General features: G+C 35.9%; 2 protein-coding genes and 2 pseudogenes across 2 annotated transcripts; 2 read left to right on the forward strand and 2 right to left on the reverse strand.

Annotated features, from left to right (window-relative positions):
* Positions 1-35,071: 35,071 nt before the first annotated feature.
* Positions 35,072-36,012, forward strand: LOC142844997 (olfactory receptor 4K3-like; annotated as a pseudogene).
* A 6,396-nt stretch (positions 36,013-42,408) lies between these two features.
* Positions 42,409-43,350, forward strand: LOC142844998 (olfactory receptor 4K3-like). Its single transcript, XM_075963763.1, has one exon. It carries the CDS (start codon positions 42,412-42,414, stop codon positions 43,348-43,350), a length of 939 nt encoding a protein of 312 aa, XP_075819878.1. The 5' UTR covers positions 42,409-42,411.
* A 4,431-nt stretch (positions 43,351-47,781) lies between these two features.
* LOC142844304 (olfactory receptor 4F4-like) lies at positions 47,782-48,866 on the reverse strand (annotated as a pseudogene).
* A 4,553-nt stretch (positions 48,867-53,419) lies between these two features.
* On the reverse strand, positions 53,420-54,358 carry LOC142844999 (olfactory receptor 4F4-like). Its single transcript, XM_075963764.1, has one exon. It carries the CDS (start codon positions 54,356-54,358, stop codon positions 53,420-53,422), a length of 939 nt encoding a protein of 312 aa, XP_075819879.1.
* Between the last annotated feature and the right edge of the window lie 17,731 nt (positions 54,359-72,089).

Below are 72,089 nucleotides of genomic sequence, written 5' to 3' on the forward strand. Positions count from 1 at the left end.
AATTTTAATGAGATTTCTAAATTATCTCTATCTGAGACTAAAATTACTTCATTAAATTATTTATTATTGTATAATATCCTAAAATATAATCTATATGAGTACTGTGTCCATAAGTTGCCTGATTAATTATTAAAACTATTGTACTTAATTCAGTGATCAACACACTTCGACATTTAGAGACATATTTGTTAAGTACTTTACAATTCTATTAATCACCACAGTTGCAGATGTCTCTTAAACATTTCAAAATTGCTTATAAATGAAGGGGCTCTAGGTAGCCCCAGTACGGCAAACATGGCACTGACAGTTCTTGTCCTTCTCTTCAATTCCTTCTGTCCTTCTAAAAACCATTAGATTACATTTCTAAAGCTAGCCATGTGGTTTATTCTTTTATTTGTTCACTCCCTCTTACTGATGTTGATATACAAGGTCTATCTACCAAAGTACTTAACTCCAGCAATGAAAAGCCCCCTTTGGCTGCCCTAATTAACATGCACAATTAAAATTAAACACTTCATCTTAACAGGAGGTCCCCCCTTTTCACTTTATAAACTGTCATTTTCCTATAGGCCATGCCTGTTCCCTTTCCTTTCAGAGGCCTTCCTTTGTGTCTCTTAGGACAAATCTCTCCCTCCTGCCCCCCTCTTATTTCCTGCCTTTTGTCTGCCTGGGGCAAATAAATCTCCTTTGTGCTGCAAACTGATCTTTGGGTTTCTTGTGCTGATACTGGTACCTTTAATAAGGCAGAGTAAACAAGGAGAAGTTTGAGTTAGAAGACTAACTGTCCTTGGTTCAGCAATTTCAGGGATCTCTGGGTTGTGTCCTGATGACTTGATGCCAAGTTTTTGTTTTTTTTTCTTTTTTGAGCTTCGTTGTTCCTGGAATTTTAGTCTTAGATTCCATTAAGAATTTCTCCATAAGGGGTCCTTCCGAATCCTCAGGGCAACCAAGCGAGCAGGAGTTCCTTTGTTTCACTAGCCTGCCTGCACCAAGCAAGGTAGGCACATTGTTTACGAGCTACCCACCCAGCATGGGGACCTGATCTTGGAGCCAGGAGAGCCAACATTGGGGTGAGTTTCTGACCCCACAGCACCAGCCCGGGAAAGGGAACTCAGGGGTTCCTCAACCCCCTATCCTTCGTGGGCTCTCTGCAGGGCCACTACTCCCTGCATACTGCCTCTTTCTTCCTATCCCACCCAGCTTGCACCCAGAACCCTCCCCACCTCGGCCCCCATGCACTCTTTGGGCACATAACATCACCCAGCTCGGCCTGTCTGGGCACTGGGTCCTTCTGAGTCCTCGGGGCAGCCATGTGGGCAGGAGTTCCTTTGTTTCGCTGGCATGTCTGCACCAAGCAAGGTGGGCGCTTTGTTTGCAAGCTACCCAACCAGTACGAAGACCTGATCTCGTGCCAGGAGAGCAAACATTGGGCACGGAGACCTGATCTCTGAGCCAGGAGAGCCAGCATTGGGGAGAGCCATCATTGGGCACGGAGATCCGATCTCGGCACCAGGAGAGCCATCACTGGAAAGAGCCATCACTGGGAAGGTACAGCAGTAGGCAGGGAGACCTGATCCTGTAGAAGAAGATCCATAGGGGAGCATTCAGAGGAAGAGATGGGCAGGTGCCAATGCAAGAATTCACCCAACAATCTGAAAAGGAACATGAAGCCACCAGAAACCAGCGACCTCACAACGGGAGGACATGAACAACTTAATCAAGAAGAAGTAGAAAAGAGTGACTTCATGAAAGTGATTAACACCCTTAAACAGCATGTAAAGAATGCCCTTATAGAAATGGATGAGAAATATAACAGAAAATTTGAAGAATTGAATAAATCACTGAATGATACCCTTGGAAACCAAGGATAAACAATAAAAACAGATAATGGAAACAGTTCAAAACTTAAAAACTGAAACGGAGGCAAAGAAGAAAACACAAACAGAGGGCCGGCTGGGCATGGAAAATTTAAGTAAACAAACAGAGACTACAGAAACAAGCATAACCAACAGAATACAAGAGATAGAAAAAAGAATCTCAGATTCTGAAGACACCATAGAGAAAATAAACACACTGATCAAAAAAAAAACAGCAAGTCCAACAAACTCATCACAAAACATTCAGGAAATATGGGACACAATAAAAAGACCAAACATAAGAATAATAGGAGTAGAAAACGGAGAAGAAGTGCAGCTCAATGGTCCAGAAAATATATTTAATAAAATTATAGAAGAAAACTTTCCCAACCTAAAGAAAGATATACCTATGAAGGTTCACAAAGCATAGAGAACACCGAATAGTCTGGATCAAAAAAAAAATCCCCTCGCCATATAATAATCAAAACACAAAGCATACAGAATAAAGAAAGAATATTAAGAGCTGCAAAGGAAAAAGGCCAAGTTACTTATAAAGGTAAACCTATCAGACTTACACCTGACTTCTCTATGGAAACTATGAAAGCAGGAAGGTCCTGGATAGATGTACTGCAGAAACTGAGAGACCATGGATGCAAGCCCAGACTACTATACCCAGCCAAGCTTTCGTTCACTATAAATGGAGAAAATAAAATTTTTCAGGATAAAAACAAATTTAAACAATACGTAGCCACAAATCCAGCCTTACAGAAAATAATAGAAGGAAAATCACTAACCAAGGAGTCCAACAATGACCACAATAACTCAGACATCTAGAGACCCTTCACCAGCGCAACTCAAATAGAGAAACACAAAATCCCTACTACTAAAATGTGACCGGAGTTAACAACCACTGGTCATTAATATTACTTAATGTCAATGGTCTCAACTCACCTATAAAAAGGCACAGGCTAAGAGATTGGATAAGAAAACAGGATCCAACATTCTGCTGTTTACAAGAAACACACCTCAACCAACAAGACAAGCACCTACTCAGAGTAAAGGGCTGGGAAAAGGCTTATCAAGCAAATGGACCTAAGAAACAAGCAGGTGTGGCCATACTAATCTCTATCAAAGTTGACGTCAAACTTAAATCAATCAGAAGAGATGGAGAGGGGCATTTTATACTCATAACATGAACAATTCATTAGGATAAAGTCTCAATCCTGAATATCTATGCCCCTGATATAAAAGCACCCATGTACGTAAAAGAAACATGGCTAAAACTCAAGGCAGCCATCAAACTGCACACACTAATAGTAAGAGACTTCAACACTCCTCTCTCACCAATGGACAGGTCAATCAGACAGAAACCTAACAGAGAAATAAGAGAATTAATGGAGGTAAGGAAGCAAATGGACTTAACAGACATCTATAGAACATTCCACCCAAATAGGAAAGAATATACCTTCGTCTCTGCAGCTCATGGAACCTTCTCGAAAATCGACGACATAGTCGGTAACAAAGCAAATATCCACAGTTACAAAAAAATATTAGTAACCACCTGTGTCTTACCAGATCACCATGGATTAAAGTTAGAATTCAACAACAATGCTACCTCCAGAAAACCTACAAACTCATGGAAACTGAACAGTCAACTACTGCACCATACCTAGATTAAGGAAGAAATAAAGAAAGAAATTAAAGTCTTCCTGGAATTCAATGAAAATAAAAAAAAACAACATACTCAAATTTATGAGACACTTTGAAAGCAGTCCTAAGAGGAAAGTTCATAGCACTAAGTGCCCACATAAAGACAATGGAGAAAGGTCACATTGGAGACTTAACGGCCCTCCTGAAATCTCTAGAAAAAAAAAAAGAAGCAGACTCACCTGGGAGGAGGAGAAGACTGGAAATAACCAAACTGAGGGCTGAAATCAACAAAATAGAAACACAGAAAACAATCCAAAGAATCAATGAAACAAAAAGCTGGTTCCTGGAGAAAATCAACAAGATTGACAAACCCCTATACAAACTAATCAAATGGCAGAGAGAGAATTTGCAAATTAATAAGATCAGAAATAAAAAGGGGGACATAACCACAGACACAGAGGAAATTCAGAGAATCATTAGATCTATCTACAAAAGCCTGCATGCCACAAAACTGGAAAATGTAAAGGAAATGGACACTTTTTTAGATCAATACCACATACCAAAGTTAAACCAGGACCAGGTGAACAATATAAATAGACCTGTTAGTCAAAAAGAATTAGAAGCGGTTATCAAAAACCTCCCTACCAAAAAAAGCCCAGGACCAGGTGGTTTCAATGCGGAATTCTACCAGAACTTCCAAGAAGACCTAATACCTATACTCCTTAATGTATTTCACACAGTAGAAACAGAAAAGGCATTGCCAAAATCCTTTTATGAAGCAACAGTTACTGTGATACCAAAACCACACAAAGACTCCACCAAGAAAGAGAATTATAGGCCAATCTCACTGATGAACATTGAAGCAAAATCCTCAACAAAATACTGGCAAACCAAATCCAAGAACACATTAGAAAAATTATCCATTATGATCAAGTAGGCTTCATCCCAGAGATGCAGGGATCGTTCAACATATGAAAATCTATCAATGTAATCCATCATATAAATAAACTGAAAGAAAAAAACCTTATTATCATTTCATTAGATGCTGAAAAAGCATTTGACAAAATTCAACATCCCTTTATGATAAAATCTTGGAGAGATTAGGGATACAAGGGTCATACCTGAATATAATAAAAGCTATATAGAGCAAGCCGACAGCTAACATCAAATTAAATGGAGATAAACTCAAAGCCATTCCACTAAATTCAGGAACACGACAAGGCTGTCCACTCTCTCCATACCTCTTCAATATAGTGCCTGAAGTTCTAGCAATAGCAATAAGAAAACATAAGGGGATCAAGGGGATTCGAATTGGAAAGGAAGAAGTTAAACTTTCGTTATTTGCTGATGGAGGAAGGTCATTGGTTAAATAAAAAGAAACTGCTTGGTCCTCATTGGTTAGAAGATAGGTGGGAGGAGTAAAAAGAACAAAACGCTGGGAGGAAGAGGAAGTGAGCTCAGACTCCACAGCTCTCCCCTCGGGAGCAGACCCCTCAGAGAGACACCATGCTCCCCGCTCCCGGGCAGACACACACGATGAAACAAGCAGCCAGGTCAGACATACTGAGTCCTTCCCAGTAAGACCAGTGCACACAGATTATTAGAGATGGGTTGATTGGGATATCAGAAAGAGGCCAGTAAGGGCTAGAGCTAAAGGGCCAAGCAGTGATTAAATGAATACAGTTTGTGTGTTGTTATTTCGGGCATAAGTTAGCCGTGCAGGCGGCTGGGGTGTTGGGGATGCAGCCCCGCCGCCCTTATTACTACAGAAATTTGCAGATGATATGGCCATGTACATAAGCGACCCCAGAACTCCACCAAAGAACTTTTACAGCTGATAAACAGCTTTAGTAATGTGGCAGGATACAAGATCAACTGGAAAAAATCAGTCCCCTTCTTATACACAAAGGATATGGAAGCAGAGAGGGAAATCAGAGAAGCTTCAAATTTCACGATAGCCATAAACAGCATAAAATATCTTGGGGTAATTCTAACCAAGGAAGTGAAAGATCTATTTGACAAGAACTTTAAGGCATTGAAGAAAGAAATTGAGGAGGATTCCGGAAAAATGGAAGGACCTCCATTGCTCTTGGATTTTTAGGATCCACATAGTAAAAATGGCAATTCTACCAAAGGCAATTTATAGATTCCATTGCAATCCCCATCAAGGTCCCATCAAAATTCTTCACAGATCTTGAGAGGACAATAATCAACTTTATATGGAAAAACAAAAAACCCAGGATAGTCAAAACAATCCTATACAATAAAGGATCTTCTGGAGGCATTACCATCCCTGACTTCAAACTCTATTACAGAGCTACAGTAATGACAACAGTGTGTTACTGGCATAAAAACAGAGAAGTCGACCAATGGAATAGTATAGAAGACCTTAATTTTAACCCACAAACCAATGATTACCTCATTTTTGATAAAGGAGCTAAAAGTATACAATGGAAGAAAGAAAGCATCTTCAACAAATGGTGCTGGCACAACTGGATGTCAACCTGTAGAAGAATGAAAATAGACCCACATCTATCACCATGCACAAAACTCAAGTCCAAAGGATTAAAGAACTCAGTATCAGTTCGAACACACTGAACCTGATAGAAGAGAAAGTGGGAAGTACCCTACAACAAATGGGCACAGGAGATTGCTTCCTATGTATAACCCTAGCAGCACAGACATTAAGGGCAGCATTAAATAAATGGGACCTACTAAAACTGAGAAGCTTCTGAAAAGCAAAGGACACTGTCACTAAGACACAAAGGCAACCTACTGACTGGGAGAAGATCTTCACCAACCCCACAACAGAAAAAGGTCTGATCTCCAAAAAATATAGAGAACTCAAGAAACTAGACTTTAAAAGGCTAATTAACCCAATTAAATGATGGGGCATTGAACTGAACAGAGAATTCTCAACTGAAAAATTTCAAATGGTCAAAAGACACAATGTCATGCTCAACCTCCTTAGTGATCAGGGAAATGCAAATCAAAACAACTTTGAGATATCATCTTACAACTGTCAGAATGCCTAAAATAAAAAACTCCAATGATAGCCTTTCCTGGAGAGGCTGTGGAGGAAGGGGTACCCTCATGCATTGCTGGTGGGAATGCAATCTTGTGCAACCACTTTGGAAATCAGTGTTTCAGTTTCTCAGGAAATTCGGGATCAACCTACCCCTGGACCCAGCAATACCGCTCTTGTGAAATTACCCAAGAGATGCCCTATCATATAACAAGAGCATTTGTTCACCTATGTTCATAACAGTATTATTTTTAATAGCCAGAATCTGGAAACAACCTAGATGCCCTTCAATTGAAGAATGGATGAAGAAAGTGTGGAATATATACACATTAGAGTACTATGCTGCATTAAAAAAACAATGACTTCTCGAATTTTGCATGCAAATGGATGGAAATAGAAAACACTATCCTGAGTGAGGTAACCCAGACCCAAAAAGACGAACATGGGATGTATTCACTCATAATTGGTTTCTAGCCATAAATAAGAGTCACGGAGTCTACAATTGGTGAACCTAAAGAAGCTAAGTAAGAAGATGAACCTAAGGAAAAACATATAGTTATCCTCTTGTCTATGGGAAGTAGACAAAATTGCTAGGGAGAAAATTGGGATATTGGGGGTAAGAGGAGAGGGGGAGAGAAAAGTGAGAAGGTGAGGATGGGGGTAACTTGGGGAAAAAGGATGATTGGTATAAAGGAAAGTTGGATAGGGGAGCATGGAGGAACAATTTTTAGTTAAGGGAGCCACCTTAGGGTTGGCAAGAGACATGAACCTAGAGTGGCTCCCAGGAGCCCAAGGCAATGTCCCCAGTTAGTTCCCTGGGCAGCTGAGGATAGGGAACATGAAATGACCCTATCCTATAACAATACTGATGAATTTCTTGCATATCACCATAGAACCTTCATCTGGTGATGGATGGAGATAGAGACAGAGACCCACACTGGAGCACTGGCCTGAGCTTCCAAGGTCCCAATGAGGAGCAGACGGAGGGAGAAGATGAGCAAGGAAGTCAGGATCACGAGGGGTGCACCCACCCACTGAGACAGTGGGGCTGATCTATTGGGAGCTCACCAAGGCCAGCTCGACTGTGACTGGAAAAGCATGGTATAAAACCGGAATCTCTGAACATGGCGAACAATGAGGGCTGATGAGAAGCCAAGGACGATGGCATGGGATTTGGATCCTACTTAATATTCTGGCTTTGTAGGAGCCTAGCCAGTTTGGATGTTCACCTTCCTAGATATGGACGGAGGGGGGAGGACCTTGGACTTTCCACAGGGCAGGGAACCCTGACTGCTCTTTGGACTGGAGAGGGAGGGGGAGAGGAATGGGAGAAGGGGGAGAGGGCTGGGAGGAGGGGGTGGGAAATGGGAGGCTGGGAGGAGGCGGAAGCTTTTTTTTTCCTTTTTTTCAATAAAAAAAATAAAAAAGCAAAACAAAAAGTATTTCTCCATGAGACAAAATGTTATATAATATGCTATCTCTTAATGGGCATTCTTTTTCTCTGTAATCTTGGTTCTTCAATTTTCTTCTTTCCTTGTTTCTTATTCTCCTGTCTTGTTTTTCTTCACCCCCATCCTTTCTGGCCTTTCTCTTTGACAATCTATATTTGGCATAAACATACATTTCCTTGTACTCAAATTTTGTTGATTGTCTCAAAATCATTAATGACAATTGGCTTGATCAAGTAAGGAGCTTGGCAAAACTCATTGTTGAAATGTTTAATGTCTTTGCAGGCTTTCAATCTGTACTCTCTTCATATCTACCTTTTACTTCTTGAATTTGGTAGTTATTTCAAACAATTTTTTCAATTGAGGATTCCATGATTGATTTTATATTAGTCAATATGCATAGTAGTTTTTTGCACAATTCTGTCTCACTTCTCTTTCATTAGTCAGACAATCTTTACTAATTAAACTCATTACTTAACTTGTAATTCATTTTCTCCATATGATATGAATCTTGATCTTTGTTTGCAACTTCTCTGCTTGTATAACTACTTTAAATTTATGAAAAACTTTTGCCCACTATTGTTAGCTTACTAGGTTCATTCTAAGTTGAACAATCCCATTTTTGTGAATGATGTTATGTTCTTATGCTTAAACTTTTCTTACTGATCATTAGCATGGGAGTATATCATTTATATTCATATTGTTTATTTCTTGTTATTGTCAGATTGTTCACTTTTTTTCTGTTTTTTTTGTGCTTTGTCATAACAGAAATCATTTAGGCATTTTAAAGTATGACATGAAAAGTTGTTTGTAGCTGTGGATGGTTCTTCTTTCTCTGCAACTTCATTCTCTTGGTCTATTATTAAATATTGACATTAGGTACATTGTAGTCCAAACATAATATTTAAATGTAATTTTCGCTTGTATATGTTTTAGCATGAAAATATCTAAAAATATTTATTGCAAATATGGTTTTCATCTTATGCATAAAACTTTGCTAATTTTCTATTTGGTTTTTGAGTTTATAACAGTGACATTTTTTTGCCATTACATCAGTTTAAAAACATATGTATAAAATTCTAAAGGAACACAATCTTAGAACAATGTCATTCCCATGACCCATCACTACCACAGAAGGAGTCTGTCAGGGTGCAATGTAGATATAAACAATGCTGGGTGTCCACTCAGGCTGCTTTCCTGGATCTCAGTGGTACCACAGAATGTTGCTGGACTTGTTGTTCACTTTGGCCAATTTGCCTTTACATTTCAATCATATTCAATCATTTATAGCATTCAGTATTTACATGCATTTGAACAGAGAAAGCATAAGATGTGTTACAAAAATGACATTTATGGAGTAATGTGTCAGAAAGAACTCTGTACTTCGATTGTCTTTATGTCATTAGCTACTTTTTAGAAGAACAGTCCCAGGAGTAATTTGAAGTTTAATGAAAATGCTCCTGCCAAATGTATGAGAACACTTTGACAGAAATGAACAAGTCCCAGAATGACAGGAGTAGACATAGGACACATCTGGCCCAGAGTACCAATGACCAGGAAGCTATTATAAAGTATAATGACTAGCTCCATTTTTGTTCTTTAACATTACAGGGAACAGGGCTTTGCTTATTTAATATGGGTGGACACAGTGCAGTTTATATATATTAAGGCTTTCTAAATATATGTCCAGATCTTGTATTTATTTGGATCTGTTCTCATAATCATAACAGTTACTTAACTCATATAATGACCATTATTATATAAATATTTAAATTATCAATGTTGGAGTATAATTAATATACCTTTTCTTATCTACTTTTTAAATAATTTAATGTAAAATCATAATTAATTTACACATGTATTTTTATTAGAAATATGTTATAAATTTATGCATTATGAAGATAGTAGCACATGCTTCAAAATATTTGTACAGTTTTTATACAGATTCACATCTTCAATTCATTTTTTCATTATTCTGTGATATGATGAATAAATCCAATATTCCTTTTCTACATCACACAATTTTTCCAACCCATTTATTAACAGCTCCTTTATTTTACCATTGATTAGAATTTTCTTCTGTTTTAATGTACTTGTGGATATTTCATCCTAGTTGTTTCATTTGAGAAGGTTAATTTTAACCATTTTATATATGAATTTCCATTTTTTATTCACTGATTCATATAATAATTCATTCAACTAAGTTGCTTGTTTATGATATTCAACTTTAGCCTATTTCCATGACAAATTATTAGAAATATTAAAAGTTGTCAGAATCACTGCTTTTTTTGAAAACTTATAGTCTCCTTTGCTTCTCTTTTGAATTTAGAAAACTTCACTGTGATGACAGAGTATGTACATATTAGTATGACATAAATATACACATTTGTACCTAAATGAACACATTCCAATTATATCTATAATGTACCATGCTGTAGGAATTCCTACTGCCAGTAGCTTTTAAGTTACCCTCCCACTTGGGCATGTAAAGTGTACATCTGACTCTTTACTGGCTGTGGAATTCAGTTGCTGTTCTCTATTCCACCAGAGGATATTGATTTTGAGTCTACCCCTAAATAAATAACACTCTATTATTCTCAATTCTGAGCATTGTGGAATTTCTTTTAAGCATCCTTTTTCATCTGATGCCCCACATGGATTCCGACTCCAGACCTACCAGGTGGACAGCATAAAGGCCTAACTGGTACATGTCCCAGAAAGTCTCCCAACCCTGCCTGCTTGGCTTGTTTTTACCTAAGTTGTTTTTGGAGAACCCCTGCCACACTGAAGCTTACTGCTTGAAGTGACTTGGAAATTTCCCAAGTGCACACTAACCCCATGACCCAACTGTCTCATTCCCTGGTGCAGTTCCCTGGCATGGTTCCTTGCCGCATGGCATCTTGTATAGGCTTCTGGTTTATGTTCCATACCCGTGAGTTCTGGGCTTCTTGCTTCATGTATGAAATTGATTTAATTGGTTTTAACTTGTCAAGAAAAGCATATTTCTCAGTATTTAACCAGTACCAAGGTGGGAAACTAAAGCAGCTCAGTACCATTTCTGTCACCACCGGTTGCATTGCTATTAATCTCGACTCTATAACCATGATGTATTATCTTTAACCAAACAGGTGGAAGACCATGATGTATTATCTTTAAAGGAGAAACTTCTGACCTTAGAATCACATGTGCCGAATGAGGACCAGAGACTAGCTGCCTCAATGAAATCACTTGAAATATATACAGCCCAGGAGATTCAGGCTTCACAAAAGACAATAATAAAAAGATTTGAAATGAATGAGGAAATTATTCGAGCTGATGAACAGGGAAAGAAGGTACAAGGACAGGATTCAACATTGCCAGCAGCTGTCAGAGATGACTTACCCAGGGTTTTAGCTTCCTACCCTGTAAACTACTCTGACATATCATTGAGTTCTAAAGACCCAAAAGGATCAAAAGAAGGTAGATGGATACCTATAGGAATAAATAATCTAAAAGAAATTAAGCAAGCTGTCATAATTTATGGGTTGCATTCCACATTTGTTAGGGAGATGATAAAGGCATAGTCTTCTAGCATTAAGGCAACACCACATGACTGGCTTTAATTGGTTTCAGCAGTCCTGGATGATGGAGCCCAGTTGGTGTTTAGTTGTTATTTCAAGGAAGAGACTAAAATTTTAAAACAACAGGGAAAAGCAAAAGGACTCGAGACTTCCCAAGATCAAACACTTTGTGAGGGCACTTATGCTGATCCACAGTTTCAAGACCTTTACGATGAACAAATCTTGTCACTATGCCACAAAGCAGTCTTAACTGCTTGGAACAGGATTCAAGAACCAGGAAAACAAATTGAATCATATACCAGGGTTAAACAAGGCCAGTGAGAACCCTTTACTGACTTTTTACAAAGATTAACTAAGGCTGTACAAATAGGAATAAGAGACCCAGATGAGACTTATTGAATCTCTGGCTTTTGAAAATGCCAATTTAGAATGCAAAAAGATACTTGCATCTTTAAAGATTAGATCAGCACCTACGGATAAATCCTATATACAATGAACATTGAAACATTTGACTATTATACTGAATCTTGGGTAAGGGAAGCAATTTCCAAAGAAACAAGGAGACATCAAAATGCCAAATGTTTTAATTGGGTAGAATAGGACATCTGAGAAGGGATTATAGACAAGGAATTTCTAGGAATAATATCTTCTCTGGGAATGTCAGGAATAGGAGGGCTCAGCCTTCAGGTATATGTAGAAGGTATGGCAAAGCCCGACATTGTACCAATAAATGCAGATAACAAAAGAGACAAGGCAATGTAATACCATCAGGAAACTCTGTGAGGGGTGCCTCACAGACCCCTAAGCCAAAAGTGGTCCAGTCATTCCCAGTCACTGTGGAAGACATGTCTCACCAGGAAAATTAAAAAATCCAGAGCGTTCTGTAAAAGACCATACTTTTCTGGATAATGGTATAAACATGGAGGATAAACAATATCTACACAAAAAATTAATGATCACCCTTAAGTAAATTAAAAGTTATAGCTTTGTAGTGTTTTGATTAAATTTTGAATGAACGTGATAAAATGTCAATTACTCTGATAAATGAAATTGGAAAATAATTAGGTGGGGATATATCAGTGTTTTTAATAACACTATACAACTAAGTATGGAAATTTTACACATACGTATTTATCAGCTAAGAAGAAATAGATGAAGATGCCAAAAATATTATACCTTTCCCTTATAATTCAATGTAAGTTAAAAATCAATTTCTCACATTTCTAGTTATTGTACTCAAAGTCTGTTTTTGATAAAGAAAAAACATTTAATTGGGTAGCTTACACTTTAGACTTTTAGTTCAGTGGAACAGTCACTGGTTCTTGAGCTGTGTAGGGTTCTCCTGGCATCTATCTTGAATTCTCCTGGTGAAGGTATAGATCCATGGTGGTTGGCTTCTTTGGGACATGGTTTCCACATATGAACAGTCCATGTTGGCTGCCATTGAATATGTGGTGGTGGTCACTCTCCAGGACAGACTGGGTGTCTTGGGCTTCTTTTGGTGAATGTAGAGCAAATCATGGTAATGGGACTGAGCAGAAATAGGACAATTCTGTTGTCTCTGTTCTTCCTATTTCTTAAACATCCACTGCTGTCTGGGTGACCAGCCTCTAGCCACACAAGGCTTTGACAGGAGTCCATGGAGTCGGTGAGGCCAATCCTTTCTATCTGAGGGGGACTAAGGAAAGGGGCACTCACATACTCTCTTGATGATTTATTTCTTTATTCTTTCTCTTTTTTATTCTCTCTTTCTCATTACATCTTGTTTTACAGTTTTTATACCACAACAGAATCTTCCAGGCAGTATAAGAGTCAAACAATTGCATTACATTCTTCAAGTGAATGATTATAGGTAAAAACAGGTTTTTCATCTCCCTCACATGATTAAAAATTTTCTGTGTCACCAATGAGAACCACCTATCCCAAGAACCCACATACATCCATACCTAAGCAACTTGTTATAGATTAACCACATGGCATTCAAGGTGTTTTTGTCAGGTTTTATACTGTCAGGCTGCATTTTGTAGTTACAAAGAAAGGGCAAATTACTTTATTACTCATCTTGAAATGTAAAGTTATAAGGAATTTTAAATAAATTACAATCCTAAATTTTATGTATGAAAAGAATCAGTCAGCTTTACTTTAAATTGTTAGGGTATATATATACATTTGTTAATTGTTTTATTTTTATAACAGGAGATTGAGGGCATAAATGAGTATAAGGAATTTATCATCACTTTTGGTCATCAGCGGAACCTATCAAGAAGAGTACATCAGCCAGTAATAACTGTGCTTTGTTTTTCATGTTCCTTCACCTTAATGAATTCTGCATTCAACTATGTGCTTTTCTAAAACTTTAGATTGTCTTCTTGGGTTTTCCACCTTAAAGTTATTTAACAGAAACATCTTGGACTAACTTTGTTATTTTCAAAGCATTGGTTCATTTGTGATGCTCTGCTAGACTTCTATACACCTCTCCCAACATTAAGTTAAAAGAGCGTAACTAGTTGGGGTATAGGAACTCAATTGTTAATCATTACCTTGAGCCACAATACATGTAGCTCCTTAGGTGAGACTCACAGACCCTGGCTATGAACTGTATCCTGATATTTATTTTATTCATCAAACTCGGTATAAGATACCATTATTATTATACACACTATTACAGGAAGTGGAGATCTCGCACATCCACACACACTGTGTTAGATACCAGAAAAAGAGAGCCACAACAAACCTGTAAAGGCACAACAGATGCAAAAGATATTCCAGGGTCTGAAGTCCTGTAATCTTGCCTAAATGAAATTGGCCTATCTGAAGATTCCCTTCCGGTGGGCTGATACCTGGAACTTCAATTGCAACAAGCTGCTTCTCTGGCATGACCCACAGCAAGCATGCCAGAGGCAACTGGGATACCTGGACAAAATTGCCATTCTACAATGGGTCCAGCAGAATATCACCCACTTTGGAGGCAATCATAGCCAGGTCACTATTTTTGGTGAGTCTGCAGTTGACAAAAATGTATCTTCCCACATTGTGTCACCCATGTCCCAAGGACTCTTCCATGGTGCTATAATGAAAATGGGAGTCTCCTTGATTTCTGCCCTCATCTCCAATACCTCTGAGGTCTATACAGTGAGTGCCCTCTATCATGCATTCCTGAGCCTAACAACACAACCCTTATATATTAGTACTCTGGTATTCTGTTCTATGGAAAAAAAAAACAAGGATCAAAGGAAATTTCTTCTTTGCATTAGTTTCTGAGAGACTTAAGTTTAGAATCCACTACTCTCTGCTTTCTTTATGCTGACTATGATATGTGATCAGCAAGACTGTACTCAGCAGTTCCATCATTGACAAAAAGAAGTATGCATGAGTTGGAGAGCTATGTCAATATAAAATTACTTGCTATTCAAAGGTGATTACCTGAGTTCAAATATTTAGAACTCATACAATGTTTGATAGAGTGATATTTGGTCCTTCTCTCTTTGTGCTGCTTTTTTTGGTTAATGAATAAAGAAACTAACTTGGCCTATTGATAAAGCAGAACTTAGAAAGACAGAGAAGATGGGACTAAATGCTGGGAAAAAGAAGGGCAGAGTCAGAGAAAGATGCCGTAGACCCACTGCTGGAGATAGATGTGCTGAGACTTTGCTGGTAGGCCACGGCCACATGATGATACACAGATTAATAGAAATGGGCTCAATTAATATGTAAGAGTTAGCCAATAAGAAGTTAGAACTAATGGGCCAAACAGTGATTTATATAATACAGTTTCTGTGTGATTATTTCGGTTCTGGACAGCCAGGACAAACAAGTGCCCTTCCTGTTACAGATATGTGTCTATAATCCTATTGTTTCTATGGCTTAATAGGAGGCAGAGACAGAAGAACTCCTGGAGTGTACCAGGTGGTGTATCCTAGTACAGGCTGTAACAAACCAAATGACATGATGTCAAGCAAGCTTGATACCCAAAATCATCTGTTACAAGGGGAACAGGCCCTTTCTTTATCACTGCTGCCCAGCTAGCTTAGCCCCCAAAATAACTACATAGAAACTATATTCATTAAAACACTGCTTGTCCCATTAGCTCTAGTTTCTTATTGGCTAGAATTAAATTACAACTTAATTTAATCCATTTCTATTAATCTCTGTAATGCCACTTGAAGGTGGCTTACCGGCAAAACTCTAACCATTGTCTGTCTCAGGCAGGAGATCCCTGGCATCTCCCACTGTGCCCTTCTTCCTAACATCCTGTTCTGTCTTCTCTGCCTACCTAAGTTCTGCCCTATCAGGCCCAACCATTGTCTGTCTCAGGCAGGAGATCCCTGGCATCTCCCACTGTGCCCTTCTTCCTAACATCCAGTGCTGTCTTCTCTGCCTACCTAAGTTCTACCCTATCAGGCCCAAAGCATTTTCTTTATTCATTAACCAATGAAAGCAGCACATGAACAGAAGAACCTCCTACACTGATCATCTTCTATTCTTTACATAAAAATTGTGGTAGTCACATGCTTTTACTCACATATGAACACACACTTAATCATATGCATACACTCTCATAAGATTTTAAAAAAAGGGAAATAACTAGTATCATGTTCTTTCTGACTATCTCCCTTGAGCAACAGATATGTAGTCAAAAGTTCATACCTACTCCAGTCTACACATAGCAGCATACAATGAGATATGAACGGCATTTAGTTGGAATTGGGGACTCTTCCATCTGCCTGGAAGGATGAGACAGCTCCTGCCTGGTCCTTTTACAGATGGTGACCAATATATCTGGATGTGCACCTGTGGAGTCAGAGGGCTTGTTGTGCTGCTCACAGGACATAACTGAAGAGGAGATTCTGGCTATTAAAAATGTGGGAAGAGTTATACATCTTAGAGTATGGAGACAAGAGAGTGTGGGAAGTCAGTCTATAATATTCTAAAAAAATTCTCCACCTTTACATCTTCATGTCTTTTTGTTCTAGTTGCAAATTTAACAGCAAGATAGGCTAGTCTAGGCAAAGGATCTCTTCTAGAGCAGGGATGGGATATGGATAAGCATCCTGAGATAAATTTAGAAAATTGGGGAGGTAACAGTGGCCTGAACAGGAATACCTATGGGATTGACCTTCAGTATTGACCTTTAATACCCCTCAGGTTTTCAGGACCATCCCTGGAGTTTTAGATGGGGAGTTCTTACATGAACACTCCTTAGAGTTGTTGGCCTTTGAAGATTTTTCACACTGTCCCCAATATCATTGGTGTCAATAGTGGTGAGTATGGTTGGGCCATCCACATGTTGAGGTGCAGGTACCATCTCTGGGAGTACTGGGGTTCATCTGGTAAGTGGCAGAAACTCAGCGGTATGTAGATTCAGGTTCATCCTATCCTATACTTATGACTACCATTCATATCCCAGTTCAACTATGATCGCACCATGAAGGATATAAGGAGAGAAACCATTCAGGCTCTTCTGAAGAAGACAGCACTACAGAATGTGAGATTTTTTTATATAATTATTTTTCCTATACTTTTTATTTTTTAAAGAAAAAACTAACTTTTTTTCACTTTACATACCATCCTAGTTCCCACTCCCTCCACTTCTCCCATTCTCAACACCTACCAGGATATCCCACTCTCTAGGCCCTCCACTACTTGCATTGGATTCTCTATCCAGTACGCAGACAAGTTTGCTTCAGGTAGGCTGCTCCAGCACAACCATACCATTCACCAGACACTGAAAGCTAAAAGTCCCACTCTGCCCTCAAATCCTCCTATTTCCCAAGCAACCTCAGAGGAATGTTGAAACACAAGTTGCAACTACACAAAGAGGACCAAGAGAGATGACCAAGAGAGGAATTATGAAGCATAAGTTGTGAGTCTACAGAGGAGACTAAGAGAGAAGAACAAGATAGAGATCCAAGAGAGACCTCAGTGGCTCCCTGAGACACAGACACTGACAGTACAGAGCAGACCATGAACAGTTACCAAAGACACAAACAGCCACTGCAAGGATTGGACCAAGAGGCAAAGACACTGTCAGCACCGGCTGATAGAAGAGATGGGTAGGCCCCAATGCAAAAATTCATCCAACAGCCTAAGAAGCAAAATGGTAACACCAGAAGCCAAAGGTCATATAACAGGAAGACTTGGACATCTTAACACAGAAGAAACAGAATAAAATTATTTAAAATATAACTTTATGAGGATGCTGTAGACCTTCAAGGAGAAAATGAAAAATTTACTAAAGAAATGGTGGAAAAGATAAATAAAAAAATTGGAATAAATATATCTTTCAAAGAAACCCAATCAAACCAAGAAAAAAAATAAAACAATCAAATGGGTAAAGCAAACAAAATATAGGCAAGAAGAAAAAAAACAGAGTGAATTATGGATATGGAAATCTGGGTAAATAAATGGGAACTACAGAGGCAAGCATAACCAACAGAATACAAGAGATGTAAGAGAGAATCTCAGATGTTGAAGATACTATAGAGGAAATAGATTCATTGGTCAAGGAAACATTAAAACCAACAAAATCTTAACAAAACCATCTAGGAAATTTGGGACACCACAAAAAACTAAGCCCAAGAATAATACAGATAGAAGAAGGAGAATAAATCTAGCTCAAAGGCACAGAAAATATATTCAACAAAATTATAGAAGAAAACTTTCCAAACCTAAAATAGGATATCCCTATGAAGGTACAAGAAGTTTACAGGGCACCAAAAGAACTGGACCAAAAAAAAAAATTACCCTCACCACATAATATCAAAACACAAGCGTACAGAGTAAAGAAAGATTATTAAGAGCTGCAAAGGAAAATGGTCAAGTAACATATAAAAATAGACCTATTACAATTACAACTAACTTCTCAATGGAAACCATGAAAGTCAGAAGGCCCTTGAATGATGTGCTGCAGACACTAACAAACCACGGATGCAAGCCCAAACTATTATATCCAGTAAATCTTTCAGTCACCATCAGTGGAGAAAATAATATATTCTATGACAAAACCAAATTTAAACAATAACTATACATAAATTGAGCCCGACAGTAAGTACTAGAAAGAAAACCCCAACCCAAGGAAGCTAACTGCAGCCTCAGAAACAAAAGTAATAAATAACCTCACACCACCAAAACCAAAAGAAAGAAACACACAAACACTACCACCAAAAATATAACAGGAATTAGCAATCACTGGTCATTAATATATTTTAATATCAATGGACTCAATTCACCTATACAAAGACACAGTCAAAGAGAATAGATATGAAAACAAGATCCATCCTGCTGTATACATGAAAACACATCAACCTCAAAAAGAGACATACCTCACAGTAATATGTTGGGAAAAGATTTTCCAGACAAATGGAACTAAGAAACAAGTAGGCTATTACTTGTTAGCTATTATCCTAATAGGTAACAAAATAGACTTCAAACTAAAATCAATCATAAGACATGGAGAAGGACACTTTATAATGTCAAACAGAACAATCCCTCAAGATCAACTCTCAATTATGAACATCTATGCTCCAAATACAAGAGCATCCACATATGTAAAAGAAACATTCCTAAAGATTAAGTCACCTATCAAACCCCACACACTGCTATTACGAGACTTCAACACCCTACTCTCCCCTGTGGACAGCTCACCAGACAGAAACTTAACAAAAAAATAAGATAACTAACAGATTTCATTACTCAAATGGACTTAACAGACATCAACAGAACATTTCATCCAAACTCAAAAGAATATACCTCCTTCTCAGCACCTCATGGAAATTTCTCTAAAACTAACCACATACTTGGTATCAAAGCAAACCTCAAAATACACAAAAAAAATAGAGTAAGCCATAGATCTTATTGGATTACTATGGTTTAAAGTTAGAATTTAGCAATACTAATTGAAGAAAGCCTACAAACTCATGGAAATCGAACAGCACTCTATTGAAACATGCATATGAAAGTAATAAAAATGAAGAAATTAAAAACTTCTTTGATTTCAACAAAAATGAAAGCACAATGTACCAAAATCTATGAGACATTATGAATGCAGTGGTAAGAGTAAAGTTCATAGCAATAAGTGCTTACATATAGAGTTGAGAAATCTCATACTAGTGATATAACAGCACATCTGAAAGCTCTTGAACAAAAAGAAGACTCACCCAGGAGAAGTAGATGACAGTAAATAATCATATTGAGGGCTGAAATAAAAAAATATTAACAAAGTAAATAATATAAAGAATCAATGAAACAAAGAGCTGGTTCTTTGAGAAAGTCAACAATATAGACAAACCCTTATCCAAATTAACAAAATTGTAAATGAAAAGGGGTACATAACAACAGACACTAAGGAAATACAGAGAATCACTATGTTATACTACAAAAACCTGTACTACAATTGGAAAATGTAAAAGAAATGGAAAAATTTTTAGATAGGTACCACATACCAAAATTAAATCAGGACCAGGTGAACAATTTAAACAAACATAAATTTGAAGAAATACAAACAGTCTCTTGGACCTCCAAGAGTCCTGTCCCTGTGCTGAGGACAACCTTTCAGACCGGTGAGTGGGTGCCATCCAGGGGCAGGGCAGAACATCCAGGAAAGGAGCACTGAGGCCCTTCAGCTCTTGCTGCAGCGGCTTCTTTGTTCCACACATCCCTGCTCCCCCACACCTGCCCTGTTGTCTGCAAGATCCTTAGACCAGGAACAGTGCCTGCTCCTGCACTGAGGCTATCCACCCAGAGTGGAACAGTTCCTGCTCCTGCACTAAGGAGATCCAACCAGAGTCAGTCAAAGCATAGATTGGACCAAGACACCAAGACTCTCCTGGCTGCATTTGAAGGAAGAGATGGGCAGGCACCAATGCAAGAATTCCTCTAACAACCTAAAAGGCAACATGACAACACCAGATTCCAGGGATCACACACCAAGAAGACTTGAACACCCTATTCAGGAATAAGTAGAAGAAATTGACTTTAAATGTAACATTATGAAAATAATAGAGGACCTTAAAAAGGATGGGAAAAACTGCTGTAAAGAAATGGAGAAGACAAACAAAAAGGTAGAAGAAATGAATAACCCCCTCAAAAATACCCAAGAAAACCAAGATAAAGCAATAAAACAGGTAATGGAAGCTGTTCAGACTTGAAAAATAAAATGGAGGTAATGAAGAAAACACAAACCAAGGGCAGCTGAATATGGAAAATCTGGGTAATCGATCAGGAACTACGGAGACAAGCATAACAAATAGAATACCAGAGATAGAAGAAATAATCTCAGAAACCGAAGATACTATAGAGGAAATAAACTCATTGATTAAAGAAAATAACAAATCCAACAAATTCTTAACACAAAACATCCAGGAAATCTGGGACACCAATAAAAGACCAAACCTAAGAATAATAGCAGTAGAAGAAGGAGAAGAATTACAGCTCAAAGGCCCAGAAAATATATTCAACAAAATTATAAAAGAAAACTTTCCCAACCTAAAGAAGGATATTCCTATGAAGATACAAGAAGCATACAGAACACCAAATAGACTGGATCAAAAAAAAGCATCCCCTTGCCATATAATAATCAAAACACAAAACATACAGAATAAAGAACAAATATTAAGAGCTGCAAGGAAAAAGGGTTAAGTAACATATAAAAGGAAACCTATCAGAGTTACACCTGACTTCTCAATGGAAACCATGAACACTAGAAGGTCTTGGATAGATGTGCTGCAGACACTAAGAAATCATGGATGCAAGTCCAGATTACTATATCCAGCAAAGCTTGCATTCACCATAAATGGAGAAAACAAGATATTCCAGGACAAAAACAGATTTAAACAATACATAGCCACAAACCGAGCCTTACAGAATATACTAGAAGAAAAACCACAAACCAAGGAAGCCAACAACACCCATAATAACAAAAGCATCTAACAATTTTCCACCAGCACAACTCAAAGAAGGGAAACACACAAACACTACCACAAGAAAAAATAACCAGATTTAGCAACCACAGGTCATCAATATCACTGGACTCAATTCACCTATGAAAAGGCACAGGTTAAGAGAATGGATACGAAAACAGGATCCAACATTCTGTTGTTTACAAGAAACACACATCAACATCAAAAACAGACTCTACCTCAGAGTAAAGAGTTGCGAAAAGGTTTTCCAATCAAATGGTCCAAAGAAACAAGCAGGTGTGGCTATACTAATATCTAACAAAATTGATTTCAAATTAAAATCAATCAGAAGAGATGGAGAAGGACAATTTATTCTCATAACAGGAACAATTCATCAGGAGGAAGTCTCAATCTTGAATAACTACTCCTCTAATATAAAAGCACCCACATATGTAAAAGAAATATTACTAGAACTCAAAGCATACATCAAACCCCATGCTCTAATAGTAGGAGATTTCAACACTCCTCTCTCACCAATGGACAGGTCAACCAGGCAGAAACATAACAGAGAAATAAGAGAACTAGCCGGGCATTGGTGGCGCACACCTTTAATCCCAGCACTCGGGAGGCAGAGGCAGGCGGATCTCTGTGAGTTTGAGGCCAGCCTGGTCTACATGAGCTAGTTCCAGGATAGGAACCAAAAGCTACAGAGAAACCCTGTCTCAAAAAATCAAAAAAAAGAAAGAAATAAGAGAACTAATAGTTGTAATGAACCCAATGGACTTAACACACATCTATAGAACATTCCACCAAACAGAAAAGAATATACCTTCCTCTCAGTATCTCATGGAACTTTCTCCAAAATTGATCACCTAATTGGTAACAAAGCAAACATCCATAGATACAAAGAAATTGTAGTAACCATCTGTGTACTATCAGATTACCATGGAATAAAGTTAGAATTCAACAACAATTCTAACCCCAGAAAGCCTAAAAACTCATGGAAACTGAACAGTCAACTACGGAACCACTCCTGGTTCAAGGAAGAAATAAGGAAATTAAAGTCTTCCTTGAATTCAATGAAAAGAAAGACACATCATGCCCAAATTTATGGGAAACTATCAAGGCAGTGCTAAGAGGAAAGTTCATAGCACTAAGTGCCCACATAAAGAAAATGGAGAAAGGTCACATTAGAGACTTAACAGCACACCTGAAAGCTCTAGAAAAAAAAATAGAGATAGACTACACCAGGAGGAGTAGAAGACGGGAAATAATCAAACTGAGGGCTGAAATCAACAAAATAGAAATACAGAAAACAATACAAAGAATCAACAAAACAAAAAGCTGGTTCTTGGAGAAAATCAACAAGATTGATAAACCCCTATCCAAACTAACCAAACGATAGAGAGAGAACACGCAAATCAATAAGATCAGAAATGAAAAGGGAGACATAACCACAGACACAGTGGAAAATCAGAGAATCATTAGATCTTACTACAAAAGCCTGTATGCCACAAAACTGGAAAATGTAAAAGAAATGGACATTTTTTAGATAAGTACCATATACCAAAATTAAATCAAGACCAGGTGGACAATTTAAATAGACCTGTAAGTTGCAAAGAATTAGAAGCTGTTATCAAAAACCTCCCTACCAAAAAAGCCCAGGACCAGATGGTTTCAATGCAGAATTCTACCAGAACTTCCAAGAAGAGCTAATACTTATTCTCGTTAATGTATTTCACAAAATAGAAACAGAAGAGTCATTGCTAAACTCTTTTTATGAAGTTACAGTTACCTTAATACCAAAACCACACAAAGACTCAACCAAGAAAGAGAATTACAGGCCAATCTCACTCATGAACATTGATGCAAAAATTCTCAATAAAATACTGGCAAACCAAATCCAAGAACACATTAGAAAAATTATCCATTATGATCAAGTAGGCTTCATCCCAGAGAGGCAGGGCTGGTTCAACATATGAAAATCTATCAATGTAATCCATCATATAAACAAACGGAAAGAAAAAAAATATGATCATTTCATTAGATGCCGAAAAAGCATTTGGCAAAATTCAACACCCCTTTATGTTAAAAGTCTTGGAGAGGTTAGGGATACAATGTTCATACCTAAATATAATAAAAGCAATATACAGCAAGCTAGCAGCTAACATCAATTTAAATAAAGAGAAACTCAAAGCCATTCCACTAAAATCAGGAACAAGACAGGGCTGTCCATTCTCTCCATACCTCTTCAATATAGTGCTTGAAGTTCTAGCAATAGCAATAAGACAACATAATAATATCGAAGGATTTGAATTGGAAAGGAAGAAGTCAAACTTTTATTATTTGAAGATGGTATGATAGTGTACATAAGTGACTCCAAAAACTCTACAAAGAACTCCTACAGCTGATGAACACCTTTAGTAATGGGGCAGGATACAAGGTCAACTCCAAAAAATCAGTTGCTCTCCTATACACAAAGGATAAGGAAGCAGAGAAGGAAATCAGAGAAGCATCACCTTCCACGATTGCCACAAATAGCATAATGTATTTTGGAATAACTCTAACCAAGGAAGTGAAAGATCTATTTGACACAAACTTTAAGACTTTGAAGAAAGAAATTGAAGAGGACACCAGTAAATGTAAGGATCTCACATGCTCTTGGATTGGGAGGATCAACATAGTAAAAATGGCAATTCTACCAAAAGCAATCTGTAGATTCAATGCAATCCCCATGAAAATTCCAACAAAATTCTTCACATACCTTGAAAGAACAATAATCAATTTTCTATGGAAAAACAAACAAACAAACAAACAAACAAAAAACCAAACAGGATAACCAAAACAATCCTATGCAATAAAAGTACTTCCAGTAGCATTACCATCCCTGACTTCAAACTCTATTACAGAGCTACAGTATTGAAAACAGCTTGGTATTGGCATAAAAACAGAGAAGTCGACCAATGGAATTGTATAGAAGACCCGGATATTAACCAACAAACCAATGAACACCTGATTTTCGACAAAGGAGCTAAATGTATACAATGAAAGAAAGAAAGCATCTTCAACAAATGGTGCTGCCAGAACTGGATATCAACCTGTAGAAGAATGAAAATAGATCCATATCTGTCACCATGCACAAAACTCAATTCTAAATGGATTAAAGACCTCAATATTAATCTGAACACACTAAACCTGATAGAAGAGAAAGTGGGACGTAGTCTACAACACAAGAGCACAGGAGACCACTTCCTACATATAACCCCAGTAGCACAGACAATAAGGGCAACATTGAATAAATGGGACCTCCTAAAACTGAGAAGCTTCTGTAAAGCGAAGGACACTGTCACTAAGACAAAAAAGGCAACCTACTGAATGAGAGAAGATCATCTCCAACCCTGCAATGGACAAAGGTTTGATCTTGAAAATATACAAAGAACTTAAGAAATTAGATTTTAAAATGTGAATTAAACCAATTTAAAAATGGGGCACTGAACTGAAGAGAGAATTCTCAACAGAAGAAGTTCAAATGGCCAAAAGATACTTAAGGTCATGCTCAACCTCCTTTGTGATCAGGGAAATGCAAATCAAAACAACTTTGAGATACCATCTTACACCTGTCAGAATGGCTAAAATCAAAAACACCAATGATAGCCTATCCTGGAGAGGATGTGGAGTAAGGGGTACACTCATCCATTGTTGGTTGGAACAGAATGCAAACTTGTATAGCCACTTTGGAAATCATTGTGGTGGATTCTCAGGAAACTTGGAGTCAACCTACCTCAGGATCCAGCAATTTCACTCTTGGGAATATACCCAAGAGATGCCCAATCATACTACAGAAGCATTTGTTCAACTATGTTCATAGCAGCACTAATTGTAATAGTCAGAACCTGGAAACAACCTAGGTGCCCCTCAATAGAAGAATGGATAAAGAAGATGTGGCATATATACACTTTAGCGTTCTATTCAGGGGTAAAAAACAATGACATCTTGAATTTTGCATGCAAAGGGATGGAAATAGAAAACACTTTACTGAGTGAGATAACCCAGACCCAAAAAAGAGGAATATGGTATGTATTCACCCATAAATGGATTCCAGCCATAAACAAAGGACATTGAGCCTATAGTTTGTGATCCTAGAGAAGCTAAATAAGAAGGTGAACCCAAAGAAATACATATAGTTATCCTCCTGGATCCTGGAAGTAGACAAGATTGCTGGTCAAAAGTTGGGAGCAGGGCAATGAGGATGGGTTAGGGGAAAGGAGAGATTGGGAGAGAGAAGGGAGAAGGGGAGGTTTGGGGAGAACTTGGAGGAATAGTATAATTGAGATGGAGGAATGGTGGATATTGGGGTAGGGAAGAACATATCTTAACTAAGGAACCCATTTAAAGGTTGGCTAGAGTCTTGGCTCTAGAGGTTCCCAGGTATCCAAGGTGATTTCCCCAACTAGGTCAGCAGAGGAGAGGGTGCCTGAACTAGCCTTCTCCCATAGACACACTGATGACTATCTTGCATATCACCATAGAACCTTCACCTGGCGAGGAATGGAGATAGAGACAGAGACCCACATAGGAGCACTGGACTGAGCTCCCAAAGCCCAGATGAAGAGCAGAAGGAGGGAGAACAGGAACAAGGAAGTCAGGACTGTAAGGGGTGGTTGGTGGGACTGATCTAATGGGAGCTCACCAATGCCAGCTGGACTGGGTCTAAACGAGACTGTGATCAAACCGGACTCTCTGAATATGGCTGACAATGAGGGCAGACTGAGAAGCCAATGATAATGACACTGGATTTTGATTCTACTACATATATCGGCTTTTTAGGAGACTAGTCTGTTTGGATGCACACCTTCCTAGGATGGGGGGGGGGGTGCTTGGACTTCCCACAAGGCAGGGCACCCTGACTTCTCTTAGGACTGGAGCGCAAGGGATAAGGACAATGGGGAGAGTGGGAGGGAAATGAGAGGATAAGAGGAGGTGGATATTTTAAATGAATAAATAAATAAATAAATAAATAAGAAATAGAAACAGTCATCAATAGCTTTCCAACCAAAAAAAAAAAGAGCCCAGATTCGAATGGTTTCAGTTCAGGACTCAACAGACATCTATAGAAGAGTCCACATAAAAGAATACACCTTTTTCTCAGCACCTTATGGAACCTTCTCAAAAACTGACTGCATAGTCTGCAACAAAGCAAACCTCAACAGGTTAAAAAAAATGAAAAGAACCATGTATTTTATCAGATAACCATGACTTAAAGTTAGAATTTAACAGCAACACCAATTTTAGGAAGCCCACAAACACATGGAAATTGAACAATACTTACCTGAATCACTAATTGGGCAAGGAAGAAATAAAGAAATATATTAAAGACTTCCTAAACTCCAAAGAAAATGACAGCACAACATACATAAAAATGGGACAATGAAAGCAGTGTTAAGAGAAAAGTTCATAGCACTAAATGCCTATGTAAAAAAATCTGGAAAACTCCAGTTAATAGAACACTAGAAATTTCTAGAACAAAAAGAAGCAAACTCACAGAAGACTAGACAATAGGTAAAAATTAAATTAAGAGCTGAAATCAACAAAATCAATGAATCAAAAGTGGGTTCCCTGAGAAAATCAACAAAACAGACAAAATGTTCTCTAAACTAATAAAAAGTAAATGTTTAAATTAACAAAATTAGAAATGAAAAGGGGGACATAACAACAGACAGGGAAGAAACTCAGTGAATCATCAGGTTATAACGGAAAATCCTACATTCCACAAAATTTGAAAACTTAAAGGACGATTTTCTAGATAAACATCTCTCACCAAAATTAAATCAAGACCAGATAAGTAAATTAAATATACCTATAAATGCTAAGGAAATAGAAAGAGTCATCAAAAGTATCCTAAGGAAAAAGAAAACCCAGAACCAGATGGTTTAAGCACAGAGTTATACAAGATTTTCAAAGAAGAACTAATACCAATACTCATTTTGTTCCACATGATGGACAAAGAAGCAACGTTGTCAGGCCACAGTTACCTTATACCCAAACCATACAAATACAATAGTAAGAAAGAGAATTACAGACCAACCTCACTCATGAACACTGATGCAAAAATTCTTAATAAAATATTGGCTTTGTGGGAGCCTAGCCTGTTTGGATGCTCACCTTCCTAGACCTGGATGGAGGGGAGAGGACCTTGGACTTTCCACAGGCACTGCTCTTTGGACTGGAGTGGGGGGGGAGAAGTCGGGGGAGGGGGAGAGGAGTGGAGGGAGGGAGGAGTGAAAGGGTAGGCAGTGAGGACGCAGAAATTTCTTCAATAAAATAAGTAAAATAAAATAAAAAGAAAAAAAATACTGGCCAACCAAATCCAAGAACACATAAAAAAATCATCTACCATGATCAAGTAAGCTTCTTCCCAGAGATGCATGGATGATTCAACATGTGAAAATTTGTCAATATAATCCATAAAATACTGAAAGAAAAAACCCACATGATCATCTCATTAGGTGCCAAAAAAGGGCTTTAATAAAATTCAACAACCCTTTATGATAAAATTCTTAGAGACATCAGGGATACGAGTAACATACTTAAACATAATAAAACCAGTCAACACCCAACATCAAACTGAATGGAGAAAAACTCAAAGAGGTTCCACTGAAATCAGAAACAAGACAAGATTGTTCGCTCTCTCTCTATCTTTTCAATATAGTACTTGAAGTTCTAGCTAGAGCGTCAATACAACAGAAGGAAATCAAGGGTTACAAAATGGAAAAGAAGAAGTCAAACTCTCATTATTTCCTGAAGATATAATAACATACATAAGTGAAGTGAAAAATTCTGTTAAGGATCTCCTACAACTCATAAACACCTTGAATAATGCACCAGGACACAAGATTAACTAAAACAAACAAACAAACAAACAAAACAAAACAAAACAAAAAAATCCCACAGCTCTCCTTTAATCAGAGAACAAATAGGCTGAGAAATAAATCAGAGAAACATCACCCTTCACAATAGCCACAACGAACATAAAATATCTTGGGGTAACAGTAACCAAACAGGTGAAAAACATGTATGGCAATAACTTTTAATCTCTTAAGAAAGACTTCCCACAGGGCATGGAATCAGGACTGCTCTTCAGACTGGAGAGGGAGAGGGAATGGAGGGGGGGAGGGGAAGAGGAGTGGGGGGAGGGGAAGAAGAGTGGGGGGAGAGGAGAGGAGTGGAGGAGGGGGAGGGAAATGGGAGGCGGGGAGGAGGCAAAATTTTTTTCAATAAAAAAATAAATAAAAAGAAAGAAAGAAAGAAAGAAAGAAAGAAAGAAAGAAAGAAAGAAAGAAAGAAAGAAAGAAAGAAATTGAAGAAGGGACCAGAAAATGAAAAGACCTTCCATGCTCTTGGGTAGATAGAATTAACATAGTAAAAATGACAATCTTGCCAAAAGCAATTTACAAATCAATACAATGTCCAGCAAAATTCTTCACAGATTTTGATAGACAGTCATCAACTTCTTATGGTAAACAAAAACTCCAGAATAACCAAAACAATTCTGCATAATAAAGGAAGTTCTGGAAGTATCACAATTCCTGATTTCAAACTTTACTGTAGAGCTACAGAAATAAAAACAGCATGGTATTGGCATAAAAAAAGACAGGAGGATGGCTGGAATCAAATTGAAAACCCGGTTATCAATTTACACACCCACGAACACCTGATGTTTTTGACAATATACATATGCATTGCACACCCAGCAGGAAAGAACACACAAAAGTTTTAATAGTGTTGCTTTTCCTTCTTTTATATCTTAAAATACATAAGAATATTTTCTCTTCAACTTACATATTTATTGCTTTATATGAACCAATATTTTTCATGGGATTCACAAATTTTCCATAAGCGATATCTATTAATATTTAGTGTTGTCTCATCTGCAAAAAGATACTGATAAATTCCACACATGTATGTCCATCCATTTTTACAACCAAAATAACATGGAAGTTTGTACTGTAATCGGTGATGATTGCAATTTAGGTATGTTGATAATATTAACCTTCAGCAGGCGATGAAAGGAGACAGAGACAGAGACCCACATTGGAGCACCAGACATAAATCTCAAGGTCCAAATCAAGAGCAGAAGGAGAGAGAGCACGAGCAAGGAACTCAGGACCGCAAGGGGTGCACCCACACACTGAGACAATGGGGATGTTCTACTGGGAACTCACCGAGGCCAGCTGGCCTGGGTCTGAAAAAGCCTGGGATAAAACCAGATTCTCTGAACATAGCAGACAATGAGGACTACGGAGAACTCAAGAACAATGGCAATGGGTTTCTGATCCTACTGCACGCACTGGCTTTGTGGGAGCCTAGGCAGTTTGGATGCTCAACTTACTAGACATGGATGGAGGTGGGGGTTCCTTGGACTTCCCACAGGAGAGGGAACCCTGATTGCTTTTCGGGCTGAGGAGGGGAGGGGGGACTTAATTGGGGGAGGGGGAGGGAAATGGGAGGCGGTGGCGGGGAAGAGACAGAAATCTTTAATAAATAAATAAATTAAAAAAATACCCATATGTAGAAAGTTTATTTAGGGTCAGCTGAATTTATTAAAACACAAAGTCAAGTGAAATTGTATAATTGTATAGAGAGGTTTCCTTCCTAATTTTTTTTATTTTTTTATTGAGAAAAGGAAAAAAAAAGTATCTGCCTCCTCTCAGCCTCCCATTTCCCTCCCCCTCCACCCATCCTTCTCCCCCTCCCCCAAACTCCTCTCCCCCTCCCTCTCCAGTTAATCCTTCCTAATTTTTAAAAATACAAGAATCATTTGTATTTCACTGAGATAATAGTCATTGCATCCAACTCATAACTGCTAATATCAGTTACAAAGCACACTGGACTTCATTAGTCAAAAGACCATGATCTGACACAGATTTGCCATACATTAGGAAATTATTTTTAGAGTATAGGGTTTTTTTTTATTCTAGCTATAGCTCACATTTTTTGCAGATGGTCTCATAACTTCAAAAAATAACCATTTTGATTATATACATTCAGTAAGAGATGAGTTTCTCTTTAGTTCTTATTGTTGAAGTGAATAATTTGAAAGGTTGTTTAACATTACCAAAGCTGGTATAACATAAGGAGGCTTTATTTGTTTCTTGTTCTATTTCCACAAAAAATGGAATACATGGTATCACTCTTAACAGAGAAATACCTAAGGGATTTCTAAGATAATTGTTTCCATGGTACTCAATTTGGTCAGAAACACACAGGCAAATTAGACCCATGGGGCAAATTCAGAAAGTGAAGACAGGTCAAGCTGAGGGGAAGGTTATCTCCACATAACATGAATAACTTCATAAGCATACATCAGACGGGCAGAAAATATGAGCCAAAACAAAATTGTAAGTTTGAAAACTCATCAGTGTGACACCCTTCTGTAAGTTAATTCTTTAAATTTTCCAGTTATCTCTTTTAACCAATACCCACTTTGTTTTAGCTGAATAGTTTCTTTTACCTCTGCTGTCTTTAAAGTCCAGTTACTATGTTTTCTTTAAATCTTCTTTTCCAAGTATGCTCATGTCCACATCAGGAAATCATCATTCTTTATCTGATAACCAATAAGAGAAGTACAAATATTCCAATTAACTTAACCATGTAAAATATTTTAATCTAAAAAGTGAATATTAGATAACATAGCTTTCAGAGTAGAATGAGGAGTAGAAACAAAGAAAGTTAAGTGGTAATTTTGGAAATATGTTTAAAATAGTCTGCCAAATATTGTGTGCTAGAAGAAAAATTAGTCTTTTCCATTGATTAGCCACCTAAATTATTGTTAAATGTAGAGAAGTCTGTCCTGAAAGCATGCAAAAACAAAAGTGGATTCAGCAAATTGAATTCATGTTTATTTGTGTATACACATCCATCGATCCAAACATATGTATATGCATGCATACAGCCAGATACATAGCAATAAGAATCAAGGAAAAAGAGGTTATTCACTTAAGGGGTAATGTGAGTACAGTATGTGGGAATAGTACGTGATAGTAGTTTGAGGAAGAAAAGAGAGGTAAAATGATGAAATTCTACTTCAATTCAAGATATATTTAAATAGTAAAATATACATACAAAGAAAACCAATTAATAAAGCAAAACAATAATATATCATAGAAACAATCAATCTGCTAACCAAGCAATCTGTTAGAAAACAGCAAAAAGCCACTGTTCAGTAACCAGTGTCTATCATATGGTATCTCTCATATTGTGTAATTATGACTAGAACTATAAAAATTTATAGAATTGTGAATACCGAGACTATTGTAAGGTTTAGCACTTTGATAGAAGACTGATCAATACAGAAAAAATGAAAAATAGAAGAAAATTATTAGCTTGCTTCTGAACATATAAAAAGAGTATTCAGTTTGCTCCCACTCATTAATTTTTTATATTTATTATAAATAAGTCAACATTAGATTTTCTAGAACTGCTATTGTGTTAGATTCAAGAATTACAGAGAACCTCTGACAGTTAGTGTATTTCATTAGGTCTTTGAAAATACTGATAGATCCTGACAACTGAAGGGTGAAATGGTTGTCATGTTTCTAAAAGCAATTTGCATGTTGAATATGCTTTTTCATTTTTATGTTTCATAGATACAAAATAGATATATACCTACTTAGAAAAAATGTAAGTAACAATTGTTTTAAAGAAAGATGATTTAAAAAATATATATATGAACACACACATATGCATGTGTCCTTTTACATATCTAAAATGTGTGAATATAAAAGGTATGTATATATAAACATGTTCAGATATGAATACATATGTGCATACATACAAATATGTTCACACACACATATATATATATGAACATGCATATCTTAAAAATAACTTAAAGAGTACAGATGAACATTAAAATTATTGGCCATTACTTTGTAAACAATATTGTTTCAAGACACACTATAAATATGATTTTAGGAAACAATTCTATCCCTGATACTAGAAAGGCTCAATAATTGCTGTGTTTATATTTTATTTTATATATTCATAATGTACTATTAAATTCTATGTGTAACATTCTTTAAGCTATTGTAATATTTGGTATCATTTTCCTGGCTTCTCAGTCATCACATGGAATCAAAACAGACTGAGCAGCATCATTAAAGCAGGTCTGTTAAAGCATGGTTGCTCCTATGTATCAAAAGTAGCTGTAAGATACTTTATTTTCACACAAGTATTATACATCTAAAATGCTAGAAGAGAATATTTAAACCGCATTACTTGATACTTGGTTCTACTTTGGAACAGAGGTCACAAAGGACAGACTGACACAAATGAATGCTCTCTCTTAGTAAAACCTTTTATCATGATTGTCATAACTGAGCTCAGAGATCCAATATCAATAGCCATACTATTGTGGATGGATAAAGCCCTGGAGTCCCCAATCCTATACAACGAACCACAGACAACTAAGAAATCCTGGGAGTGCAAGAAGGATACCCCAGAAAAGCACATCAATTGGCTCTCCAATACCAATGGTCAGTTCTGAAATTTTAGTTGCAAGTAACTTTATACAAACAGAATAGTTTGTATATATAAACAATGAAAAAAGAAAATGAATTTCTTTTCTACCCCTTTTATTAAACATAGATTTTCTTCTAATACAGTATAGTCTAAATACAGCTTCCCCTCCCTCTACTTCTCATAGTTCCTCTTCACCTCTTCTCTCATCTGGATCTACTTGCTTTAAGTCTCCCACTAGAAAACAACAGGTTTCTATGAAATAACAACAAGCCATCATGATATAAATACAGTAAGACAAAAGAAAAAACATCACATTAATAGTAAACAAAACAAATCAACAGAAAATTCAAAAATCCCCAAGATAAGGCACTGGTATCAGAGACCCACTCCTTTATATATTCAGGAGTCTCTTCAAAGTACTAAACCGAAAGCTATACTATGTGCGGAAAACATAGCATAGATCCATGTAGCCCGCATGCTTGTTGGTTCAAACGTGTTTTGTTTAGTTGATTTAGAGGGCTCTGTTCTCCTCTTGAATTTGAAAGTCAATGAGGAATAGTATATGGAAAAATTTTGAGGGAAGAAATAAATGTAGAAATGTTATAATTACATTATAATCTAAAAGCTAAAAAAATACATAAAACCCCCAAAAGTTCAGGTTGTCCTGAAACTTCTTGAGATGTGAAATAATAAAAAAAAATCAAGGAACACAAACTCTATGTTGTATAATCAGCATCTTTTCCTTAGATATTTTCTAAATATTTGTAAGGTGCATGTATTTACTTATCTGCAATCATGCTGCTGTAGCAGATGAATGTGTTACCTGATGTCTTCAGAACTTTCTGATTTTTCATCCTTACTCCACCCTTCTCAGTTGGCAGAAAACAGTTAAGTAAAATGCCATCAATTATTTCATTGTTCACGTGTTCTAGAAAAAAAATAAAATAAGACCCATAAATTGAAAAACAACAAGAGAGTTACTGAAGGGAGCTGGAATTGGGCAATTATTGTCCACCATCTGGCCTGAGTTTGTCTATTAGATCAGTATAAGCAACTTGTTTGTGCTTTAAGGTGAATAAATGCTGCTCACTGGAAGTACAATGTCATACTCATCTAAAGCTGACAGCCAAAGGACTACTTTGCTTACATGTTTATGTAATTTATTCTGTTCTTTAAAAAAAAAGATGATCAGTAAGAAATATAATGAGGAAATATACTGATGATCAATTAGTGCAGATAATATATTATTCATGTGAGGCAAATAGAATTTTTCAAAATCTAACAGCTCTAAAGATTTTTATGTAGTTTAAAATTACTATTTTTTAACCACTAAGTCTGAAATAACTTTGACTTTTAGAGTTCAGGTCTGAATATGCTTTGCCATGCTCTTCACTCAATATATCTCTACAGGTATTTGTAGTGGTATTTTTTAATCAGTTAATTTAAGCAAATGTTGTAATATGTATTTGTACATGAACAATTGTAAACCTGGTTTGTATATTTCAATCTGATATCTGTGTATATCTAATATGGTGTTCAATATGCTTCCTCGCTGGGGTTTTCCAACAATTTATATTATATGCTTAAGCTAAAATTTTAATTAACAATATCACAGAAAAAAATCTGCTGATATCCAATGAAATCATTATGCATGGTGCTGACAATGGCAGTGTCCTGTTAGACCATTTTCACTGATATTCAGTCTAACTCCTGTCCAGTTTCCAAATTTATTACTTATTTTCTTTGTGGAATGTCATCAGTGCTAGTGAGAAATTTAGATATTTTAAAAAAGAAGCCATACACTCATTATTTGGTTTCTCACATTGCTATCCTGCTTCCTCACTGCTCTCCTCTAGGGGAATTTCATGTTAGAGCAGGTGTATCACAGTCACAACTGATGCTTCTCTCCTTGAGTTGTTGCTCTCAGCACATTTGCACTTTATCTCAATTTGGGCAGCAGTGTCAATATATTTGGCTTAGAATTCTCTTTACATTAATGCACTTATATTCCATTAAGTTTCAAAGTAAATGTAAACTCTACAAAAAAGTTATTTCACTCATATGATTATTTCATAATCTTTCTTTTATTGCAGGTCATTTCTATGACACACTGGGTAAAATGGATCGAAGCAATCAGTCTGTGGTGTCAGAATTTATGCTTTGGGGACTTGCACAGTCACAGAGTGTCCAGGCTTTACTCTTTGTGGTATTCTTGACACTTTTTCTCTTTATTGTTTTTGGAAATACTGTTATCATGGTCTTAATCACCACTGACCGCCATCTCCATTCTCCCATGTATTTCTTGTTGGCTAACCTGTCCTTTATTGACACGTGTCTTTCCTCAAACACCACTCCTAAGATGATATCAGACATTCTCAGAGGAAACAAGACCATTTCCTTTTCAGGCTGCATGTCCCAGATTTTTTTTGCCCATTGCATTGCTGGAGGAGAGATGATCCTGTTAGTGGCAATGGCCTATGACCGCTATGTGGCCATCTGCAAGCCACTCCATTATTTCACCATTATGAACCTGAAAAGATGCTCTGGACTGGTGTTGGTTTCATGGACTACTGGTTTTATTCATGCCATGAGTCACCTGTTAGTGATAGTGGAGTTGCCTTTTTGTGGCCCCAAGGAAATAGATAGTTTTTTCTGTGACATGCCATTGGTGATCAAGCTAGCTTGCATGGATTCCCATGATCTGGATATTCTAATGAATGCTGACTGTGGGGTTGTAGCTATAGCCTGTTTCATTCTCTTGCTCATTTCCTACACATATATCATTATCACTATTCGTCAGAGCTCCAAAGCTGGTACATCTAAGGCTCTGTCCACGTGCAGTGCCACATCACAGTGGTGATGATCTTCTTTGTGCCTTGTCTTTTCATCTATGTATGTCCACTCAATATTATCTGGTTGGATAAATTTCTTGCTGTATTTTACTCTGTTTTTACACCTCTCCTAAACCCAACTATTTATACACTGAGAAATAAAGAGATGAAAAATGCTATGAAAAGGTTCATAAGCAACCACCTTGGTCCCAAAGGAAATCTCTAAACCCAGAATGTAAACTAATTACTTCAAATAATGAGAGTAACTGTATGAAATACACTGTAAATCAGCAAATAAAGTTCTGTATTAATTTTCCTATATTGATATAATTTAGCATGTTAAAGAGAAATGATAATTTACTGACCAACCATGAAAACATTGTGAATCTTTGCTCATGTTCTCCCTCCTTCTGCTCCTCATTTGGACCTTGGGAGCTCAGTCCAGTGCTCTAATGTGGGTCTCTGTCTCTATCTCCATCCATACCAGATGAAGGTTCAATGGTGATATGCAAGATATTCATCAGTATGGCTATAGGATAGGGTCATTTCAGGTTCCCTCTCCTCAGTTGCCCAAGGAACTGACTGGGGACATCTCCTTGGACACCTGTGAGTCCCTCTAGAGTCAAGTCTCTTGCCAACCCTAACATGGCTCCATTAATCAGGATATATACTTCCCTGCTCCCATATCCATCCTTCCTTTATCCCAACCATCCCATTCCCCCAAGGAAGTCACGACCACGAGGGGTACACCCACCCACTCTGACAGTGGGGCTGATCTATGGGGAGCTCACTAAGGCCAGCTGGACTGGGACTGAATAAGCATGGGATAAAACCGGACTCTCTGAACATGGCAGACAATGAGGGCTGATGAGAAGCCAAGGACAACGGCACTGGGTTTTGATCCTACTGCATGAACTGGCTTTGTGGGAGCCTAGCCTGTTTGGATGCTCACCTTCCTGGACCTGGATGGAAGGGGGAGGACTTTGGACTTTCAACAGGGCAGGGAATCCAGACTGCTCTTCAGACTGGAGAGGGAGGGGAATGAAGTGGGGGGAGGAGGGGAGGAGTGGGCGGAGGGGGCGAGGAGTGGGAGGACGGGGAGGGAAATGGGAGGTGGGGAGGAGGCAGAAATTTTTTCAATAAAAAAATAAATAAATAAATTCTGCTATAGGAATTCCTACAGCCAGTAGCCTTTAAGTTACCTGCTCACTTTGGTGTGACCTCTATACTATAAATGCCAATGTAAAACATGTGTCTGGCCTCTCTTCCGATTCCGTTGCTGTTCCCCGTTGGAGCAGAAGACTGTGATTTGTGAGTCTACCCCTAAATAAATAACCCTTGATTATATTAAAAAAAATATTCAGTATTGTCCCATCTGCAAAAGATGCTTATACAGCTACATTCCACACATGTATGTCCATTTTTATAACCAAAATAACATGGAACTTTGTATAGTAATCATTGATAATTATAATTTAGGCTTGCTGATTAAAAAACACATAGCAATTTTACTTTGATATCAGTTGAACTTTTTGCAACTCCAATTGAAATTGTAAAAAGAGGTGTCCTTCCTAGTTTTATAAAATAAGTAAAAGTAATGTTTGTATTCCATATAGGTAATAATCACCGCATCCAGCTCATAACTGCTAATATCACATAAAGTTACAGAATACACTGAACTTAATCAGGTACATGATCAAGAGTAACACAGATTTGACACAGATTTGCCATGCAGTAGGGAATTATGTTCACAGTATAATTTTTGTTTATCTTTTGTTCTGTTCATATCTCACATTTTAAAGCAGATGGTCTCATAACTACAAAAATCTTAAACAATTTGATTATATACATTCAGTAAGTGATAAGGCAACAGAAAGTTTCTCTTTAGTATTTAAGCATAAAGTGAATAATTTTGAAAGTTATTTAATTTAATCAATAGTGACATGACATATACAATGTTTTACTTGTCTAATATTCTATTTCTACAGATTTGCAACCCTCAATATTACTCTCAACAGAGAAAACTCCAAGGGATTTCTATGATAATTATTTCCAGGGTCCTCATTTTGGTCAGAACACACAGAGATAATATTCACCCATGAGGCAAACTCAGGAAGTGAATATATATTGAGCTGAGGGGACGTTTGTCTCTACACAACAAGATTAACTTCATAGGCACACATCAGACTGGCAGAAAATATGACCAAAAAGAAAATTGTGAACTTGATAAGTCATCAATGTGATATTCTTCTGTAAGTTATTCTTTAAATATTTCTACTCATCTCCTTTTTACTGATGCTCACCTTGTTTTAGTTCCATATTTTCCTTTACTTCTGACATCTTTAGAGTTAATTAATGTTTCCTCTAAACATGCTATTCCATGTGAGCTCATAAACACATCAGGAAATTATCATTGTTTTCTGGTAACACATAAGAGAAGTATCCTGTTAAAGTCATACAAATATTTCATTTAACTTAACCAGAAAAAATATTTTTAGTCCAAACTGTGCAACATAGATAACATTCAGAATAGAATTGGTAGGAAAAATAAAAAAAGTTAAGTGGTTATTTTGAAAATAATTTAAAAATATTCTGCCAACTATCATCTACTATAAGAAAAAAATCAGTCTCTTCAAAGGATGAGCTTCCTCATTTATTCTTAAATGTAGAGGGGTCAATCCTGAAGCCATATGCAACAAAAAAATTGGTTCAACAAATTCAATTTATGTTTATTTGTATATACACACATACATACATATATACATACATGAATACATACACCAAGATAGATAGCAATAAGAATCAAGGAAAAAGAGGCTACCCACTTAAGGGGCAGCATGTGGACAGTATGTGGGGATAGTATTTATTAGTAGTTTGAGGAAGAAAAGGGGTGGGTAAAATGATGAAATTCTACTTCAATTAAAAACATTTTAATAGTAAAGTCCACATACAAGCAAACAACAACAACAACAACAACAACAACAAAACCAAACAACACAAGATAGAAATAATCAATCTGCTAGCAAAGCAAGCTATTAGGAACCACCACCCTTCAGTCATCAGTGTCTGTCACATGGTGTCTCTTACATTGTGTAGTTATGACTACAACTATAAATATTTACAGAAATGTGAATACTGAGACTATTACAAAGTTTAACACTTTGACAGAAGGGTAATAAAATCAGAAAAAGATTGAAAAATACATCAGGTTTGCTTCTAGACCATAATAAGGTTATTCAATTAGTTTCCGTTTATTAATCTTTTATACTTATTACATGTAATCCAGCAACAGATTTTCTAGGAGAACTGTTACTAAGTTAGATGCAATAATTACAGAGATAATTTAATAGATTTGTGTATTTCATTAGGTATTTGAAATCCTGATAGATCCTAAGCAAGAGAAGGGTGAATTGAATGTTATGTTACTGAAAAGCAGTTTGAATGTTGAATGTGTCCTTTCCATGTATGTGTTTCATAGATGTTGAATAGATATATCTCAACTTAATTGTAACCTTCAAGTATTTAAAAGATAGTTGATTTTATGTGTCTATATCAATAACAACACATAAATATGTGTGATTTTATGTATCTATAAATGTGTGGGTACATATAAAGTATATATGCACAAATATATAAATATACTCAGATAAAATACACAAGTAAAATATATATATTTGACATACATATCTTAAACACAATGTTTGGATGAATGATGAAGGCATTGGATTTTACAAACTAGGAAATATGATTTATTAAACAACTCATGTATCATTATATTCTGTTAGTAGAAAGATTTAATAATCCCTGTGTGTATATTTTATACTATATATTTACAGCACAATATTAAATTGATTATATTTATGCTACTGTAATCTATGACATTTTTCCTAACTTCTAAATAATCACGTGGAAACAAAACAGTGCTAATAACATCATTAAAACATTTCTGTTAAAGCGTGGTTGTTCCTTTGTATAGAAAGTAGTTGTAAGATAATTTACATTCAAAGTGGCCTGATACAGTACTGTTCTAAATCTAAAATCCTAGAGGATACAACTTACAAGGTATTACTTTAGACTTGGTTTTATTTTGTAACAACTTTTCCAAAGAAAGTCTGACACAAATGCATGTTCTTTATAAGTAATTCCCTTTATGAGTGGCACAGTGCTGTTTTGATTGTCAAAATTAAACTCAAAACATCCAACACCAATAGATATACTAACAGTCAGTGTGGAAAGCTTAGAATTCCTCAATCTTATGCAAAGAACCATGGTCAACTAAGGAATTCTGGGAGTGAGAGAAGCATAACCCAGGGAAAATCACACCACTTGGTTATCCACACCAAATGGTCAGCCCTGGAAATGTATTTACAAGTACCATACTGTAGACAGAATAGTTTGAATGTATAAACATTGAGAAAACAGAGTTTCTTTTCTACACCCTTTTTTTAAATGTAGATTCTCTTCTCATACAATACATTCTGAATGCAGTTTTCTCCTCTACTTCTCACAACTTCTCTGTACCTCTTCTCTTATTGGGATCCCTTAGGTCTCCCACTAGGAAAGAACAGGTTTCTAAGAGATAACGAAAAAACATAATAAAATAAAATGTAATAAGATAAAACAAAAACTATCATATCAATGTTGGACAAGACAAACCAACTAAAAAATTAAAGAACTGCCGGGCGGTGGTGGCGCACGCCTTTAATCCCAGCACTCGGGAGGCAGAGGCAGGAGGAACTCTGTGAGTTCGAGGCCAGCCTGGTCTAAAAGAGCTAGTTCCAGGACAGGAACCAAAAGGCTACAGAGAAACCCAGTCTCGAAAATCAAAAAAAAAAAAAAATTAAAGAACCCCAAGAGAAGGCACAGCAATCAGAGACACATTCATTTACACATTCAGGAGTCTCTTCAAAGTACTAAACCAAAAGTAATAGTACATATACAGAAGACCTTTAGGTACCATGCTTCTTGTTTCAGTCTTTCTAAGTTCATATGAGATTTGTTTAACTGATTTCGATGGCTTTGCTCTCATCATGAATTTGAAGGACAACAAGGAACAGTATATGGGGCAATTTAGACTGAGGAAATAAAGATAGAAATGTTGTAATTACATTAGGATCTTAAAAATTAAAAGAAATTAACACAAAATCAAAACAAAAAGTTCAGGCTGGCCTAAAACATTTAGACATGTGAAATAATAAATAAAATAAATGACGAAAAATTCTTTGTTGTTTAACCAGCGTATTTTCCTTAGATATTTGATAAATCTCTGTAAGCATGAGTGTTTACATATCTCCCATAATGCTCCTATAGTAGTTGGATGTGTTACCTGATGTCTTCAGAACATTTTTGTTTTTCATCCTCACTCCACCTTTTTCAGTCCTCAGAAAACAAGAATGTAAAATAATTCTGATAGTGCCGTTAATTATTTCATTGTTCACCTGCTTCAGGATAAAATAAAATAAGACCAATGAGTTGAAAAGCATCAAGAGAGTTACTGAAGGGAGCAAAATAATGGGCAATGATTGTCCACCATCTGGCTGGATATTGTCCATTAGGTCAGTACAAGCGTTCCACTTGTGCTTTGAGGTAAGTAAGTTGTGCCCACTGAAAGAATAAGGTCACAGTCATCTAATGCTGACAGCTGAAGGACAATTTTGCTTATATGTTTACATAATATATTCTGTTCTCTAAAACAAAGATTTTCATTAGATAAGTGATATGAGAAAATATGCGGATGACAGATTTATGTGAGGAAACTAGAATTTTTCAAAATCTAAGGGTTCTCACAACTAGTTTATGCAATTTAAGATCAATATTTTTTTTACCAGTAAGACGGAACTAATTGTGATTTTAAGAGTTCAAGGTTGGAATATGTTTTGACATATTGTCGTTTGTTCAACACATCCCTATAGGTACTTGCAGTGGTATTGTGTTAATCAGTTTTATTGAATCAATAAATTCTGCTATATACTTTTGTGAATGATATCTGTGAACCTGGTTTATATATTTCAGTCTGGTATCTGTGTATGCCTTATATGGCATTCTACTCTGTATGCTTCCTCACTGAAGTTTTCCTATCAGTTTTATTATAGTGTTAATCTAAAATTTCACCCCTCTATGTCACAGAAACAATTCTACTGTTGTCAAATGAAATAGTTGTACATGATTCCAAAAATGGTGGCATCCTAGGAGACCAGTTACACCGATTTCAATGGAACTCCCCATCAGCTTCCAAATACAATCTTCACTTTTTTTTCTAGTATGGAATGCCAGAACTGCTAGTGAAAAATTTAGACATTTAAAAAAATGACACACATTTTTAGGTTTTCACATTGCTGTCCTTCTTTCTCACTGCTCTCCTCCAGAGGAATTTCTGAATAGAGCAGGTGTGTAACAGTCACATATGATGCTCCTCTTCATGGGGTGTTGTTCATGGCTCATAAGCTCACTTTGGGTATCAGTGCCACTCATATTTGGCTTAGATTTGTCCTTACATTTATGCATCTCTATTCAGGGAAGTTTCAAAGTGAATGTCAAAGTCTACACAGGAAATAGAATTCATCATATGACTTGCTGATAATCTTTTTATTTTTTGTAGGTTACTTCTGTGTTCACAGTTAGCATAATGGATGGAGGCAATCAGACCTGGGTGTCAGAATTTATACTTTTTGGGCTTTCCCAGTCACAGAATGTCCAGGTTTTACTCTTTGTGATGTTCTTGATACTTTATCTCTTTATTGTGTCTGGAAATATTATCATCATTGTCTTAATTACCACTGACCACCATCTCCATTCTCCCATGTACTTCTTGTTGGCCAACCTGTCATTTGTTGATATGTGGCTTTCCTCAGTCACCACTCCTAAAATGGTATCAGACTTTCTCAGGGAAAACAAGACCATTTCCTTTGCAGGCTGCATGTCTCAAGTCTTCTTCGCTCATTGCATTGCTGCAGGAGAGATGGTGCTCTTGGTAGTAATGGCTTATGACCGGTATGTGGCCATCTGCAAACCACTCCACTACTTCACCATTATGAATCTGAGAAGATGCTCTGGACTAGTGCTGGTTTCCTGGACTACTGGCTTTATTCATGCCATGAGTCACCTGGTAGTGATTGTGGAGCTGCCTTTTTGTGGCAACAAGGAAATAGATAGCTTTTTTTGTGACATGCCATTGGTGATCAAACTAGCATGCATGGATTCCCATGATCTGGATATTCTGATGAATGCTGACTGTGGGGTTGTGGCTGTAACCTGCTTTACTCTGTTGCTCATTTCCTACACATATATTCTTATCGCTGTTCATCAGAGTTCTAAATCTGGTGCATCTAAGGCTCTGTCCACATGCAGTGCCCACATCACAGTAGTGATGATATTTTTTGTCCCCTGCATTTTCATTTATGTGTGGCCACTCAATATCATCTGGTTGGACAAATTTCTTGCTGTATTTTACTCTGTTTTTACACCTCTTCTAAACCCAGCTATTTATACACTGAGAAACAAAGAGATGAAAAATGCCATGATAAGATTCATAAGCAACTATCTTGGCCCTAAGGAAAATTCCTAATATCTAGATATGTAAACTGATTTTTTCAAATAAAATGAGACTAACTGAATGAAATAGATTTGCAATCAGGAAATAAAATTTTGTAATAATTTCTCTATAGACATATAATTTAATATGTTAAAGAGAATATGACATTTTTACAGACCAACAATGAAAATATTGTGTATTCTTCATTTTAAATGTAAAAAATGTAAAAAATGCTCTTTGTATACAAGAATGTCATACAGCAATTCTTCTGTGTCTCTAATAAAGTTTACCTTGACATTAATTGAACAAACTCATATGTTTATCTTTGTGTATATCATCTTTGTATATTTTATATGAGTACAATTCTGTACAACATCACATGCCCCAAACTGTTCAATTTCTTTGCCAATTATTGATAGTCATTACCTTTGCTTTATATCAGTTCACTAATGTAGTGGGAAGAAAAACTGAAGCAAAGTAGAAACAAAAGTTATTGCTTCACAAAATTGCAGTGAACTATACTTTCCTAATTTTAAATCACACGAAAATAGCCTAATAATAAAGCACAGCAATAAATTATAATGAGATTTCTAAATTATCCCAATCTGAGACTAAAATTTCTTCCTTCAACTATTATTTATTATTGTATAATACACTAAAATATAATTTCCATGAGTACTGTGCCCATAAATTGCCTGATTAACTATTAAAACTGTTGTACTTATTTCAATGATCAACACACTTGGGACATTTTAAAGCTTTTTTGTTAAGTACTCCTACAAGTCTATTGGTCAGCACACCTGCAGATGTCTCTTAATCATTCCAAAACTGCTTATAAATGAAGGGGCTTTAGGTGGTCCCAGTATGGCAAACATGGCTCTGGCTGGTGTTGTCCTCTCCAATTCCTTCTGCCTTTCTAAAAACCATTAGAGCCGGGTGGTGGTGATGCACGCCTTTATTCCCAGCACTCGGGAGGCAGAGGCAGGCGGATCTCAGGGAGTTCGAGGCCAGCATGGTCTACAATAGCTAGTTCTGGGACAGGCACCAAAGCTACAAAGAAACCCTGTCTCGAAAAACCAAAATAAAATAAAATATATGGGAAGTAGACAAAATTGCCGGGGAGAAAATTGGGATCTTGGGGGTGGGGTGGGATGGAGTAAGGGGAGATGGGGAGAGAAAAGGGAGAAGGGGAGGATGGGGGGAACTTGGGGAAAAAGGATGATTGGGATAAAGGAAGGTTGGATAGGGGAGCATGGAAGCACAATTCTTAGTTAAGGGAGCCACCTTAGGGTTGGCAAGAGACTTGAACCTAGAGTGGCTCCCAGGAGCCCAAGGCGATGTCCCCAGTTAGTTCCTTGGGCAGCTGAGGATAGGGAACCTGAAATGACCCTATCCTAGAGCAATACTGATGAATATCTTGCATATCACCATAGAACCTTCATCTGGTGATGGATGGAGATAGAGACAGAGACCCACACTGGAGTACTGGACTGAGCTCCCAAGGTCCCAATGAGGAGCAGAAGGAGGGAGAACATGAGCAAAGAAGTCGGGACCACGAGGGGTGCACCCACCCACTGAAACAGTGGAGCTGATCTACTGGGAGCTCACCAAGGCCAGCTGGACTGTGACTGAAAAAGCATGGGATAAAACCGGACTCTCTGAACATGGCGAACAATGAGGGCTGATGAGAAGCCAAGGACAATGGCATGGGGTTTTGATCCTACTTCATGTTCTGGTTTGTGGGAGCCTAGCCAGTTTGGATGTTCACCTTCCTAGATATGGACGGAGGGGGGAGGACCTAGGACTTACCACAGGGCAGGGAACCCTGACTGCTCTTTGGATTGGAGAGAGAGGTGGAGAGGAGTGGGGGGAGGGGGAGAAAGGTGGGAGGAGGGGGAGAAGGGTGGGAGGAGGGGGAGGGAAATGGGAGGCTGGGAGGAGGCGCAAACTTGTTTTTTTTTCCTTTTCTCAATAAAAAAAAATTTAAAAAATAATAAAATAAATAAAAACCATTAGACTACATTTCTAAAGTTAGCCTTTGTGGTTTATTCTTTTATTTGTTCACTCCCTCTTACTGATGTTGATAAACAAGGTTCAGCTACCAAAGTATTTCACTCCAACAATGAAAAGCTCCCTTTGGTTGCCCTAATTAACATGTACAATTAAAATTAAATATTTCATCCTGACAGGAGGTTTCCCCTTTTCACTTTACAAACTACCATTTTCCTATAGCCTTGCCTGTTTCCTTTCCTTTCCGAGCTCCTCCTTTGTCCCTAAGGACAAATCTCTTCCTCCTGCCCCCTCTTATCCCCTGCCCTTTGTATGTCTGGGGCAAATAAATATCTGTGTTGAGAACTTGATCTCTAAGTTTCTTGTGCTAATACTGGACCCTTTAACAAGGCTCAGCAGACAATGAGAATGTTGAAATAGAAGACTAACTTCATGTCCTTGGTCCAGCAATCTCTGGGTTATTTCCTGAAACTTGATGCCAAGATTTTTCTTTTAGAAGCTTCTTTGTGCCTGGATTTTCAGCATTAGATTCCATTAAGACTTTCTTCCATGAGAGAAAATGTTATATATAATATGCTTCCACCCTTTTCTTAAAATTGATTTTTATTGAGCTCTACATTTTTCTCTGCTCCCCTTCCCCATTCAGCCACCCCCGCAAGTCCCCATGCTCAAAATTTACTTATGAGATCTTGTCTTTTTCTACTTTCCATATAGATTAGATCTATGTAAGTCTCTCTTAGTGTCCTCATTGTTGTCTAATCTCTCTGAAATTGTGATTTGTAGGTTGATTTTCTTTGCTTTATGCTTAAAAACAACCTATGAATGAGTACATGAGATAATTTTCTTTCTGTATCTGAGATACCTTACTCAAAATAATGTTTTCTAACTCCATCCATTTTCCTAAAAAATTCAAGATGTCATTATTTTTTTCTGCTGTGTAGTACTACATTGTGTAAATGCACTACATTTTCCTTATCCATTCTTCGGCCAAGGGACATTAAGGTTGTTTCCAGGTTCTGGCTATGACAAACAATGCTGCTGTTACCATAGTTGAACACATATCCTTGTGGCACGATTGAACATCCTTTGGATATATTCCTAAAAGTCGTATTACTGGGTCTTGAGGAAGGTTGTTTCCTAATTTTCAGAGAAATCGCCACATCCAAAGGGGCTGTACCAGCTTGCATTCCTACCAGCAATGCAGAAGTGATCCCTTTTCCCCACAACCTATCAAGCATAAGTTGTCATCAGTGTTTTTGAAACTGGCTATTCCTACAAGTGCAAGATGGAATCCCAGAATTGTTTTGATTTGCATTTCTCTGATGACTAAGGATGTTGAACATTTCCTTGTCTTTCAGCCATTTTAGATTCCCCTCTTGAGAGTTCTCTGTTTAGGTCTGTACCTCATTTTTTTTATTGGATTATGTGTTCTTTTAATGACCAAGTTCTTGAGTTTTTCCTTTATTAATAGCTCCTTTATTTTACTACCATTGATTAGAATTTTCTTATACTTTAATATCTGTTTGGATATTTCATCCTAGTTTTTTATTTGATCAGGCATCATTTTAACCCTTTTATACATAAATTTCCATTTTTATTCACTGCTTTATATTATAATTTACTCAATTAAGTCGCTTGTTGCTCACAGTTTGTGATGTTCAACTTTAGTCTGTTTTCATGAAAACCATGGGAAAGATAAAAGTTGGTAGAATAACTGCTATTTTAAAAAAATATAGTCTCCTTTATTTCTGTTTTGAAATTTAATATCCCTCACTATGATAGCAGAGTATCTGCACATTAGTAAGCACACAAATATACACATTTGCACCTAAATGAACACATTCCAATTTCATCTATAATGTTCCAAAGGAACATGTACTAAGATTGAAGTAAGTCATCATCCCGAAACAAGTTGTGAAATATCAAAGAGTGAAAACACTTGACAACATTAACATAGACAATTAGCATTGCTATTATAATATTATCTAATATTCACTTAGTGATGATTTTTTGTCATACATTTATATTGTCAAATCATAGTTGGTTAGCAGGCAGATATATCCTTTATGAACCTTTGACGTTGGCATATAAACACTTATGTCTGTACACATTGTCTTTGTAAGATGGATTGCAATAATTTTTTAGTATGTTTTTATAGAAAAGGAGCCAAATAAATAAATAAATTATTTTTATTATGTCAAACACTAAATATCCAGATCTTCTCAGTTGTGCAGAAATATTAATATAACAATACCTTTAATTTTTCAGAAAATTAATGAATAGTATTTCAAATTAGTGTTATTAATTTGGAAACAATATAAAAATATAAGTTATAATCATATAGAATAAATTGGGCAGTATGAAAACTTTCTTTATCAATTACTAAATAAGGTAAAAATGAATATTAAAATTGTCATAAGATTTGATGAATAATTCAATAAATTTTTTATTTCATTATCCCAATCTCATAACTACAGAAGATCTAAGGCTTTCCCAAAAATTTAAATTCCATTGTCTCAGACGTCTCATAGCTGTTTTCATCTCTGTGTTCCTCAATGTGTATATAATGGGGTTCAAGAGAGGAGTGACCACAGAATAAAACACGGCAAGAAATTTATCTAACGACCTGATGGGAAAGGGCCAGGCATAAATGAAGACACAAGGTCCAAAAAACAGAAGAACAACTGTGATGTGAGCAGTCAGTGTGGACAAAGCCTTAGATGATCTATCAGAAGGGCGGCGCTGGATGGTCATTAGAATGACAGTGTAGGAGATGATTAGAAGAACAAAAGAACACACAGTGAGTATACCACTGTTGGCAATGACCATGATGTCCAACCTATATGTGTCTGCACAGGCAAGTTTGACTACTCTTGGAAGGTCACAATAGAAGCTGTCAACCTTATTGGGACCACAAAAGGGTAAGTTCACTGCAAAGGCCAACTGACTCACTGAGTGTAGGAAGCCGATTCCCCATGCAGCCACCACAATGCCAAAACACACGTTGTTACACATAATTGTAGTGTAGTGTAGAGGCTTACAGATTGCTACATATCTGTCAAAGCCCATGGCTATGAGGGTCACCATCTCACTTCCCCCAAAGAAGTGAAGGAGAAATATCTGTGCAAGGCAGCCCTTGAGAGAAATGACCTTACGTTTGCAGAAAAAGTCAGCAATCATCTTGGGAGCTGTCACAGAAGACAGAGACAGATCTATGAATGAGAGGTTGGCCAACAGGAAGTACATAGGAGAGTGGAGATGGGAATCAGAAGTCACGGTGATGACAATAAGAAGGTTGGCAAACACAATTCCTACTAGAAAACAAAAAAGAATGCAAACAGAAAGATGTGAAGTTCTTGAGAATCAGAGAGTCCAATTAAAATGAATTCAGTCACCACAGAGTGATTTGTTTCCCTTGTTGACTCATTCCAGAAGAGAGTCTCTGCACTTGCCTTGGAGAAGACAATGGAAAGGATATCAGTGTTGTTATGTGCAAATTCTACCCTCAGCTCACCCATTAATGACCTGCTATTAGCCATTGTATAAAAGCTCCCAGACTAAAAATCAGAACTCATAAATTTTGCTATCGTGCATCCTGGTTCTTTTCTGCAGGTTAGCCAAGCTCTCATGTCCGATGGTTCTAGACTCCATCCTCAAGCAATGCTGCTCTCTGTGCTGCTCTCTCTGTACTCCCATCCTAGACTCACTTCTCTTCCTCAGAAAGTCAGAACACTATTTTGTACAGAACATTCCTTACCTTATTTGGTGTTAAAGTACTGAGGGGAAAAAAGTTACCATTATCTGTTATAGCAGACATTTTTAGCATAAAAGACAAAGATAAATATTGATGAGTAACACCCATCTATTCTTGTAGGATAAAATGAAATTTTACAAAAATAAAGGCTGAAAATAGGATTAAAATAAGGAATAATGTAAAAGTGAGAAGATGAATGATTCCTATCAGGGAATTTTAAGGTAACTTTAGAAAACTTCAGTAAGGTTGTTTTTTTTTTTTTGAGAAACAGTGTAAAAGAGTTTAATGGAAGATTAATTTGGAAATAGATTCTGAATTAGTAAATGTGATTATTTTTTGTCATGAACATGGAACATTGTGAAAAAATAATTTAATTTGTTCACTTTGGCCTTGATGGGATTTTAAGACGCAGAGATTGGAAGCAAATTTAAGAACCTGTTTGAAGCCAACAGTAGGTAATAACTACAAGTTGTGGTTCTGTGGGCAGAAAAGGGGAAACATTCAAGAGGACTCATATGTAGCTCTTTTATTTCTTGAGAAGAGTGTTCATAAGCTGTCAGTCTGTGCAGTTGGATGTGTAGTGAATGACCTTGAACTTTGTGACCAATTTGGATAAACAATGCTGGGAGGATGGGGTATAACTATAAAAAACTGTTTCCTAGCACAATACACGAGGCATGTACCTAATAACTTATTGCTTTTACTAGAATAGTAAAAATATTAATAGGAGACAAGAGATTAAAATTGTTTTAAGATGCTTTAAGTATTTTTATTTGAGTAATCAGGAATAATGTAATATGTTTAACTTTGATAATAATTATAATGAACACATGGAGACAATATGTAACATTCCAATTACCTTTAAGAATATGACTGTATAAAAAGAACCAATGGAAAGTGGACATTGCCTGAATATGTAATTTACTTGGTATCCAGTTAGGGAGTAAACAACGACAGTTTTACATGGTATAAAGGAAACCTTTAATTGTTTCCTGGAGAGAAAGAAATATTGTTTGAAGTAATTTTATAGTGAATGAAGTAGCAGAAAAATATACAAAGGGCCAACGATGGCACATGCCTTTATCCTAGCACATTAGAGGCAGAAACAAGTGGATCTTTGAGTTCAAGGGCAGAGGGAGTTCCAGGACGTCCAAGTGTACAGAGTGAGTTCCAGGACATCCAGGACAACACAAAGAAACTCTGTCTAAAAAAAAACTAAAACAAAGAAGTAAAGGAATAATTTTCTGACTAGGAAACAGACTTGACAATAAGTAACAAAACTACAAAGATGCAAACTACAAAGATGGACATTGATGTACACTGTCTTTTAAAAGATAAAGGCATATAGAGTCACATTTGCCAAATTTCACAGAGAAATGATGTTATTTCTTATGAGGATTTATTATATCACAACACAGTGTGCTTAAAATTTGTGGTTATATTTCCATTTTCCAAGTCTCTTTCTTACCCTGTGTAGTTAAGCACCAAATTGCTGTTTACAATGTTCTATGCATTCTTACTGGTTCAATTTTTCCAGACATAAGGATAGATCTAATCATAAAATAATTCATGAAATTTCTTTTAGTTCATGTCTTCTTATTGCAATAAAAATATAATCATACCAGCACTGACAGTACTCTAGGATAGAATTCTTATTGTAAAATGCATTATGGTATGGCTAATTCATTAAAACCTTTTGTGAATAAGAGTATGCAAATTGAAGATGTTGTGAGTGTTATTTGCTTCAAAGTATTGGTACATTTTTTTCCACTGATAGAGAATAAAACATTCCAGATCATAGTTCTATGAAAAATGTTCCATGAATGAAGATGGTTCAAGGGTTCTCATGTGTACAAAAACAAATTACCATAGTAGAAAATAAGAAGTTAACAATGCTATTTTTCAGAAAGAAAAGAATTCTGTGGTTCATTATTGTTCACATCTTCAGAATTATGCTTCTAAGGGGAGAATAATAAAAGAATAATAAAGTAGAATTTACATCTAGAGTCTTTTTACTAGCACAATCTCCTCAAAGTTCTTTTGAGATTCTAAAAAGGACTCAAAAAGTTTAGAAGAATGTAATGATTCTTTTATTCATTGAAAAAGTTTTGGCTCGTAAACACTACTTTAACTATATTAACCAAGGGCTGAATGTGATTAAACAGAAATTCTTTTAGCATATTCACTTTGAATTCAATCATTAAAATATTTTACTTTTCATAACCATCTTTTATCTTGATTTTTTTAAAAAGGAAAATATCTCTGCACTCAAAGGGATAAGAAGCAGAGCTTTGGGTTTAAGCACAGATCTACTTCTTGATCCTGGATATAATTAGAAAAATTTTTAGGCTTTCATTTTTTTTAACTTTCAAAATGGTATTATACAATCAATATTTCAGAATTTACACAATTGTAACAATATAGTTTGCAGGTTCTATATGAAAATATGTCCATAACTAGGTTTCCCTCAGATTACTTCTCCTTCTCCTGCTCCTCCTCCTCCTCTTCCTCCTCTTTCTCGTCCTCCTCCTCCTACTACTAAATAATAATAGTAAAGACATAGAACAAGAAAATACTATACTTTTGGAAAGAAGAGCTGCATAGAACCACTGCACAAGGAAGAAAAAAACATGTTAGCTTAGTAAAATTAGGTGTAGGAGCCAATAATTGTTGCCACTAAAATATTGATACTGAGGTTTGTCCTTTTCAATATTATTAATGTTAATTCAAGTATATATGACAGCCTTACATAATTTTCTGTTTTGGTTTTTGAAGAAGGAACATAACTGAGTCTTGAATAATTAAATGATTCTACTGATAGATGCATCTAGCTATTAATAAAATTCTAAACTGTAGTTGCTTCTACTGATGAATTTCAATTTTGGCATTTTACTTACCTCTTTCACAATTAAAGAATTCAACATCAATTTTAAGACAAAAAATAGTATAGAGTCCCTGTCATACATACTTTCAAATCATTAACATTTCTGGGAGATTGGCTTTTATGTGAATTGTCCTTCTGAGCAAACTGCTTTGCTAATGAAGTAACCAGAAGCCCATGAAGGGTGCAGAAATAGCCTGAAGTTGTCTCGAGATTCTGACTTTTATAGTATCACAGGTTTTCCCTTGGCCCCTGGAGGGAACATGAACTCTTCCTGAATTAAAGAACATTGCCACAATTTCTTGGATCTCACTCAATCTAAGTGTAATTAAAAAAACAACAAACAAACAAAAATGACAAAACAAAGTAATATTACAAAATTAAAATGTAGACAGATTAACAGGCAGTGAACGATATTTCAATTCTATAAAGAGGGTCAAGTTTTAAACATTGGTGGCTAGTAAGTGGAGAACATATCAAAAAAATTCTTGACTAATATTAAACACCTCAATTCTTATTTATCAATTTATTTTTTCAGATGTAATTGCCATGAAGACATTAAAGTGAGCTGAGATAAACAATCATGCTCCTGAAATTGTATCTGATAAATAAAATCAAGACTTCTCTGAAATTGTACTTTTGCTCACCAATTGTCCCAGGTTTTGTCTTAAGGAGCAGACTCATCTTCATGAGCATAGGCAGCTTGGGAACTGACACAGTAAGTCAAGTTTTGTGATATTGGTGGTATAGCTTTAGATAATAAGTCTCCTGAAATACTTTAAATTGTACATCACTTTTTACAACAGTCATTAAATTCATTGAGAAAGACTACCAGGGAAACAAAGTTATGTTATTAATAAAAGCAATATGCATAAGTATTGCATTATTCAAAGTACTACAACCTGCCTAAAAGGACATTGTACACTATCACAGAAAACCAGGAAAAATAGAGCACATAAATTTTAATAGTGTAGAGTTTCCTACCTCTCTGTCTTAAAGTACATATTAGAATACTTTCCTATCATTTTTCATAACTGATGGTTTACATAAACCCACATTTTATCCATTGGATGCACCTAATTTCCACAAGAAATATATATTAATAGCTAGTGTTTTTATTTTCATAAAAACACTGATAAAGTTATATTGCACACAAGTATGTACATTTATACAAACACAATAAAATAAAGGTTTGTGGAAAAATTGTTGATTACTTAAATAAAATGCAGATGCTTAAATGCAATACAAAACTTAATAAAATAATTGGAAAATAAGGGTAATACTTTTGCATTGTAATCAGAAGAATGCATTGTAACTTCATTTGAATGAAATCAATTGATAGGTACACTCCCTGAATTTCTAAAAAAATAATAAAAATGTTTTTATTCTATAGATTTAGTAGTCATGGATTTCTTGACAATGCATGGTATTGTTCTATGTTTTATTAACAAAATTTACTATGTAATTTCCATAGAACTTAAAACCTGTCTACTCAGTCTTCTGATAGCCAACTTCATATCTTTATTCCTTAAAGTATAGATAGCAGGATTTAAGACAGGAGTGATAACAAAGTCAACAATAGCGAAGAAATTATCCAGGGACTGAGTTGGGAAAGGCCACACATAGAGAAACATGCATGGAATAAAAAATAAAACCACAACTGTGATGTGAGCTGATAAGGTGAAAAATGCTTTGGATAAATCAGTTGAAGAATGTTGCCGGACAGTGACCAGGATAAAAATGTAGGACACAATCAGGAAAAAGAAGGTACACATAGATATGAAACCACTGTTGGCAGTGACCACAAATTCTAGTTTGTAAGTGTTTATGCACGCAAGTTTAATGACCCTTGGAAAATCACAATAAAAGCTTCCTATGTCATAGGGTCCACAGAAAGGTAAATCTATGACAAAAATAAACTGAGAAATGGCGTGAATCATGCCTATGGACCAAGCAGCTATTACCAAAATCACACACATTCTATGGTTCATAATCATGAGATAGTGAAGAGGCTTACAGATGGCTGTATACCTGTCATATGCCATGGCTATGAGCAGGACCATCTCCACTCCACCCATCACATGGATGAAGAACATTTGTATCATGCAACTGTGGAAGGAAATGACTTTACAACCAGTAAAAAGATCAGATATCATCCTCGGAACTGTAGTAGATGAAAGGCCCAAGTCGATGAGTGATAGGTTGGCCAGTAGAATATACATGGGGAAGTGTAAACTGGAGTCAAAAATCACTGTCAACACAATGAAAAGGTTTCCAAAAATGATTCCAACATAAAATAAGGAGAAGAAGAAGCAAAGAAAAACCTCCATTTCAAAGGATTGTGCAAGTCCCAGCAAAACAAATTCAGGTATAATAGAAGTATTTACTTGACCCATTGGATCAGAAAGTAAGGAAGACACTGGAAAATCCTGAAATACAAGATGAATTAAATTTAGAAGCATCAAAAGTAGATTAAATATAAGTAATTTTAAATCAGTAACCATACCAGAAATGAAGCTCAAGAGTAGAACATTTGCTTATCAAAGGGTTTATACTAAGAACAAGTAATTTTTAGTGGGTAGACTATTTATAAAATATTTGGAAATCAGGGTGCAAGAGATGTATTAAGGTTAGAAAGAGCTCCACTCAAAATGATGCATTGCATTAAATTATATTAAATGACAAAACATAGTTTAGGAGATAGCTTGTAAACTCAGATAAAACACATTAAACAAATTCAAGAAATTCAAGTGAAATAAAAAAGGATATTGAGACTGTGGATTGTATCTTGATTACACTTTACAGCTAATATCCACTTACGGGGGAAAATCTTGGTCCTGCCTCAACTTGATGTGCCATTCTGTGGTGACTCTCATGGCCCTTTTATGAGTGGAGAGGGAGGAAGAGTGGATGGGGGTTGGTAAAAGGGAGGTGGGGAGAGGGAACAGGAGGAGAAGAGTGAAGGGAAAACTGTGGTCAGTATGTAAAATAAATAAAAATTAATAAAAAGGAAAAACAAACAAACAAAAAGTTATTGAAAACTATCATAAGTGAGTACAGCATTCCAGAGAATCAAAAGACTCAAAGTTAAAGAAATCACTGTTAAACTGTAATATAAAACAATGAAATTAAGTGAATATCATGAATTAGAATGCAATGTGAGTTCAGACACTTAAACCTTACTTATTACAGATGTAAGTTGAAAAAGTGACTCCATGATATAATGCTTTTTTCTTAGGATGTGTGGGGTTTGCTCCTCTCTTAATAAGAGAGAGAGAGAGAGAGAGAGAGAGAGAGAGAGAGAGAGAGAGAGAGAGAGAGAGAGGGAGAGAGAGAGGAGAAATTCATCTTATACACATACTCGTGACTCTGTCAAATCTAACATGAGTTAACCCCCTCTCTGTCTCTCTCTCACACACACATATAAAGCAATGGAATATGATAAAATACTACTTACTTGTTAAATTAGAGAATTTGCAATTATAATTAGCAATATTTATTATTATTATGAGGTCATTCTGAGTGACCAGTCCTAATCAACACAAATTATGGAACAAAATCTCAATGAAACAGATTTATTTATAAGTCAAATAAGGTAAGATAGATTTTTAACCTTTAATGTTTAACCCCTAAAGTAAATTTGAAATCATATGTCAAGATTTTATCTCCATACCTTTTAGAGAAAAGCTTTTCCTTCCAGAATTCTACTTGTATAGATGGTATCTTCCAGAACAAATACTCATCACACTTTATTGACCATGATAAGACTTAAAGACAATTTAAGTAAGAAAATTAGGTATAAGTACATTAAATATATAGTTGTCTATAATAATAAAAGAAAAATTGATAATAGAACTTACAATAACATTAAGATTTTTCTTTAAAATATTTATGGGAATCAAATTGCATAGTCCATAATCTCTAATGACAATAATAGTTTTTCTTTTTTCTCAGCTTTTTATTTGATTGCACATATATTTATATCCATTTTCCCTCAAACAGCAAATGATCTAGATATTTAAAGGAATAACAGGTTTATAAGAATTTTTGAAAAAAAGGATTGAATCATAACTGATGAAATATAGAATGTTAATAATTTTATTGTACATTTTCATGTCATCAATGATATTAATTAAGGGGTGGGTACAGGGAAATCAGTAAAGGGCTTTGTATAAGTCTATCCTTAGATGGAAACTTCTTAGTGCATTCCATCCAGGCCGTAACAAAGCATGTCTTCTGATTTGCGTTCATCGGGGCTAGCCATTCTGAATGAATTCTGGTAATAATAAAATAACAATAAGGAAAATGGATGTTCTTGTGCCCTCATTAAGATTGCTGTGTGCTAGAATAGTTTTGTGGTGTGTGGTAACAAGAAAAGCACAATGTGCTCACTCTGTATAATAAGAGTGTATGTATGTTTCCATGGGTGAACATTTTGTAATGGCTAAGCAATTTATATGCTCTTCCCTGAAGAAGTCTATTTCCCCCTCTAAGCATTACTTAGTTACTGTAATCATTTTTGTAGGGTTGAGGCTTCCCCCTTCCATGTTAGTAATCTATTGGTTTTGTCCATGTTCAACAACCGATGAAAGAAATAATTAAAGGAAGAATGATACAATGAGTGGCCACCTAAAGAAAAGCATTAAAACGCAACGGGGCAAGAAGAGTACATACTTCGGTAAGAATCTGGAGGCTAATCATTTGGAATCCTTCCTCTTCTATAATTTGCAACAGTTGTGGCTAACTCTCAATTTCTCTATTGTTTCCTACATTAGCCTATGTAAAAATTCTTCTAAGAATCATTAAAGTTTTTTGATAATGTGCTATTTATGTTGTGAAACAATTTTGCCATATTAATATATTTATCCTTTTGTTTCTGGAGTTGAAGAATTATTTGTGGTGCTTATAGATAAGTATAAGTTTTAAAGTAGAATAAAATATATACCATATTTCAGCTTATAAAATCAACTACTGACCAAATAAGAATCAATCTTTGAATTACATTAATATTTTTTAGAGAGCTTATTATTAAAAATGCTATTTGTCCTACAGAATAGGTGATAGTTATATCTTTAAGACAAAGATCATAAACTATATGAACTTATTTGTTAGAAGACTTTTTCATTTATAGTATGTATTTTGTTTTACTAATAATATTCTATTTTTGTAAAATGCTGTGCCTGCCTTAAAAATATTTGGAACTACTTGGTGCATAGAGAATGTTCTGCTATCAGAGTCAATAAAATGTTTTGAAGAACAGCTGGAGGAGAAGACATACAAAGGAAGTATAAAAATGGGTTGGAAAGATAGAGAAAAGCAGTAACAGGGAGAAATAGAGAGAATCCTGAAGCAGAAATAAGGAGAAGAAGGTGATGATCAGAAGGAGGCACACTGTACAAGTTTAAGTTGCCCATTATGTTTTAAAACAGTGCATATTATGAATTATGAACTCCTCATTTAGTGGATTTCCATGTACTGTGATTTCATATGTTTACTAAAAAGATGGAGAGCAATAGAGTAGCTGTGTAGTAAATAGCTACTGGCATCCAAAAAAGATAAAAGGTTAAGAATGTGCACGAATGGATGTGACAGCAAAATATGAAGGGGCAAACTGGGTGTTTGATAGTTTGGTGATTCAGCTCACTTATAGAACACTCATCGTCCAAATAATTACAAAGTTATTGATCAAAATATGGCTTTATCTTCCCAGAAGAGTTTTATTTATCCTGCTTCTAATATTTGTAGCTTTCATGAGGGTAATGTAAAGCCTAGAAGTCTAGGAAGTTGTTTTTATTTGTTCAACAAAGCAATACCTCCAGAAAACTATGCCTGGAACACAGAGGGAAATTTCAATAAAATATTTCACAAAGTGTATTTGTAAAAATAGGTACAAAACTGTTCATATAAAGAATAAAATTATAATTCTTTCCAAAATACAAAGAAATTGAATGTAATACATTCTTATACTTATTGCTTTTGAGTTATGGTTTAATTATAAAATATAGATGATATGTGATTCCTCTCTGCATGCTGTGAATGTGTTTCATTACCACTGGTTAATAAAAAAGCTGCTGTGGTCAAAGGCTAAGCATATTTCTAGCTAGCTCTGGAGTCTCACTATTTTACAAATTACTGAGATTATTATTATACATTATTGTTAAATCTAGATGGACCCAGAGAGCTTATTTGCAAAAATAGTAAAATATGTAAGAAAACAACTTCCCAGTTTCAAATAAAAACGTAAAAATAAAAACAAAAGCAAGAGAGAGAAAGAGGGGGGGGGGAGGCACAACAGTTCTTTATTTGTTTTTAATCAAGAACTGTTGATGATGGCATAAAACTCCTACGAGTCCTTCAGGACCCAAGTTCCCATTGTATTTGAAGTTTTTCCTGGTGGGGGTCACTTAAAATTTGTCAGTCATTGTAGGCCTAGGAATAGGTACCTCTTCAAACAAGAAATGAAAACACATGTTAAGCAAAGCATATTATTGGGAATCATGGTTTTTCATGAAAGTAGGAAAGGACTGTGAGGAAACATATCTAACCACTTGATTCTATATGATACACTCCAGTATAAGGAATAGCAGAGACCAGATGTGTGATCAACACAATTGAACATGAATTTTACTATTATTTGAGTACTACAAAACAGAAATATATGTATCTTGAAAATCTTCACAATCAAGAAGCAAATTGAAAAATATCAAAATTGTGAGCATGGGGTTTATTATACAAGGCAATACAATGAAGTCAATTTGAAATCAAGAAACAAAAATGTGAAATAATAGGGCAAAAATACTTTTGATAGGTGTCATAATTCTTTTACGGATGGAAATTTAGAGGGATAGAAAAATGAAAAAAACTATGATGGGAAGGTCTTAATAGGAAAATATCCCTTACCTTCTGTCAAAAACGGTGGTGCAAATTTAGGAGAAGGAAAATTCAAGTAACTTATTCTTTATCTCTATAAACAATACTCCTGAAGAAGAAGTTATATTCTACATATTTTTTATATTGGCAGAGAAGATAATTAATTGCTCAGGAGAGTGACCCACTGATGCTCTGGAGGTAGTCAACACCCAACTCATTAACAATTTCTCCTGGGAATTGGATTTTGAGTCACTGTTTCCCCAAGAGAGAAATATCAAAAGATATTTGGTTATGTAAGATAGAAAGTAAGAAGAATCTGAGGTAATGTATTAATTATTATAAAATAACTTCCTTTATATGTGATAATCTTATTTTGTGAATTGCTAGAAAAGGGATAAAAATATTGCAGAGGTGGATAACTACCTGTATGCTGGACTAATATAGCAAATTGAAAATTATCTAAAACTCTTTATTTGAATACACATTTCTGTTAGGTTTTAGTAAGTCAGAGTACATATACGACCCTATTATCTCATTTTAAAAGGTTTTGCCCATCAATGCCGAAATGTGCTGCAAAACCAGAGAATGAAAGTGTATTTGAATGCTATTACTTTTATTATTTGAGTTGATTGACTTTAAGTAAAATTTATAAATCATTAGGTTAATTTGTTCAGAGATTTTGGAAGATATAGGGAATTTTTTAAAAATTGCTTAAATGAAGAGTCTAGTTACCAGAGAAGATTATCATGCAGCAGAATATAAATAAATCCAGAAGAACAATCTTAGTGGGTTTTGTCAGTCAAGCTTGTGTTTGTCTTAGGTGTTCAGTGAGAATCTTAGCATATTGAGGTTTTATTGAAAGAATAATGGCTCTGCCTTAGTTTACAAGTGTGATTGTTTAAGAAAGTGTTTGTTTACATCTGTACTTCATTTTCTCTTGTTCAGAAAAAAGGAAAAAAATTTATGTTGATAAAGGAGGAATGCTAGTTGATCCAAAAATTAATTTTTTCAATATGACATAAATTAAATGCTTATAAGTTAAAACTGGGGAATATTTCCATCAGACATGTTTTTAAATTAAATATGTATAATATCTTATACATATATACATGCACACATACATAAATTTAGGGTTTTAGCCATAATAGAATGAGCATGTGAAAACCTTTGTGATGGTTTGAATCGGTATGAACAGACTCATTTTTGTGAATACTTTGCCCATGAGAGTGGCACTACTGGAGTTGTGGCCTTATTGGAGTTGTGACCATTTTATAGGAAGTGTGCCACTGTGGAGGCAGGCTTTGAGGTTATATTCTCAAACCATACCCAATTTGACTATTCATGTGCTTCTGCCTGAGGATCAAGATACAGAACTCTCGGTTCCTTCTCCAATACCATGTCTGCCTCTTTTCTATCTGCTGTGATGATAAGGAACTAAACCTCTCAATTTGAAGCTACCTCTAATTAAAAGTTTTCCTTTACAGGAGTTGCCATGGTCATGGTATCTCTTCAGAGCAATAGAAATCCAAACATTGAGACCCTTGGAATAATTTTACTCATTGTTGTCTTTGTGATGTTTCAGCAGTGAGATTTTGCTGATGTTCAAACTTAAAATACAACAAAAAAGACAGATATTGGGTAACAAATTTAGAATGACAAATGTTACCTTGCTCTCTACCATGAAGAATGAACTAAACCTTTGAAATTTAAGCAAGTTCCAATTAAAATTATTTTCTTAATTAGAGGTCCCATGGTTATATCTCCACAGCAGTATGTCACTCACTAAGACAATAGTTGTTACCAAGAATTGGCAAATTGCTGTGATGACCTGACCATGCTATTTGTTGGAGAAATATGGAAGACTTTGGGACTTTGGACAAGAAAATCATATGGAAACTCTAAGCAGGGCCATTCTAGTGGGAACATTAAAGAAATTGGTGAGGTGATTTGTACTGTGTATGTGTGTGTGTGTGTGTGTGTGTGTGTGTGTGTGTGTGTGTGTGTGTTTGTGAGAGAGAGAGAGAGAGAGAGAGAGAGAGAGAGAGAGAGAGCAACTCAAGAAGTTTCATCTGGAAAGAATATTAATATTAGAGATGATCCTGCTGTGGGATGTCTCTCTGTGTGCTATGAATTTATTTTGTTACCACTGGTTAATAAATAAGCTGATTTGGCTAATAGCCAGGTAGAATAGAGTCAGGTGGGAAACTCAAGCAGAGCCAAAGGGAGAAAGAGAGTAAAGTTGAGGAGATGCCAGAAGCTACTGTAGAAGCAGGGTGTGAGGTAACAAGTCACAAACCTCATAGTAAAATATAAAAATAGAAATTTCTTGTTTGCTTGGGTAATATTATATCCTTCTGGAGTCTTTGATGGAGTTGAAGAATGGATAGGTAGTTATAGTTTTCCATTGTTATGATAAAAGATAAAATAGATATAAATATTGTAACTGTAATTCTTGCTTGATAACTGTTTTGTTATATGTAATTTTGCTATGTTAAAGTTAAAGCCTTCTTTTTTTTTGTTTAAACAGAAAAAGGTGAAGTGATGTGGGAGTGTCATATATCAATCTGTTGATTTCATTGGTTAAGCAATAAAGAAACTGCTTGGCCCTCATAGGTTAAAACATAGGTGGGTGGAATAAATAGAACAAAATGCTGGGAGAAAGAAGCTGAGTCAGTGAGTCGCCATGATTCTCCCACTCCAGACAGACACAGGTTAAGATCATTCCTGGTAAGCCAGCTCATGGGCTACACAGATTATAAGAAATGGGCTAGTCCAGGTGCGAGAGTTAGCCAAGAAAAGGCTAGATATAATGGGCCAAGTGGTGTTTAAAAGAATACACTTTCCGTGTAATTATCTCAGGTAAAGCTAAAGCTAGCCGTGCGGGCGGCTGGGTGCTGGGGACGCAGCCCTGCCGCTCTTATTTCAACAGGGCATTATCATCAAAACTACCACAAGTGTTTTGATGTCAGACATGGAGATTAAGAGTTTGATGTTTGTCCTACTGTTTTTTGTTTTTGTTTGTTTTTTTGGTTTTGCTATGATCCGGTATATCCTCTCTCTTCTCCATTTCCTTCTTCTTGCAATGATAATGTATGTTCTGTGCCAATGGATGTTGAAATATGTTATCTACGTTTTGATTTTTAATGTATTGGGGGCTACATTAAAATAATGTCATGAGTCTTAGAAGAGACTTTGCGTTTTAGACATTAAAACATTTTTGAGAATGTGGTAGACAGGGAGTGTAATACGGTAGGTTGAATATGATTGACTCAGATAAAATCATATATGTAAATTCTTAATCATCAGAGGATGATACTACTTGAGAAGCATTAGCAGATGTGGGCTTATTGAAAGAAATGTGCAACTTGAGGAGGGTTTGGGTATTTCAAAAGCCCATTCTGAGCCCAAAGTCTCTCTTATTACTGACTATGGATCCAGTTGTAGAATTCTCAGATACTTTTCTAGCACCATGTCTACTTGTATGCTTCCATAATGAGACTGAATATGTACCACAATTAATAAAACCTACACACAGATATTGGGGTTCAACCTACAGGTCAGAAAAGCAAAATGGCCAGCCAGTGGCTTTTACCTCTACTTCAGTCTGAAATATTAGTCCTACCTCAAAGAATCTCAGAATGAGACTGTGTCTGAGAGCTGTCTCCTTTTATTTTATATTCCTGTCTAGGGCTAGGATTAAAGGAATGTACCACTCCTGCCCAGTTTCTATGGAAAACTAGTATGGCTACTGGGATTAAAGGTGTGTGCCACCACTGCCCGATCTGTAAGGCTGACCAGTAAGGCTGTTTTACACTCTGATCTTCAGGCAAGTTTTATTTGTTAAAATACAAATGGGATATCACAACATTTCCCCTTTTGTCTAAAATGAGAAAAAAAAGATTGTAACTAATATAAGAAAACTATATATAGTAAGTATGATGAATATATACAATATATACAGGCAAAAATACATCAGCAAATTTACTCCATTTATAATTAACATAATTCAAGAAACTACTCCATATCTATCCTATCTTGATGAGTCCAAAGCCTTGAACTTAATTTACTTTCTATCATAACTTTTTCTACATCAGGCAAACAAGGAAATCTATAAGTATCTAGTCTTCAGCTTCCCCAAAGATCTGAGAAGGAAATAATATTAATGGAGTAAACAGGAAGTATAAGCAAGCAATTGCCAAAACATGAGAAATGACAAAAAGTTGGCTGCCTGGGAAGTCACCCAAAGTTCCTTTTCAATATTGGAGCATCTATCTTCAGCATATAGGCCTAACAAACCTGAGAGAATGTACTGAAATGCAGAATATTCTGAAGGTATGTCCCTCCTTGTCTTGACACTGTTTGGCTGTCACTTACTTTTGTGTCATGCTTGTCCAATTTGGATAACATATTGTTAGTAGATGAGGTTAGGACATTTTCTTACCCAATGGCTTACTTTTGCCACAAAGTAAACTCCATGTTCTTCAATGTTCATTATTTTCTCTGAAGTATATTGGTGCTGCCAGGAGCAGACATGTCTCATTGTTATAAAGAAAGAGCCTATATTATTAAAACATCTTAAAAGCCACCTGTAAATTTCTGAAGTGTTTGAAGAGGACCTGTCTATCTAAAATAGATCTTTGTTTGACCTTGAAAACGTCTCTAATGTGAATGCAAGTTTGATTACAGTAGGTGTATAATTACTAACCTTCATTTATTTATTATCCTAAAAAGTTTGTAATAATAATATTCAAAGACTAGAAATTTGCATTGCATTGTTCAATGAGCTGTATAGGTAAGTACCTGGAACAAGATTAGAAATGTATGTAAAGTATATTTTAACAAAATTAATCTCAAATTTATATCAATATATAAAATTCATATACAATATAAAAGCTCAATCCAATATAAAATATTTAAAACTAGTAGTTTCATTTTAAAAGTAGATTCAATAATCTACCATTTTATCTTATCATATTTATAGCCTGCCTTTTATTTCTTTTAGAATGGATTCAAAATAATCTACTTTTCTTTTCTATTGTATCTATATGTCCTTTTTTCTTTTCAAAATTAGATTCAAGGTTTTCAAAACAATAACCTTGAATATAATTTCTTTTGTTTAGTTTTTTTTCCTGACCATGACCAATATTAACCTGTAACTAACACCCTTAAACAATGACAAATATCAATAATCCACTGAATGACCAAAACCCACTCACATTACCTCTTTGGAATGTGGGAGTTGTGTACTTAAATGTACTTACTGCTGTCTGAGGGGGCTGTGAAAAGAAAAATTTTTGGTTAATTGTCAAATCTTGAGTAGGAGCTTGATCATTTGTTGTCCATTCTCTGTGTAATGAAAAAGTGCAAGGCTTGCTTCAAGTCCCGGCTAGGGTACTGTGTTAGACTGGATCATCTCAGCTAGCCACCTTTAAATTTTATGAGAGAATTTTAGTCCAAAACAGATGGTGCTATCAGCTGACGGGCATTATATGAACCAGGTAGAATCATTGTTGTGGTATCCCATTTTCTTCCTAGAGGCTTCAGAGATTACTGTAGAAAATAATTTATTGTTCACTGTGGAAAATTTAAACATTCTTCAAATCAAAACAGAAAATTTGAATTTCAATATATATATATATATATATATATATATATATATATATATATTCAAAGAAAGGTACCATCGAGAAAAAAATAGGTATGGGGAGATGATGTAGGAGTCCCCTCTGTATGCTGTGAATACCACTGTCTAATAGAGAAGCTGTATTGGGCCTATTGTAGCAGAGTAGGGCAAGGCAGAAGTTCCAAGCAGATAGAGAGGAGAGAGTAGATGGAGTCAATGAGAAACCATGTAGCTGCTTCAGGAGACAGACACTGGATGTCAGATGGAACCTTACCAGTCAGCCACAACCATGTGGTGATACACAGATTTTTTTAAAAAAATGGGTTAATACAAGATGTAAGAGGTGGCTAGAAATACACAAAAGTGATTGTCCAAAGAATATTGTAATATTATAGTTTCAATGTGATTATTTTGGGCCTGGATAGCTGGGAAATGAGCAGTGACTGACTACAGGGAGAAGAAGAATTTTTGAAAGCAGACTTTTCATAACCTTAGATCCTAGATTTTTCATCTTCCATCTGTTCCACACCAGGTGGCTTCCATGATGTGAGACAGAAACTATGAATTTTTCTGTGAACAATATGCTTGGATTTTGAGAAAGAGAGCCACTTTCCAACCCCAGAGATAGCTTCAAGTTTTAAATGAGTCAGGACTAACATTATATTAAAAAGAGAGGAGCTGTGTATGCTTAAGTAGTGAATTTTTACCCTGCAGAGAATATTGGTATCATATGTCAGATTTTTTTTTTGGCTTGATGATTTTTTCTAGATAGCTATCTTTTTCTTCTTTGTGCATCTAGATGACTACAGTCTCTTGAGTTCTCAGAGATGTGTATTTTCTATTTTCCTGCAAAGACACAAACAGAACTGTTTTCCAACTTGTAGGATTGTCACGTTTGTGGATTAACTGTCATTTCTCTTTACCAAGATATTTCTTTTTTTCAAATAAAATCTTGATTAATTTTGGTGGTATTTATTGCTTTCCTTCTTCTATGGAAAGAAGAGCAAACCCTATTTCCCAACATAGTACATCTCCTGGTTTTCATTCTGAGGTCAGCACATCCTTGAAATACACTGGCTGATCTAATTTAGAAGTTTTTCTATTGTCCAATGTATGCAGCAGGTGTTCCCTTCTCATTAGCATTAAGAAAATTCAAGGTTAATAAAGCATTATAAAATATATCTCTGGAGTATCTATCATCTCAATTTATTTATTTAACATATCTTTTCTAATTCAATTTGATATTTCTATAACTGTCTGACCAGTAGGATTGTTTGGTATACCTGTAATGTGCTTTATATTATAATAAGCAAAAATTGTTTCATTTTCTTAAAGACATATGATGGAGCATTGTATGTTTCTATTTGTGCAGGTATACTCATAATGGTCAAAATTTCTAGAAAATGTGTAATTACTGAATCAGCTTTTTCTGAGCTCAAAGAGGTTGCCCTTGAAAACCTGAATAGGAATCAATGTTGTGGTATATATTTTAGTTCTCAAAATCCTATAAAATGGAATACATCCATCTGCCAGATTTCATTCCTTTGAGTATTCTTTGTGTTGATTCCTGCAGGAGGTCATGTTTGGATATATAATTAATAAGCAGGGCATCTTATAATTTCTTTGGCTTGTTGTCATGTGTTAGAAAAATCCTATCTTAAGACTTTGCTACTGCTATGATGTTTTTGAAATTCCGTGTTCTTCAGCACATTTCCAATCAATAATTGTTCAATTTCTGTATTATCTTGTGCTAGAGGAACTAGCAGGCCTGAATGGGGTCATATCTTTGTTATGTATGTGGGATGATACCTATTCCTGATTATATCTTGTTTTTTAATAACAAATAAAGTAAATTCTGTATCATCTGGTATAAGTTCAGCAGTTTCAATATGTGAACAACTCTTTCTACATATTGCCATTCTGTTGTTGAGAGGCTCTTTAAAATTCCTTAGTACCATGAAAATAGCATATAATTATAAATTTTGGACAGAATCATAAGGACGTTGTTCTATTTCACTTAATTTTTTCTGGTTTGTATTCTGCTTTTCCTTATTTATTTGCATTAATACAGAATTTAGCAGCTCAAGTTATTTGTGTGTTCCATATAATAAGAGAAAGGATCTAATTTTTTCACTTTATAAGTCACATTATTTTGCTTTGGGGGTAGCTGTTGTTAATCTCTCTCTAAAATTATGCAAACTGTTTGTCATGATTCATTTTCTTCCCACAATTTGTTAATTTTATCATTAGTGAAAGTTATTACAATTTCTTCTAGGTCTATTCCTGTTAATTGAAAAAGTCTTACTTTTCCTTTTACAGTTAACTCAGAGACATTTTCCACATAAGTTTTTTTTTGTAGGTTGAAGTAGTCAAAAGATTCATTCTAAGAGAATATCTTCCATCTGCATTAAAATTCCTGTAGGGGAATGCTTGGAGTGTAATATAGCTGGAAAGCAGTTAAGATGCAGATCCACTTGATCTACATGTGCCTCATGTAATTTCTCTTCAATTAAAGTCAATCCCATCTCAACTTCAGTTAATAACTTGGATTATTTAAGTTCTTAGTAACATTCTAAATTTTGTTTTAATTAATCACGTTATCACGTTCTCTCCCAATATTTGACCCTAGATGGGAAATGTTGCCTAGCAATCTTTGGAAGTCATTAAGAATCTGCAATTGATCTGCCCAATACCTTTTGAGATATATTTTTGTAATCCAATTTTATAACCTAAATAATTAATAGAATCTCCTTTTTGTATTTTTTTCAAGAGCAATTTGTATTACCCCAAAAGGCAAAATTTTCTTTACTTCTTCAAACATTTTTACTAAAGTCTCTTCATTTGAATCAGATAGCAAAGTATCATCCATGTAATGGAAAATTATAGGTTGAAAAATTTATTTATAATTCCCAATGGCTGACTTACAAAATATTGGCACAGGGTTGGGCCATTTAGCAGACGCTGCGTGAGAATTTTCCATTGATATCTTTCAGCAGGGTGAGCATTATTGTAAGTATGGACTGTAAAGGCAAGTATTTCTGTCTTTGTTTTTAGTGAAGAAACAAACTTTTATGTCAATAACTACAAGATGTCATTTTAGGGAATAAGGAATGCAAAAGAATTTCAGATTATTGAGAGCCCATTAGCTGAATCACCTTATTAACATCTCTTAGATATGTTACCATTCTCTGTTTTCCATATTTTTTTAAACAACAAATCAGAATTAAAAGAAGTGATTGATTCTTCAATATTCTGAGCATTTAGTTGCTTCTGTGCTGGCTGTTTCAAAGACTGTGGTTACTCTTTTGTTAAAGGTCATTGCTTAATCCATATAGGTTTCATAGTTAACCATTTTAAAGGTAGTGCTGTTGGTACCTCTGAGAGTTCATCAGATGTTTATCTATTTTTTTTTTCAGCATGAGTGGTCAGGGTCCATATAAGGGTACCTTATAATATACTTCAAAAAACCATGAATTGGTTTATCGTCTGTTTCAGAGACTGCAGGAATGTTAATCTGGATGTTTGGTTATTATAACAAATGACAACCCCATAGATTCACTGCTAATTTAGCCACATTTGGCCTCAGCTTCCTCTATGTCCTTCTGGTCCTTTGCATTCAACTCATCTCTTGTTTTGTTTTACCTGAGACAGGATTCTAATTCTGAGAAATTGAAAATCTGCCTCTTGAAGAGACCAATTCAGATGTCAAGATTCTGAAGTAGTATAGTTAAATCTGCACATGAGTCTAATAATCCTTCAATTATAATGTTATTAATTTGTGCTTTCAGCTTTGGTCTTTTTTCACTTATAGAAGTCTGCCAAGATACATGTTTTCTATTTTCTATTGGAATTTTTAATTCATCCTCTATGGTTATTCTATCATTCAGTTAAGAATGGTCTTTTACAACAGGCAGTGGCTTTTCTAATTTATCTGGGGAGGCATGACCTCCACAGTAACTGGGAATGACTAGACTATACTTGATCTGGGAGCCTTCCAGGGGTAACAGGTTGCCTTATTTGTCTTTTTTTTTATACATTTATTTGTCCAATGTTGGCCTTTGCCATATCTTTTGCATAATCTAGAAGTTTGGGATCTTCTACTTGGATGATTCCCATGAGAAACATTATTTCTAGGAAAATTCTGTCTATATTCTCTTCTCAGATTGCCTATTCTACCACAATTAAAGCATTTGGTATTTTGATGTCTCTTCATACCTTGGGAAATTGCTTTTCCTACCCAAGCCTCAGTGTTATAATCAAAGGATGTAACATTGCATGCAAGATCCATTCATCTGTTGGTACTGATCTGACTTTTAAGTGTCCAAGTATCTTTTACATTCTAAATTATCATCTTCAAAAGCCAGAAATTCGCTGTACTGAGGAGATCCATTCGGAGTGGTGAGTGTGCGGCTGCCCAGGCAGATGGTCCCAGGGACAGAGCACAGGACCCCTCTAATTCCCTAAATACTTCTGGACATCCAGTGGGGCATCTCCCGGGCTACTGGCTTTCTTTACTTATCCTATCCCATCTTGACCCAAGAACTCCTTTCCATCTACAGGTTCCTTGGATCCAGCAACTCAGCCAGCTTTGGGGCTGAGGGTCTGGGGAGCCAGTGGTCAGTGCTCCTGATGCAGGGACTTCTCTGTTCCATACCACCCTCCCATCCCCAAGCCCGCAATTCTGTCTGTGAGGCTTTTGGCCTAGAAAGAGATTTGGCTCCTGTACTGAGGAGATCCATCAAAATGATGAGTGTGTGGCTGCCTGGTTGGATGGTCCAAAAATGGGGTACAGGCCCCTCCCATTTCCTAAACATTTCTGGCCATCCAGTGGGGCATCTCCCTGTGCACTGGCTTTCTTTGTTAACCCCATCCCATCTTGCCTCCAAGCACTCTTTTTCATCTGCATGGTCCTTAGATCCACCAGCACAGCCTGTTTCAGAGCAGAGAGAATTTGAGAACCAGCTCCAGTGCTACGGAGAACTACGAAAGGGCAGATCAAGAAAACCTCCAAGTACACAGTCAGCTACAGCAAAGATTGGACCAAGACACCAAGACTCTCCTGGCTGTATTTGAAGAAAGAGATGGGCAGGTGCCAATGCAAGAATTCCTCCAACAACCTGAAAAGCAACACAATAAAATCAGAATCCAGTGAACATGGAATAGGAAGACTTGAACACCCTAACAAATAAGAAGTAGAAGAAATTGACTTTAAACATAACATTATGAAAATGATAGAGACCCTTAAACAGGAAGTTAAAACCTCCCTTAAAGAAATGGAAGAGAAGACAGACAAAAAGTTAGAAAAAACTAATAAATCCCTCAGAGATACCCAAGAAAAACAAGAAAAAAAAACAATCAAACGGGTAAAGGAAACAGTTTAAGACTTGTAGGCTGAATAGGAGATAATAAAGAAAACACAAACCTAGTGATGGCTAGATATGGATAATCTGGGTAAATGAACAGAAACAACAGAGACAAGTATAACCAACAGAATACAAAAGATAGAAGAAAGAATCTCAGGTGCTGAAGATACTAGAAAGGAAATAATCTCACTGATCAAAGAAAACAGCAAATCCAACAAATTCTTAACACAAAACATCCAGGAACTCTAGCACAACATGAAAACACCAAACCTAAGAATAATAGGGGTAGAGAAGGAGAAGGAAGAATTCCAGCTCAAAGTCCCAGAAAATATATTCAACAAAATTATAGAAGAAAACTTACCCAACCTTAAGAAGAATATACCTATGAAGATACAAGAAGCTTACAGAACACCAAATAGACTGGATCAAAAAAGTAACCTCACCATATAATAATCAAAACACAGAACATACAGAATAAATAAAGAATAATAAGCGCTGCAAAAATGGTCAAGTAACATATAAAGTTAAATCTACCAGAATTACACCTGACTTCTCTATGGAAACCATGAAAGTCAGAAGGTTTTAGATAGATGTGCTGCAGACATTAAGAGACCATGGATGCAAGTTGAGACTACTATACCCTGCAAAGTGTTCTTTCACCATTGAAGGAAAAAACAAGATATTACAGGACAAAAGCAGATTTAAACAATATGTAGTCATAAACCCAGCCTTACAGAAAGTCCTAGAAAAACAACCACAATCCAAGGAAGCCAACAATACCCATAATACCATAATAACACAGACATATGACAATCCTCCACCAGCACAACTCAAAGAAGGGAAACACACAAAAACTACCACCAAAAAAATAACCAGAGATAGCAACCACTGGTCATTATTATCACTTAATATCAGTGGACTCAAATCACTTATAAAAAGGCACAGGTTAAGAGAATGGATATGAAAACAGGATCCAACATTCTGCTGTTTACAAGAAACACACCTCAACCTCAAAAACAGACACTACCTCAGAGTAAAGGGTTGGGAAAATTTTCCAATCAAATGGACATAAGAAACAAGTGGTAATATCTAACAAAATTGATTTGAAACTAAAATCAATCAAAAGAGATGGAGAAGGACACTTTATACACATAATAGGAACAATTATTCAGGATGAAGTCTCAATCCTGAATATCTATGCTGCTAATATAAAAGCACCCACATATGTAGAAGAAATATTACTAGAACTCAAATCACACATCAAACTCCACACACTAATAGTAGGAGATTTCAACATTCCTCTCTCACCAATAAACAGGTAAACCAGACAGAAGCTTAACAGAGAAATAAGAAAACTAACAGATGTAATGAATCAAATGTACTTAACAGACAACTATAGAATATTCCACCCAAATAGAAAAGAACATACCTTCTTCTCAGCATCTCATGAAACTTTCTCAAAAATGGATCACATATTAGGAAACATAGCAAACTTTCACAGATACAAAAAAATTTTAGTAACCACCTGTGTCTTATCAGATCACCATGAAATAAAGTTGAATTTAACAACAATTCTACCCCCAGAAATCCTACAAACTCATGGAAACTGAACAGTCAACTCCTGAACCACCCCAGGGTCAAGGTAAAAATAAAGAAAGAAATTAAAGTCTTCCTTGAATTCAATGAAAATGAATACACAACGTACCCAAACCTATGGGACACTACGAAAGCAGTGCTAAGAGAAAAGTACATAACACTAAGTGCCCATATAAGAAAATGGAGAAAGTTCACATTAGACTCTTAACAGCACACCTGAAAGCCCTTGAAAAAAAAGAAGCAGACTTACCCAGGAGGAGTAGAAGATGGGAAGTAATCAAATTGAGGGCTAAAATCAACAAAATAGAAACACAGTAAACAATCCAGAGAATCAATGAAACAAAGAGCCAGTTCTTTGAGAAAATCAACAAGATTGACAAACCACTATCCAAATCAAAAGGCAGAGCGAGAACACGCAAATTAACAAGATTAAATATGAAAAGAGGAATATAACAAAAGGCACTGAGGAAATTCAGAGAATCATAGATCTTACTACAAAAGCCTGTATGCCACAAAATTGGAAAATGTAAAAAAAACCTGACTTTTTTTTAAAGATAAGTACCATATACCAAAATTAAATCAAGACCAAGTAAACATTTAAATAGACCTATAAGTCAAGAGAAAATACAAGCCATCATCAAAAACCTCACCACCAAATAAAGCCCAGGCCCAGAT

The sequence above is a fragment of the Microtus pennsylvanicus genome, chromosome 2, assembly GCF_037038515.1.
Source record: "Microtus pennsylvanicus isolate mMicPen1 chromosome 2, mMicPen1.hap1, whole genome shotgun sequence".
NCBI classification, from domain to species: Eukaryota; Metazoa; Chordata; class Mammalia; order Rodentia; family Cricetidae; genus Microtus; species Microtus pennsylvanicus.

What these genes read in the sequence shown, in the direction of transcription:
- LOC142844998 (XM_075963763.1), top strand. Translation starts at nt 42,412, where the DNA reads ATGGATGGAGGCAATCAGACCTGGGTGTCAGAATTTATACTTTTTGGG.
- LOC142844999 (XM_075963764.1), bottom strand. Translation starts at nt 54,358, where the DNA reads ATGGGTCAAGTAAATACTTCTATTATACCTGAATTTGTTTTGCTGGGA.